Source organism: Marmota monax, unplaced genomic scaffold, assembly GCF_021218885.2.
Source record: "Marmota monax isolate L192 unplaced genomic scaffold, Marmota_monax_Labrador192_F-V1.1 WCK01_AAM20220418_F8-fsc00090, whole genome shotgun sequence".
Lineage (NCBI taxonomy): Eukaryota > Metazoa > Chordata > Mammalia > Rodentia > Sciuridae > Marmota > Marmota monax.
Genome location: NW_026695219.1, coordinates 1304240 through 1376328, shown reverse-complemented (window position 1 = coordinate 1376328; position 72089 = coordinate 1304240). Strand labels below are relative to the sequence as shown.

Below are 72089 nucleotides of genomic sequence, written 5' to 3'. Positions count from 1 at the left end.
TGCTTAAGTAATGCAATCCAGCCCTGTTGTGGCCTAGACTGAACTTCAGTGAAGGGATGTGACAGCTGCTCCCAGCAGAGTCCCTAAAATGATGCTCAGTGCTGCCATCTAGTGTGCATCATGGACCTTTTAAACTTCTAAATTATAATTGTATCCATTTATTAATTTATTGTTGTTTATGCTGTTATTATTATTGGCTCTATTGGTCTTAGACTTTCCCGCCATGACCTCAGTCTTCTGTTGTTAATTTAAGTCGTTAATAGTAAATACTATGTGTAAACCTGTCAGTTTTGCATGACAGGTTTCTGCACCCAGAGTAGAAAGTCCCCCTTTCCAGTCCCAGTGCTGCTTCTCACTGTGGGGCAGTGGGGAAGTCACTGAGTCTCCTGATGTCCAGTTTCCCTCATCTGTAAAATAGCCTACTATCTTCTTCCTGTCCACATCCGGGTACTGTTGTGAGAATTCCAGGGCCTCCATCCATCCATCCATCCATCCATCCATCCATCCAGCAAATGAGCAGGCCCTGAGTTCCAGCAAGTGAGGAGGTCAAGGCTTCTGGCATTAGAGGCATTCTGTAGAGGAAATAAATCTCCCTCTCTCTCTCTCTCTCTCTCTCTCTCTCTCTCTCTCTCTCTCTCTCACACACACACACACACACACACACACTCACACAGTGCGCAGGGCAAAGCATTGACTAACGGAAGGCTCCTTTCCTGTCTTTCTCCTTTCATCAGATGACAGTTCTTTTCTGAATCACAGATCTGAGCATATCACCATCTTGCTCAGAAACCTCCCACATCCCTATAATAAAACCCAACTAACCTATCATGGAAGCTGTGGTCCCAAACTGGCCAGCTTCCTCCAGCTGCTGAGGGTCTTCTGCAGAAGCAGCTGGTAAGCTTTGCCATGCACCCAGTATTATACTAAGTGCTTACCTGTTAATTTTCACAACCACCTTACGAACTGTGTCCTGTTATTACTTTATGGGGAAACCAAGGCAGAGAGAAGTAAAGGAACATATCACCAAAGGCCACATGGCTAGTAAATGGTGGCCCTTGACCTCAGACTGAGGCCCACTGTCCATGACACCCATCCCTCCCCCACAGTGCCCAGCGCCATGCTGTTCCACCCCTGGGCTCCAGGGCTGTCCTCCTGATGGGATCTCGCCAGTTGCCCATGGCCAGCTCAAACATCCTCCACACTGCTGCTCCCAATATGCTGCTCTCCTGTTCCCCACCCTAGAAGACCCCCTCACGTGTGCCATCCGTGTCTCATACGTGTGCCCCCCGTTGACACACAGTGAGGGTCTCGTAAACATCCGCAGTAGTTGAACCTAAATAAGGGTCTGCTGAATGGGAGTAAATCAACAGCGTTGGAGGAAATGCTCTGAAACCTCGAGGCATCAGAGAATCAGAAGCCAGCAGAAGCTTTAAAAGGTTCTTTTAAAATGAAGATAGATTTAGAACATGAAGAACTCACTTGTGACCAAGCAATTTCTTCTTATTGATTTTAGGCCGCTTTCCACATGAACTCACTACGTGAGGAAATATACGTTTCTGCCTTTTAACCGGGGGTTATTACACGGGGAAAAGTTCCCATTATTTCCAGAGAGAAATTAGCAAGCTTAAGACTTTCCTGTGGCTGCTCTTTTGGTCACTAATTTAAAAAAAAAATTGCTTTATATGAAATCATTTGTAGTGAGACTGTAATAATAATATTATAAAAACCAAAATTTTTTAAAATAATGTTATTACCACAGATAAATAAAACAGTGGTCAGAACTCTTAAATGTCTAGAAATAGTTTCAATGGCAAATTCTACCAGATGGTCAAGAGAAAATAATTCCAATTTCACACAAATTGCACAAAGGCAAGTTTGTCACACCATAAGGGGTTTTGAAAAGCATGAAGTGACTCCAGTTGAGGGACAATCTTTCCAGGTAATGGAACCTGGCCTAGGAGTCTGGTCCTTGGTTTGGGCTGGGACTCTGGCCCTTGCCAACTGTGTGTCTTTGACCTTCTCAGGCCACAAAAGGATTTCTGAAGTCCCTTCCAATCCCAGGGTTCTTACATTCAGACTTGGCTCTACAGCCTCTTTATTAGGAGTTGCTTTTTGAGATTAATTTCCATGCCTATAAAATGGAACTAGTCTGATTTATGGGGAAATTTTTATGGACATGGCAGAGAAATATTAATGTCAATTGCTCATGGAATTTAAAATCTAATAAATGCAGAGAAGAACAAAGGAGGCTAATGTTGCCCAGTTAAACAGGATGGCTCCCTAGCATAGTGGTGGCCAGTGTTCTCTTTTTGGAAGATGAGTTAGGTAGGTGAGATCTGAAACCTTCTTTTTTGAGGGGTGGTAAACTGAGACTTGTGCAGTCTACAATCTTAGAAACTTCATTTCTTGTTCTCTAAGGAAGGCTGCCTCCATTTCTTTGGTACTCATCTGCTCTCTTTTCTGGGCAGATCTATCTCATCACCCCTCTGACCTTCTAGAACCAGCTCTAGACTCTGAAATTAGCAAGCTTAAGGCCTTCCTGTGGCTGCTTTTATTTATGACTAATAAAAAGTTGCTTTATATGAAATCATTTGTAGTGAGAGTGTAAGAATAATATTATAAAACCCAAAAATTTCTTAAATAATGTTATACACTGTTATATACTGTTATATACTGCAAATAAATGGAACAGTGATCAAAAATACTTAAATGTCCAGAAATAGTTTCAATGGCCAATTCTACCAAAGTAGTCGAGAGAAAATAATTCCAATTTCACACAGAGTATTCCTGAGAATAACACAAATGGGAATGTTTTCCAAACTCAGTTTGGAGCTTTTCAACATCTTGATTCCAGAACCTATCAAAGACAGTAGGAGATAGGAAAATTTTGGCCAATAGTTCTATATAGTTATAGACACAAAAATTCTGTACAATATATGGGCAGGCCAAATTCAGCAGCATAGCCAAGGGATAGTATATCAGAACCAAGTTTATTTCTTCTAGGAATGAAAAGCTGGCTTGAGCATTAATTAATGTAAATTTTAAACATTAACTAATATAATTTTCTCACTTATCAGATTAAGGGGAAATGTGTGATTATTTTAATGAATATAGAAAATAATGAAATTGAATATCATTTATGATTTTAAAAATTCTTCTGAAGCTATAATTTTTTAACATAATAAAGTAAACAAAACAAAAATCCTGCCACAGACATTCTCAATGGTGAAAAAGTGAAAATGTTTATTTTGCAATGAATAATAATGTAAGGGCTATCACAATTTTTATTCATCATTGAACTCTTAGTTCAGTAAGGCAGGAAAAATAAATAAAAATATAAGAATTTTAAAATTATTTATTATTAATTTAAATTATATATTATTAACCAATATATAGTGGTTAATTTTATTTTTATTGTGATATTATATTTGTACATCTTTATGGGGCACATTATGATAATTTTGTATGTGTATATAATGTGAGATAAACAAATTAGGGTAATAAGCACTTCCATCTCTTCAAACATTATCATATTTACACCCTGGGAATTTTTTTAAATACCTTTTGTTTTATTTGTTCACTTATATGTGGTGCTAAGGATCAACCCCAGTGCCTCAGCCATGCTAGGCAAGTGCTCAGCCACTGAGCTACAGAACCAAGTTTATTTCTCCCCAGCCCTCATGTTGGGAAAAGGGAGAAACAAGATTGCTATTATTTGCAGATGCCATGATTATATATAGGAGAAATCTGAAAGAGTCTGTAGAAAACTTATTAGATTGAATAAAAAGTTTATCATAATTATATATGTAATATCAACATATAAAACCTTTTTGTCTTCTTTATATACTGTTAAGAAGATTTAGATAATTAAACTGAGATACCTTTTTGTTGTGAACCTAAAACTGCTCTAAAAATAAAGTTCATAGTTTTTTTTTTTTTTTTTTTTTTTTTTTTATTGTTGGTTGTTCAAAACATTACATAGTTCTTGATATATCATCTTTCACACTTTGCTTCAAGTGAGTTATGAACTCCCATTTTTAGCCCATATACAGATTGCAGAATCATATCAATTACACATCCATTGATTTACATATTGCCATACTAGTGTCTGTTGTGTTCTGCTGCCTTTCCTATCCTCTACTATCCCCCCTCCCCTCCCCTCCCCACCCTTCTTCTCTCTCTACCCCCCCTATTGACCTTCATTTCTCCCCCTTGTATTATTTTTCCCTTTCCCCTCATTTCCTCTTCTATGTTCTTTTGTATAACCCTGAGGGTCTCCTTCCATTTCCATGCAATTTCCCTTTTCTCTCCCTTTCCCTCCCACCTCTCATCTCTGTTTAATGTTAATCTTCTTCTCATGCTCTTCGTCCCTACTCTGTTCTTAGTTACTCTCCTTATATCAAAGGAGACATTTGGCATTTGCTTTTTAGGGATTGGCTAGCTTCACTTAGCATAATCTGCTCTAGTGCCATCCATTTCCCTGCAAATTCTATGATTTTGTCATTTTTTAATGCAGAGTAATACTCCATTGTGTATAAATGCCACATTTTTTTAATCCATTCGTCTATTGAAGGGCATCTGGGTTGGTTCCAAAGTCTTGCTATTGTGAATTGAGCTGCTATGAACATCGATGTAGCAGTGTCCCTGTAGCATGCTCTTTTTAGGTCTTTAGGGAATAGACCAAGAAGGGGAATAGCTGGGTCAAATGGTGGCTCCATTCCCAGCTTTCCAAGAAATCTCCATACTGCTTTCCAAATTGGCTGCACCAATTTGCAGTCCCACCAGCAATGTACAAGTGTACCCTTTTCCCCACATCCTCGCCAGCACTTGTTGTTGTTTGACTTCATGATGGCTGCCAATCTTACTGGAGTGAGATGGTATCTTAGGGTGGTTTTGATTTGCATTTCTCTGACTGCTAGAGATGGTGAGCATTTTTTCATGTACTTGTTGATTGATTGTATGTCCTCCTCTGAGAAGTGTCTGTTCAGGTCCTTGGCCCATTTGTTGATGGGGTTGTTAGTTACCTTATTGTCTAATTTTTGGAGTTCTTTGTATACTCTGGATATTAGGGCTCTGTCTGAAGTGTGAGGAGTAAAGATTTGTTCCCAGGATGTAGGCTCTCTATTTACCTCTCTTATTGTTTCTTTAGCTGAGAAAAAACTTTTTAGTTTGAGTAAGTCCCATTTGTTGATTCTAGTTATTAACTTTTGTGCTATGGGTGTCCTATTGAGGAATTTGGAGCCCGACCCCACAGTATGTAGATCGTAGCCAACTTTTTCTTCTATCAGACGGCGTGTCTCTGATTTGATATCAAGCTCCTTGATCCATTTTGAATTAACTTTTGTGCATGGCGAGAGAAAGGGATTCAGTTTCATTTTGTTGCATATGGATTTCCAGTTTTCCCAGCACCATTTGTTGAAGATGCTATCCTTCCTCCATTGCATGCTTTTAGCCCCTTTATCAAATATAAGGTAGTTGTAGTTTTGTGGATTGGTTTCTGTGTCCTCTATTCTGTACCATTGGTCCACCCGCCTGTTTTGGTACCAGTACCATGCTGTTTTTGTTACTATTGCTCTGTAGTATAGTTTGAAGTCTGGTATCGCTATACCGCCTGATTCACACTTCCTGCTTAGCATTGTTTTTGCTATTCTAGGTCTTTTATTTTTCCATATGAATTTCATGATTGCTTTCTCTATTTCTACAAGAAATGCCTGTGGGATTTTGATTGGCATTGCATTAAACCTATAGAGAACTTTTGGTAATATCGCCATTTTGATGATGTTAGTTCTGCCTATCCATGAACAGGGTATATTTTTCCATCTTCTAAGATCTTCTTCTATTTCTCTCTTTAGGGTTCTGTAGTTTTCATTGTATAAGTCTTTCACCTCTTTTGTTAGGTTGATTCCCAAGTATTTTATTTTTTTTTGAAGATATTGTGAATGGAGTGGTTGTCCTCATTTCCATTTCAGAGGATTTGTCGCTGATATACAGGAATGCCTTTGATTTATGCGTGTTGATTTTATATCCTGCCACTTTGCTGAATTCATTTATTAGCTCTAATAGTTTCTTTGTAGAGCCTTTTGGGTCTGCTAGGTATAGAATCATATCATCTGCAAATAGTGATAATTTAAGTTCTTCTTTTCCTATTTTTATGCCTTTAATTTCTTTCGTCTGTCTAATTGCTGTGGCCAGTGTTTCGAGAACTATGTTGAACAGAAGTGGTGAGAGAGGGCATCCCTGTCTTGTTCCAGATTTTAGAGGGAATGCCTTCAATTTTTCTCCATTCAGAATGATGCTAGCCTGAGGCTTAGCATAGATTGCTTTTACAATATTGAGGTATGTTCCTGTTATCCCTAGTTTTTCTAGAGTTTTGAACATAAAGGGATGCTGTACTTTGTCGAATGCTTTTTCCGCATCTATCGAGATGATCATATGGTTCTTATTTTTAAGTCTATTGATGTGGTGAATAACATTTATTGATTTCCGTATATTGAACCAGCCTTGCATCCCAGGGATGAATCCTACTTGATCATGGTGCACAATTTTTTTGATATGTTTTTGTATCCGATTCGCCAGAATTTTATTGAGGATTTTTGCATCTAGGTTCATTAGAGATATTGGTCTGAAGTTTTCTTTCTTTGAAGTGTCTTTGTCTGGTTTAGGTATCAGGGTGATGTTGGCCTCGTAGAATGAATTTGGAAGTTCTCCCTCTTTTTCTATTTCCTGAAGTAGCTTGAAAAGTATTGGTATTAGTTCCTCTTTAAAGGTTTTGTAAAATTCTGCTGTATACCCATCCGGTCCTGGGCTTTTCTTAGTTGGTAGTCTTTTGATGGTTTCTTCTATTTCCTCAATTGATATTGGTCTGTTTAGGTTGTCTATATCCTCCTGACTCAATCTGGGCAGATCATATGACTTCAGAAATTTATCGATGCCTTCACTATCTTCTAATTTATTGGAGTATAAGGATTCAAAATAATTTTTGATTATCTTCTGTATTTCTGAAGTGTCTGTTGTGATATTGCCTTTTTCATCCCGTATGCTAGTAATTTGAGTTCTCTCTCTTCTTCTCTTCGCTAGCATGGCTAAGGGTCTGTCGATTTTGTTTATTTTTTCAAAGAACCAACTTTTAGTTTTGTCAATTTTTTCAATTGTTTCTTTTGTTTCGATTTCATTAATTTCAGCTCTGATTTTAATTATTTCTTGCCTTCTACTTCTTTTGCTGTTGTTTTGCTCTTCTTTTTCTAGGATTTTGAGATGAAGCATGAGATCATTTATTTGTTGGTTTTTTCTTTTTTTAAGGAATGAACTCCAAGCAATGAATTTTCCTCTTAGAACTGCTTTCAATGTGTCCCACAGATTCCGATATGTTGTGTCTGTGTTTTCATTAATCTCTAAGAATTTTGTAATTTCCTCCTTGATGTCTTCTATAACCCATTGATCATTCAGTAACCTATTGTTCATTCTCCAAGTGATGTATGCTTTTTCCTTCCTTCTTTTATCGTTGATTTTCAGTTTCATTCCATTATGGTCAGATAGGATGCATGGTATTATCTCTACTCCTTTATATTGTCTAAGCATTGCCCTGTGACATAATATATGATCTATTTTTGAGAAGGATCCATGTGCTGCTGAGAAAAAAGTGTAACTGCTTGATGTTGGGTGGTATATTCTATATATGTCAATTAAGTCTAGGTTATTAATTGTGTTATTGAGTTCTATAGTTTCCTTATTCAACTTTTGTTTGGAAGATCTGTCCAGTGGCGAGAGAGGTGTGTTGAAGTCTCCCATGATTATTGTATGGTGGTCTATTAGACTCTTGAACTTGAGAAGAGTTTGTTTGATGAACATAGCTGCGCCATTGTTTGGGGCATATATATTTATGATTGTTATGTCTTGTTGGTGTATGGTTCCCTTAAGCAGTATGTAGTGTCCCTCTTTATCCCTTTTGATTAACTTTGGCTTGAAATCTATTTTATTTGATATGAGTATGGACACTCCTGCTTGTTTCCGAAGTCCATATGAGTGATATGATTTTTCCCAACCTTTCACCTTCAGCCTATGTATGTCTTTTCCTATCAAATGCGTCTCCTGTAGGCAGCATATTGTTGGGTCTTGTTTTGAGATCCATTCTACTAGCCTGTGTCTCTTAATTGGTGAGTTTAAGCCATTAACATTTAGGGTTATTATTGAGATATGGGTTGTTGTTCCAGCCATATTTGTTTATTTATGTTACTAAACATGGTTTGTTTTCCTCTTTGATTATTCCCCCCCCCTTTACTGTCCTACCTCCCACTGTTGGTTTTCATTGTTATTTTCCATTTCCTCTTCCTGTAATGTTTTGCTGAGGATGTTTTGAAGAGATGGTTTTCTAGCTGCATATTCTTTTAACTTTTGTTTGTCGTGGAAGGTTTTAATTTCATCTTCCATCCTGAAGCTTAATTTCGCTGGATACACAATTCTTGGTTGGAACCCATTTTCTTTCAGTGTTTGAAATATGTTATTCCAGGATCTTCTAGCTTTCAGAGTCTGTGTTGAAAGATCAGCTGTTATCCTGATTGGCTTGCCCCTAAATGTAATCTGCTTCCTTTCTCTTGTAGCTTTTAAAATTCTCTCCTTATTCTGTATGTTGGGCATCTTCATTATAATGTGTCTAGGTGTGGATCTCTTATAATTTTGCACATTCGGCGTCCTGTAGGCTTCTAGAATTTGGGATTCTGTCTCATTCTTCAAGTCTGGGAAGTTTTCTCGTATTATTTCATTGAATAAATTGCTCATTCCTTTGGTATGGAGTTCTATACCTTCCTGTATCCCAATGACTCTTAAGTTTGGTCTCTTAATGTTATCCCATATTTCTTGGATGTTCTGCTCATGGTTTCTTAACAGTCTTGCTGAGCTGTCTATGTTCTTTTCAAGTTGAAATACTTTGTCTTCATTGTCTGATGTTCTATCTTCTAAGTGTTCTACTCTGCTGGTAGTACTCTCAATTGAGTTTTTAAGTTGGTTTATTGCTTCCTGCATTTCTAGGATTTCTGTTTGTTTGTTTTTTATAACCTCTATCTCCCTGTATAGTTGATCCTTTGCTTCCTGGATTTGTTTGTGTAATTCCTTGTCGAAGTGATCTTTCATTGTCTGATTTTGCTGTCTAATTTCTTCCTTGATACTCCAGATCATCTGAAGCATATATATCCTGAATTCTTTATCTGACATTCCATCTGCTGCAGCTGTTACCTCTTCTAAAGTTGAGCTGACCTGCATTGCTTGTAGTCCTTTCTTTCCTTGTCTTTTCATACTGCTTGCGTTTCTTTCTTCTTGGTGAAACTGTTGTGTTTTTGAAATTTTTCCCCCCCCTATATATTTATGTTGCTCTTGTATAGTTGAAAATTCTCCCTTGCAGGTGCGGGCAGGGGCTCTGCTCTGCCCCTCCTCCAATTGGTGTGAGGTGTCTACCACGCCCGCGGACCCCTGGGCCTGATCCGCTGTTCTGTCGCAGGTCTGCCTACCTTGCAGGTGGGGGCGAAGGCTCTGCCCTGCCCCTCCTACCACGCCCGGGGACCGCTAGGCCTGATCTGCAGGTTGGTCGCAGGTCTGCCCACCTTGTGGGCAAGGGTGTCAGTTCCGCTCCGCCCCCACTCCAATTGGGGTCACTTGACCACCACACAGGCGAGCCGCTGGGCCTGATCTGGGCGCGGGCTAAGGCTCTGCTCTGCCCCTACTCCAGTTGGGGTGAAGTGTGTACCACGCTGGCAGGCCGCTGGGCCTGATCCACAGGTCTGTCGCAGGTCTGCTTACCTTGCCAGCGCGGGCGGTGGCTCTGCCCTGCCTCTCTTACCACGCCTGCAGACCGCTGGGCCTGATCTGCAGGTTGGTCGCAGGTCTTCCTACCTTGCGGGCGTGGGCAGCGGCCCCTCTCCTCGCCTCTGGCTCGACGACAAAGCGAGAGAGACTCGGGTATCTGTGACTCACCCTCCCTACCAGGGGACCAACTGTTTCCGTCGCCGCTGGCACCGATGAAGTTTTCTCCTCGGCCGCTCTCCGATGACATCAGATCTCTGCCATGCTGGCATCCCCTGTTCTATGGCTGAATCCCATTTTCTTCTCTTCCAATAGGCGGAGCTGTGCCCTCTGAGCTGAGCTTCTGCCCTCTATGTGCTGACAGAAATCCCTGTACGGTGGCTCCTGGGAGTCTCTCAATCCTGTTAGTCCAGAGCCCTTTCACTTATCCGGCCCCTCCCCCTGTTCCTCCTCCCAGCCAGCCAGCCAGGTCCTGTTCACCAGAGGCGGTTCCCCAAGGATCTGATTACACTTGCAGCCCCACCGCGTGTCCTATATCCCGAACGATGAACACCCTCTCTGTCATTCAATTAAGCCCCAGTGCTGTGGTGGGGTGATCTGGGAACCAACAGTTAAATTTTTCAGGACCCCTTTGGTGGGCACGCCCCCAGAAACTGGCGGCTAAGATCTTGGGTGTCGCCGCTGGTGTTAAGGGGAGGTGGGGATCTGGAATCCCCTCTGCTTCCCTACAGACACGCCCCCGGTGGTTTCCTGGCTGCTTGTATCTGGAGGGGGTGGGAGTCACACACCTGCTAATGTGGATTCCGCTGGGAAGGAATTCTGTCGGTGGAACTCTGGTGATGTCACCACTCTGCTATGGCAGGCCCCAGGCTCCTTGCCAGAGTGTCCGAAGGGAGGGGTGGGACTGGTCTGTCTCTGGTTGGTTTCAGCTCCCGGTTTGCTATTTCATGAAGGCTTGGCGAGAGACCTCTTCCTAGAGTCCCTGCACCGCTCCTGCTGCGCTGCGCTGTGCCTCGGAGGCTATCCGCCCTGATGCGGGCCGCGTGCAGGCAGCCGACAGTCGCCGAGTCGCGCGGGCAGCGGCTGGCGGGTCTGGACCTCTGCGCTGCGTGGCGGAGATTCACTCGTCTAGCGCAGACTGTCACCTCCAAAAATCCTTCCAATTCCCGGCCGGTCTCTCTTTAGTGGAATTTTGCTAGGAGTTTCTCAGCAGGTCATATCTAAGCGTATCCATGCGTCTCTCTGACCCCTTTGTTGAGGAGGTACTGAAAGCGCTGCCTCCCCTCTCGCCGCCATGTTGGATCCCAAGTTCATAGTTTTTTAAAAATGCCATTTAAAATAGAATAAAAATTGTTTAAAAACATTAATAGTGTTAAATAAATGGTTGAGTAATGGTTTCCAGAAGTGGTGAGGAGGAGGAAATGGGAGAAGTAGGTCAAGGTATACAGACTTACAGGTAGGCAGAATAAAATATAGATACCTAATATACAGAATGAAGACTGGAATTAATAATACTGTATTATGTACTGAATATTTGCTAAGAGAGTAGAATTTACGTGTCCTTATTTTAACCACAGTGCAACCAGAGAAGGTATGTTAATTTGTTTGTAGTAATTATTTTTCTATGCGTGTGTATATCAAAATGTCATTTTGTACACCTTGAATATATACAACTCAAATAAATAAAACATTGAATGGGTAACGATGCTAAATGAAGTTGCCTTTTTTTTAATTTTTTTATTTTTGGTTGTTCAAAACATTACATAGTTCTTGATAAGAAGTTGCCTTTTAAAGACATAAGGAAAAGTTTGTATAAATTCTAAGATTCTGCATTCTACTACTCACTGCATTTAAAAATATTTTAATTAATTTCATTTGGAAAAATTTCCAGGCAATAAAGTATAATGAAAAGTTAAAGAGAGCATAAAACAAGCATTCTAAAATTTCTGGGTTTTTTTCCTACCTTTATTGAAAAATATGAAACAATTCCTAAGTAAATGGAGACATATACTATGCTCATGGGATAGGAAACATTCTAATTGACTTACTTATTCAAAGGAATCCCAATAGGGCACATGTGTGTGCCCTATTAGAAACTGAGTCTAAGTCTATATGCAAGGATAAATGGCCAAATACAGCCAAGGAGATGCCTAGGAAGGCTAGTCCCACCAGATATCAAGATATGGTACAAAGTTATATATCAACATGATCTCTACTGCCATGTATATCTAAAAAGGAAAAAATGTTCCAGGGAAAAAACAAAATTATAATTAAGATTGTGTGGCATGGACCCAGGAAATTAAAAATTAAAACAATGGTAGAGAACAGGGTCCAAATACACAAACAGTGCCATCTAATGCAGAAGATAGGCACTATTGCTGATTAATGGGGGGGAGAACTAACATTTTAACAAATGATGCTAAAATAATCCTTATCCAGATAGGAAAAATAAAACAAGAGTCCTACCTTGTATTATACACAGAAATCAATTCCAGGTGGATTAAAGGACCTAAATATGAAAGCAAAAATATAAAGCATCTAAAAATGCATATTTCCATGATTTTGGAATAGGGAAGCCTGCTAAAGACATTTCCCATGACCCTTACAATGGGGAGAGATTAGTTCCTACTGGGCTCAGGATGCAGTCACTGCTCTGGGGTTAGGAAGGAAGGTACATCAGGGAGAGGGACACAATAGACTTCCAAGCCACTCTAATGTTCTCTCAACCTGGGTCATGGTTGCCTAAGTGTTTGTTTTATTTTCTTTTACGATGTTGATAGATATTGTACACACTCTTCAGTAGTTTGAATTATCTCACATTACAATTTTTTTTAAATGGAGAATGTCCAATGAAACCCTATGGATTGTGTTCTGAGTAGCAAGAAAAACCTTGGTCGTCTAGAAAAAGGACAGTGACATGCACAGAGGACAAGGAAGCCATGCTGGGTCAAAGAAGCCAAGCAGGGGTGTTCTTGAAGGAAGGATGTCCACTATCACTGAGGACAGTGCACCATCCCACAGCTCTGCTGTAGGGCCCTGCCTGTAGGCCTGTGCTCTCAAGAGGGCCTAACAACTGCATATACACAGGGAGACAATGCAGGTTTACTGTGCCAGGGGACAAGGGTGAGACAATTAGTGTGCATTCATATCACAGCCAATGGATTCAGATTAGATTTGCCTTACCTTAAAATCATTAGCATTGGCAATGACTATAATTAACCAGCTGGATGGAGATTGTCTTTTACCATGTTTAGCATCATAAACCAAAGCCTCCTCATCTTCATCTTTTTTCACTGGTTTCCTAGCATGAGGCCAAGAGAGTATGACCAACTCCTTATGGGAAACTTCATTTGGAATTCCCTGGAGAAACCAGATTCTCATAAAAGCTACACAAGTGGGGATGAGAGAGAGGGGAGCCCAGGACTAACCAATCAGTTTCTTTTGGTTGTAAGCTCTCTTCTTCTTTGGGAGGAGGGTTATTTTCTGTTTGGGGCTGCTATGAATAAATCTATAAATATTTGAAAAAGAAAAGGAAGTGACCAATAGTGTTAGTACAATTCCAAAACCAAATTAGCGTAAGTTTGGACCAATAGTGTTAATACATTTCCAAACCCTAATTAGCATAAGTTTGGACTGATAGCAGTGAACCAAGTGCTATATAAAAACTTCAGCTGAGCACCCTGATAAAGAAAACCTGCTATGGCCACCCGTATTGCAGCAGGAGAGTTCCGTTCCTGTTCCTCCCTAAATCCTGTTACAGCAGAGTCCTTTCTTAGACTTCAGAGCTGCAACACTTCTCCCCTGCAGAGAACTACAGCTTATGCAGACCCCCACCTGCCAGAAGAAGCAGTGAATGGAGTTTCATGTTAGAGAGTTAGCAAATAACTCTTTAAATTTCTCAGTTTTAATTCTTGTTAGTAAAAATTCTGAGATTCTCTGCTGAGGTGAAAATGTTTGATAAATTGGTCTTATGCCCTAAGGGTTAAATGGAGTGTGTTTGTGGAGTGCTCTCCCTTTTCTGAGAATTGACAGATCTGCAAATGACAGCTGTGGTGATGGAAGCAGAAGCAATGGGATGGTGACTGGGAGGGGACTGCTGTCATACCACAATGCTGGTGACCTGACCTAGCATGGGTGGGACCCAGAGGAAGACCAGGAGAGAACCCAGCCATCACTGAAGAAGGGTAGTCTGTGGGCTTTTATTAGAAGTTGTCTAGGTTCTTATTTCACTTGTGTCTTGGTGGATCATGGGAGGAGAATGACAAGATTCTCCATGACCAGTTGGAATTTCATTAGGTCTTAGATTAGAAAGAGGGACCTCTTTCATGTACTCACACAATAGGTGTGTTTACATTTCCTTCAACCATGTACCTTGACATCCAAGAGGCAAGATGTGGGTGGGAGGTGGGGAAATTAAATCTGAAATATTTTGGCAGAACTGGGGAGTCATGATGTGTTGTACCAAATGGGAGTGGGACAGAAAGTGGGCTTCTTCAGGAAAATGGAACTGGTCACATTGAAATCTGGCAGAGTTCAGGCTCCACTGGCACTGATGAGACCCTGTGAGATCTAGGTGGTTTTGGACCCACCCTACAGGAGAAGTCGCCCATTGCTCTCCTCAGACAGGGCTGACTGTCCCTTCAGAATAAGCACGCTGGCTGAAAAGCAAATGACAACATAAGTCCAAGAGGGAAGCCAATAGCATGATTGGGTGAAAACCCCGTCCATTTTAAAAGAACACTTGTGGAAATTGCATACTTCATATTTAAAATCCAGTCCCATCTCTCACTGCCCTGGTCCACAGAAATTGCATTGTAGAAAGGAATCTTTCTTTGATTCATTGCACATAATTTCAGGAAGCTGGCTTTTAAAACACTTGCTCTAAGCTGGAGGCTGAAGCAACAAGTTGGGAAATGTTGATTTATTCAGTTTCTAATAACCTATTGATATCAAGTGCAGTAGAGACAAATCCAGTTAGTCTGGCCTGGAAGGTGGCTCCCCTTGGTGGATGCAGACAAGCTGAGTGAGCACACAGAGCATTTCTTTCTCTTGCAGTTGGAGTAGGGAAGGTGAAGGACGCTCCACCAACACACCAGCCCAGGGATCCAAATGGAGTGGTCAGCCCTCGGGAGGTCTCTGGTATTCTCAGGCAAGTCAGTTCCCACCTTGCTTGCAACTCTAGTTTTCAGATGTCCTGGAAGGAAGATGGGCAATGGGAACTGTGGATCTCAAACCAGGTCTCTAAACTGGGCCACTCTCTGTAGGGTCCTCTCCATTTGTTGCTGATGGGATTCTGACCATGTGAGATTCTGTTGCATACAAAGAATATGTCACTGTAAGGATTTTTCAAAGACAGGTTAGGTCAGTGAACAGATGTTATTGAAAAATGAGAGAGGCAAAGTATCCACTCCAATGGGTTAAAAAGAGATTGTGTTCCACCAGAAAATGTATGCAAGATTAATTGAGCCAAATTGTCCCAACTCAGAGGCTGTTGGGTCCTCTACTTTAGACCAGGGTTTGTGAAAGAGAGACTAAGTCATTGTCATTTATGTATGCCCAAGGATTGGCACACAGTAAATTTTATATGAGCATCTGTTTACTGAACTCTAGCAGAGTTTAAAAAAAACTTTATTTTGGAAATAATTTTAAGTTTACAGAATAGATGGAAGGATATGTACAAAGGACACTTATACATACTTTATCCAGGTTCGCTATTGTTTGTTAACATCAGTTCCTACATTTGTTGTTTTTGTCCCTCTTTCTTTATTCATGGTAGTATTATTTCTTCCTGAATCACTTGTAGGTTGCTGTTTATCCTTAAGTACCTCTGTGTGTTTGCTAAGACTAAAGATATTCACTAAAAACCTGTGTTGTTAACCCCCATTATTTTATTTTAACACTGACACAATACTTCATCTACCCTACTACCTATATTCCCACTGTCTCAATTATCCCAAAATATTCTTTGTTTTTTTTACTTATACATAGATACAATATATTTATTTTGTTTATTTATTTTTATGTGGTGCTGAGGATCAAACCTAATGCCACACACGTGCAAGGCAAGTTCTCTGCCACTGAGCCACAACTCCAGGCCTGATCTCCAAATAATATTTATAGCTTATTCTCTCCCTCCAGTACAGAACCCATCCAGGATCAGATATTGCATTTACTGTCACATATTTTTAGTCTCTTTCCACCTAGATCCTTTGTCTTTTATGACAATGACTCTTTGTTTAATATTTATTTTTTAGTTGTAGTTGAACACAATACCTTTATTTTATTTATTTATTTATTTTTGTGTGGTGCTGAGGATTGAACCCAGGGCCTTGCATGTGCTAGGCAAGCATTCTATTGCTGAGCCAAAACCCCAGCCCCTATGATATTGACTTTTTATGAATATAGTCACTACTCTTCTGTATCACCATAGATATATATTCTAGATATGGGTCTGACCTTTTTTCCCCCACATGGCTCAGACAGTACTTAGTCAGTGTCTGGCTTATTGTCATGGGATCTGGATCATCACCTCAAATCAATAGACCAAATTTTTCACTAAGGAGATAAACCAGGACCCATGGTTCCCACTATGCTGAATCTGCTAGAAATTGCCAACTTGAATGTTGGAATGGTCCCTTAAAGGGGCAGCAAGGTATTGGCTTTGAGATGACAGCTGGATGTTAGGGCTACTCTCCTTCAAGATGAAGTATGTATTTTGAATCAATGGCTATTTATGATGCTGTGTCCATGAAAAAAAAGTAAATGGGCCTGGCAACCAGGGATAAATGTAGAATTGGTATTTTTTCCTTGCTGTTTTGACAACTTTCACAATTTTTGGGGGGTGAAGTTCTTCTATCAACCATGGGGCATCTGAAAAGGATACACTTCAATTTAAAGCTATGGCTGCCTCCTGGTAAATTGTGGGCTCCTCCAGCAGGCAAAGGTTTTACTCTGCTGGTGTTGATAATTGACCCTGATCATCAAGGAAAGTTAAGGTTATTGTGACATTATGTTCTAGTCCCTTCTTGGTACCATAACTAAATACCTAAGATTGGGTGATTAATAAAGAATGGAAAATTGTTTCCCACAGTTCTGGAGGTCAGAGTGGGAAATATTTTTGTCCAGAAGCTGTGTCCTCATTTGGAAAAGTGGAAGAGAGCAAACCCACAAATGCTTTCATTTTCATTAATTAAATTTTATTTCAGTGCTATAAAACCCAGGAGTGAGGTTTGGGGGGGGGGGTTGTTTTGTTTTTTCTTTTCTTTTTTTTTTACTTGTTATTTTTAGTTATACATGATAGAAGAATCCATTTTGCTATAATTATACAACATGGAATACTTTTTATTCTAGTTAGAATCCCATTCTTATGGATGTATATGATGATGGGAGTCACTGTGTTGTTTTCATATAAGTAGATGGGAAACTGTCAGATTCATTCCACTCTCTTTCCTTTTTCTTTCCCCCTCTCCCTCCATTCCCCATTGTCTAATCTACTGTGCTTCTAATCTTCCCCTCATCTCTCCTTATTATGTGTTTGCCGCAGTCTGGCTGGTCACAAAATCATGAGCCACTCAAGCAGGAACAAACTTTATTTTTGAAACTGCCGCCAATGCCCCGTATGCTCCCATGGGGATTGCCAACTGACCCACGGGGAGTTCTCCCGGACCCCAACAGGAAGTCCTCCTCTGGAATTCCCTCCTATGGCACTTCCCCAACCAATGGGAACTCTCCAGGAGTCCCATAGCAGGCCCAGGTGGACAGCAGGAGTCCAATATCCATATGAATGCAGATCTTAACATAATCATATCATCTCAATGGCTTGCTGGCGTCACCTTTCAACCAAAAATGCCATGCATTATATTACTTGGCTGTGGCTCTTAACATGTGTTAGCTTCCATATATCAGAGAAAACATTTGACCATTGGTTTTGGGGGACTATCTTACTTAGCATGATAGTATCAAGATCCATCCATTTTCTAGCAAATATCATAGTCATTCTTTATTGCCAACTAATACTCCATTGTGTATATATACCACATTTTCTTTATCCATTCATGAATTGAAGGATACCTAGGTTGGTTCCATAGCTTAGCTATTGTAAAATGAGTTGCTATAAACATTGAAGTACTATGTCACTGTAGGAGGCTGAGGAGTGGGTATATACTGAGGAGTGGGATAACTAAGTTAAATGGTTGTTCCATTCCAAGTGTTCTTAGGAATCTCCATTCTGCTTTTCCAGTTGCACAAATTTGCATTCTTCACCATAATTTATTGTTACTTGTATTCTTCATAATCACCATTCTGACTTCAGTGAAACGGAATCTCAGTGTAGTTTTAATTTTCATTTCTCTAATGGCTTAAGATGTTGAACATATTTTCATAGATTTGATGACTATTCATGTTTCTTCTGTGAAGTGTCTTTTCAGTTCCTTTGCCTATTTATTGACTGGGTGTTATATGGTTTTTGCTTTGTTTTGTATTTTGGTGTTAAGTTTTTTGAAAATTAATGCTCTATCTGAGGTGCAGGTGGCAAAGATTTTATCCCATTTGGTAGACTTTCTCTTCACGATTTTCTTTCCTTTGCTATGAGGAAACTTTTTAGTTTAATGCCGTCCCATTTGTTGATTCTTGATTTTTACTACTTGTGCTTTAAGGGTCTTATTAAGGAAGTCAATGCCTGAGTCAATATATTGGAGTGTTGGATGTACCTTTTCTTCTAGCATGTGCAGAGTTTCAGGTCTAAAACCTAGGACTTTGATCCACTTAGAGCTGAGTTTTTACAAGCCCCTTCTATAAAAGCCCCAATCCATTAATCAGCACTCATGACCTTAATAAAAAGACCTCACCTCTTAATGCTGCCATGAGGAAGATTAAGTTTCAACATGAACTCACGGGAGACACCATTGTGCAAACCACAGCAGAGGGATATGTCTGGAGCCTAGAAGATATTCATCTGAAACCTCTTGATGATTCCATACCACTGATTACAGAAAATGAAATGATAAAAACCACAGCCTGACAAAGGCATTATTCCCAAGGCTCAGATCCCTTAAAGAATATCCAAATTCCCCATCAGGAGCAACTGAAATGCTAACCATGGATGAAACAAATCTAGAATGAGTAGTAAAGGAGGAAATTGAATATCAGTTGGCTTTGAAACCAACTACAGCACTGAAATTGTAACAATACTCTACTATTTGGAAGTGAGAATCTTCTAGTTACTAGAGGGTCTTCTAGTTAATGTTCCCACTAACACTTCCCTTTTAAGCATGTTTTCAACATAAGTGGTCATTACTTTGAAGAACACATTAAACTCAGCAAGTAAGAGAGTGGAATTGAGTTGGTGCCATGCCTGACTCTTTTGGCATTCCTCTACATACCAGAGACTTTTTAGTGTTAACCTGGACTTTTCTCTGGTTTGAGGAACACAATCTGCTTTCTGGGCAAGCTAGAATTGTTGTGAGGTTTTATGACCCTGGAAAGTAGATCTGAACTCATGAGAGATGGGGAGTTGTGAGAAAACTAACTTTTTAGACCTTAATTGACTCCCCAGTGACCTGTCAGCATCAGCTGCCCTTAATTGTAACTGCATGGTTCATGAATCCTTTTTTGGCTTCTTTTACCACCTCACATTTCTAGTTTCATGTCCATATTTTCTTGCTGCACTTCCTAAATCTCCCTGTTTGAAGTCCTGTTTCTTGAGACACCCACTAACACTATAGGCTTCAAAGTTCTCATAACCATCCATTCCAGTAGGTCCTTCTCCAAGGTAAAGTATTTTTGCTTAACAGTATCCAAAGGGACTGTCATAAAAAAATAAATCAAATGCTTTGGAAGTAATATTCATATGGAATAGTACTCACTGAAAAGAACACAGCTCAAGAATTGTCAGGAAGTGAATACCTAAATCAAGGTACAAAACATTACTAACATCCCAGAAGCGTTTGCATTTGTCCAGCTGTAGTAGATGCTATGGAAATGTTTTCCAGAATTCTTGTACCAATTCTCATTCTCTTAAGAAGCATGTAATGGTTTAGCTTGCTCCAAATTCTCACCAACATTTGATAATTGCCTGCCCATTTTGCTTTAGGCATTCTAGTGAGTATGTAGTCATGTCACATTGTAGTTTTTAAATTAATTTATTTTTTTAGTTGTAGGTGGACACAATATCTCTACTTCACTTTTATGTGGTGCTGAGGATCGAACCCAGGGCCTCATGTGTGCTAGGCAAGCACTCCACCACTGAGCCACAACTCCAGCCCCACATTGTTGTTTTTAATGTTTCATTTCCCTGGCAATCAGTGATAATCACTTTCAATATGATTGCTGCCATTGGAAATCCTCTTTGGAAGAATTGTTTTCACATTTCCCAGTATTTTTATTGGGTTATTTGTCCTTTTATTGCTGATTAGAAGGAATTCTTGGTATACTTGTGGTGTGTCACTCATCAGATATATTTATAAAAATTACATACCCCATTCTGTGAATTGTCTTTTTCACTTTCTTTTTTTTTTAATTTTTATTGTTGGTTGTTCAAAACATTACATAGTTCTTGATATATCATATTTCACACTTTGATTCAAGTGGGTTATGAACTCCCATTTTTACCCCGTATACAGATTGCAGAATCACATCAGTTACACATCCATTAATTTACATATTGCCATACTAGTGTCTGTTGTATTCTGCTGCCTTTCCTATCCTCTACTATCCCCCCTCCCCTCCCCTCCCCTCCCCTCTTCTCTCTCTGCCCCCTCTACTGTCATTCATTTCTCCCCCTTGTATTATTTTTCCCTTTCCCCTCACGTCCTCTTGTATGTAATTTTGTATAACCCTGAGGGTCTCCTTCCATTTCCATGCAATTTCCCTTCTCTCTCCCTTTCCCTCCCACCTCTCATCCCTGTTTAATGTTAATCTTCTTCTCATGCTCTTCATCATTACTCTGTTCTTAGTTACTCTCCTTATATCAAAGAAGACATTTGGCATTTGTTTTTTAGGGATTGGCTAGCTTCACTTAGCATAATCTGCTCTAATGCCATCCATTTCCCTGTAAATTCTATGATTTTGTCATTTTTTAATGCAGAGTAATACTCCATTGTGTATAAATGCCACATTTTTTTATCCATTCGTCTATTGAAGGGCATCTAGGTTGGTTCCACAGTCTTGCTATTGTGAATTGTGCTGCTATGAACATCGATGTAGCAGTGTCCCTGTAGCATGCTCTTTTTAGGTCTTTAGGGAATAGACCGAGAAGGGGAATAGCTGGGTCAAATGGTGGCTCCATTCCCAGCTTTCCAAGAAATCTCCATACTACTTTCCAAATTGGCTGCACCAATTTGCAGTCCCACCAGCAATGTACAAGTGTACCCTTTTCCCCACATCCTAGCCAGCACTTGTTGTTGTTTGACTTCATAATGGCTGCCAATCTTACTGGAGTGAGATGGTATCTTAGGGTGGTTTTGATTTGCATCTCTCTGATTGCTAGAGATGGTGAGCATTTTTTCATGTACTTGTTGATTGATTGTATGTCCTCCTCTGAGAAGTGTCTGCTCAGGTCCTTGGCCCATTTGTTGATTGGGTTATTTGTTATCTTATTGTCTAATTTTTTGAGTTCTTTGTATACTCTGGATATTAGGGCTCTATCTGAAGTGTGAGGAGTAAAGATTTGTTCCCAGGGTGTAGGCTCCCTATTTACCTCTCTTATTGTTTCTTTTGCTGAGAAAAAAACTTTTTAGTTTGAGTAAGTCCCATTTGTTGATTCTAGTTATTAACTTTTGTGCTATGGGTGTCATATTGAGGAATTTGGAGCCCAACCCCACAGTGTGTAGATCGTAGCCAACTTTTTCTTCTATCAGACACAGATTCTCTGATTTGATATCAAGCTCCTTGATCCATTTTGAGTTAACTTTTGTGCATGGTGAGAGAAAGGGATTCATTTTCATTTTGTTGCATATGGATTTCTAGTTTTCCCAGCACCATTTGTTGAAGATACTATCCTTCCTCCATTGCATGCTTTTAGCCCCTTTATCGAATATAAGATAGTTGTAGTTTTGTGGATTGGTTTCTGTGCCTCTATTCTGTACCATTGGTCCACCCGCCTGTTTTGGTACCAGTACCATGCTGTTTTTGTTACTATTGCTCTGTAGTATAGTTTGAAGTCTGGTATCGCTATACCGCCTGATTCACACTTCCTGCTTAGCATTGTTTTTGCTATTCTGGGTCTTTTATTTTTCCATATGAATTTCATGATTGCTTTCTCTATTTCTACAAGAAATGCCGTTGGGATTTTGATTGGCATTGCATTAAACCTATAGAGAACTTTTGGTAATATCGCCATTTTGATGATGTTAGTTCTGCCTATCCATGAACAGGGTATATTTTTCCATCTTCTAAGATCTTCTTCTATTTCTCTCTTTAGGGTTCTGTAGTTTTCATTGTATAAATCTTTCACCTCTTTTGTTAGATTGATTCCCAAGTATTTTATTTTTTTTGAGGATATTGTGAATGGAGTGGTTGTCCTCATTTCCATTTCAGAGGAATTGTCGCTGATATACAGGAATGCCTTTGATTTATGCGTGTTGATTTTATATCCTGCCACTTTGCTGAATTCATTTATTAGCTCTAATAGTTTCTTTGTAGAGCCTTTTGGGTCTGCTACGTATAGAATCATGTCATCTGCAAATAGTGATAATTTAAGTTCTTTTTTTCCTATTTTGATGCCTTTAATTTCTTTCGTCTGTCTAATTGCTCTGGCCAGTGTTTCGAGAACTATGTTGAACAGAAGTGGTGAGAGAGGGCATCCCTGTCTTGTTCCAGATTTTAGAGGGAATGCCTTCAATTTTTCTCCATTCAGAATGATGCTAGCCTGAGGCTTAGCATAGATTGCTTTTACAATATTGAGGTATATTCCTGTTATCCCTAGTTTTTCTAGAGTTTTGAACATAAAGGTATGCTGTACTTTGTCGAATGCTTTTTCCGCATCTATCGAGATGATCATATGGTTCTTATTTTTAAGTCTATTGATGTGGTGAATAACATTTATTGATTTCTGTATATTGAACCAGCCTTGCATCCAGGGATGAATCCTACTTGATCATGGTGCACAATTTTTTTGATATGTTTTTGTATCCGATTCGCCAGAATTTTATTGAGGATTTTTGCATCTAGGTTCATTAGAGATATTGGCCTGTAGTTTTCTTTCTTTGAAGTGTCTTTGTCTGGTTTAGGAATCAGGGTGATGTTGGCCTTGTAGAATGAATTTGGAAGAGCTCCCTCTTTTTCTATTTCCTGAAATAGCTTGAAAAGTATTGGTATTAGTTCCTCTTTAAAGGTTTTGTAAAACTCTGCTGTATACCCATCCAGTCCTGGGCTTTTCTTAGTTGGTAGTCTTTTGATGGTTTCTTCTATTTCCTCAATTGATATTGGTCTGTTTAGGTTGTATACCCTCCTGACTCAATCTGGGCAGATCATATGACTTAAGAAATTTATCGATGCCTTCACTATCTTCTATTTTATTGGAGTATAAGGATTCAAAATAATTTCTGATTATCTTCTGTATTTCTGAAGTGTCTGTTGTGATATTGCCTTTTTCATCCCGTATGCTAGTAATTTGAGTTCTCTCTCTTCTCTTCGTTAGCATGGCGAGGGTCTGTCGATTTTATTTATTTTTTCAAAGAACCAACTTTTATTTTTGTCAATTTTTTCAATTGTTTCTTTTGTTTCGATTTCATTAATTTCAGCTCTGATTTTAATTATTTCTTGCCTTCTACTTCTTTTGCTGTTGTTTTGCTCTTCTTTTTCTAGGATTTTGAGATGAAGTATGAGATCATTTATTTGTTGGTTTTTTCTTTCTTTAAGGAATGAACTCCAAGCAATGAATTTTCCTCTTAGAACTGCTTTCAATGTGTCCCATAGATTCCGATATGTTGTGTCTGTGTTTTCATTTATCTCTAATAATTTTTTAAATTTCCTCCTTGATGTCTTCTATAACCCATTGATCATTCAGTAACCTATTGTTCATTCTCCAAGTAATGCATGATTTTTCCTTCCTTCTTTTATCGTTGATTTTCAGTTTCATTCCATTATGATCAGATAAGATGCATGGTATTATCTCTACTCCTTTATATTGTCTAAGAGTTGCCCTGTGACATAATATATGATCTATTTTTGAGAAGGATCCATGTGCTGCTGAGAAAAAAGTGTAACTGCTTGATGTTGGGTGGTGTATTCTATATATGTCAATTAAGTCTAGGTTATTAATTGTGTTATTGAGTTCTATAGTTTCCTTATTCAACTTTTGTTTGGAAGATCTGTCCAGTGGCGAGAGAGGTGTGTTGAAGTCTCCCATGATTATGGTATGGTGGTCTATTAGACTCTTGAACTTGAGAAGAGTTTGTTTGATGAACATAGCTGCACCATTGTTTGGGGCATATATATTTATGATTGTTATGTCTTGTTGGTGTATGGTTCCCTTGAGCAGTATGTAGTGTCCCTCTTTATCCCTTTTGATTAACTTTGGCTTGAAATCTATTTTATTTGATATGAGTATGGACACTCCTGCTTGTTTCCGAAGCCCATATGAGTGATATGATTTTTCCCAACCTTTCACCTTCAGTCTATGTATGTCTTTTCCTATCAAATGCGTCTCCTATAGGCAGCATATTGTTGGGTCTTGTTTTGTGATCCATTCTACTAGCCTGTGTCTCTTAATTGGTGAGTTTAAGCCATTAACATTTAGGGTTATTATTGAGATATGGGTTGTTCTTCCAGCCATATTTGTTTATTTATGTTACTAACCATGGTTTGTTTTCCTCTTTGATTATTTTCCCCCCTTTACTGTCCTACCTCCCACTGTTGGTTTTCATTGTTATTTTCCATTTCCTCTTCCTGTAATGTTTTGCTGAGGATGTTTTGAAGAGATAGTTTTCTAGCTGCAAATTCTTTTAACTTTTGTTTATCATGGAAGGTTTTAATTTCATCTTCCATCCTGAAGCTTAATTTCGCTGGATACACAATTCTTGGTTGGAACCCATTTTCTTTCAGTGTTTGAAATATGTTATTCCAGGGTCTTCTAGCTTTCAGAGTCTGTGTTGAAAGATCAGCTGTTATCCTGATTGGTTTACCCCTAAATGTAATCTGCTTCCTTTCTCTTGTAGCTTTTAAAATTCTCTCCTTATTCTGTATGTTGGGCATCTTCATTATAATGTGTCTAGGTGTGGATCTCTTATGATTTTGCACATTCGGCGTCCTGTAGGCTTCTAGGATTTGGGATTCTGTCTCATTCTTCAAGTCTGGGAAGTTTTCTAGTATTATTTCATTGAATAGATTGCTCATTCCTTTGGTTTGGACCTCTATACCTTCCTGTATCCCAATGACTCTTAAGTTTGGTCTCTTTATGTTATCCCATATTTCTTGGATGTTCTGCTCATGGTTTCTTAACAGTCTTGCTGAGCTGTCTATGTTCTTTTCAAGTTGAAATACTTTGTCTTCATTGTCTGATGTTCTATCTTCTAAGTGTTCTACTCTGCTGGTAGTATTCTCAATTGAGTTTTTAAGTTGGTTTATTGCTTCCTGCACTTCTAGGTTTTCTGTTTGTTTTTTATAACCTCTATCTCCCTGTATAGTTGATCTTTTGCTTCCTGGATTTGTTTATGTAATTCATTGTCGAAGTGATCTTTCATTGTCTGATTTTGCTGTCTAATGTCTTCCTTGAGACTCCAGATCATCTGAAGCATGTATATCCTGAATTCTTTATCTTACATTCCATCTGCTGCAGCTGTTACCTCTTCTAAAGTTGAGTTGACCTGCATTGCTTGTGGTCCTTTCTTTCCTTGTCTTTTCATACTGCTCGCATTTCTTTCTGCTTGGTGAAACTGTTGTGTTTTTGAAATTTTCCCCCTATATATTTATATTGCTCTTGTATAGTTGAAAAGTCTCCCTTGCAGGGGCGGGTGACGGCTGTCCTCCTCCTCCAATTGGGGTGATCTGTCTACCACGCTGACGGGCCGCTGGGCCTGTCCTGCCGGTCGGTCGCAGGTCTGCCTACTTTGTAGACGCAGGCGGCAGCTCTGCTCTGCCCTTACTCCAATTGGGGTGACGTGTCTACCACGCCGGTGGGTCGCTGGGCCTGTTCCGGGCATGGGAGGTGGCTCTGCTCTGCCCCTACTCCAATTGGGGTGACATGTCTACCATGCCGGCAGGCCGCTGGGCCTGTTCCGCCAGTCGGTCACAGGTCTGCCTACCTTGCGGGCTTGAGTGGCGGCTCTGCTCTGCCCCTACTCCAATTGGGGTGTCGTGACTACCATGCCCGCAGGTCGCTGGGCCTGTTCCTGGTGCAGGAGGTGGCTCTGCTCTGCCCCTACTCCAATTGGGGTGACGTGTGTACCACGCCGGCAGGCTGCTGGGCCTGATCCGCCTGTCAGTCGCAGGTCTGCCTACCTTGCAGGCGCAGGCAGCAGCTCTGCTCTGCCCCTCCTACCACGCCCGCGGACCTCTGGGCCTGTTCTGCCAGTTGGTCACAGGTCTGCCTACCTTGCGGGCACGGGCAGCGGCTCTGCTCTGCCCCTCTGGCTTGATGACAAAGTGAGAGAGACTCGGGTGTTTGTGACTCACTTTCTTTACCAGGAGACCAACTGTTTCTATTGCCGCTGGTATCGATGAAGTTCTCTCCTCCGCCGCTTTCTGATGACATCAGATCTCTGCCATGTTGGTATCCCATGCGAATGGCAGCATTTTGTTCCCTTTGCCAGGTGACCAAAGCAACAGGTGAGTCCTGACCGGCCCTCACAAGCCCCGTCTCAATCCTGTTGCCACTGCCTATGAAGGCTCAGTTGTTATTTACCTCCACAGTATTCAGCAGGGCCTGGACCGAGAAGCAGTTTCCGTGGGTTCTTTAGCCCTGGGCCAGAGCAGTTCCGGGAGCCGGAATTCGGCCGCTCCGGGCTTGGTGTATGTTCTGATAGGAGCAGGCTCCAAGAAGCAGTTTCCGCAGGTTCTTTAGTACTGAGCCTGAGTAATTTGTCTGCGAGATGCAGGCGAATGGCAGCCTGAAATTACCTGTTCTATGGCTGAATGAGCTGCAATCAGTCGAAAACAGGGATGGTGACGTCAGCTTTCCAAGATGGTGGCCGCTGGCTTCCTCTGTGGTCTGACCGGTGTGGAGAACCGAATTGGACCGCTTCCTTCCCCCGTCTCAAACCCAGAATTCAGCCCTGAGCACGGTGATTGCACAGCTGGCATAAGCCTGCAGAATCCACAGCGCTGTATCTTTGCGTTGCTGTCTCGTCTTTTTCACTTTCTAACTTGAGGAATTTTGATGAACAGAACTTTTTAATTTTAACATAGTCTAATTAATTAATTTTTTATTTAAATTTCATAATTTGTGTACTGTTTAAGAAATGTTTGACTACTCCAGAGTCATGACAATGATCCCATCTGGCTGGATGCTTGAGGCTTTGTCTGGGTTTTCTACTCCATTGTTCAGTTTATCCATTATTGACTTTATTCCATTCTTACATTGGCGTTACTTTCATAATAGGTCTTGACATCTAGTCTTTAAGAATATCTTACTCTTCTTAGCCTTTGGACTGCCATAAGCATTTTAGGAATATCGTGTAAATTTTTAAAGGAAAAATATTGGGATTTTTAGTGGAAATACATTAAATCCAGAAATTACTAATGGTAGAAATGGTAAATTTATAATATTATGCTTTATATTCCATGGATATGGTATACACCTTGATTTGTTTAGTTTTCCCTTATTTTCTCTTGATGATATATTTTTAGTTTTTGGCATGGAGTCCTTGCATACCATGAGGCTATTGGAGCTCTGAGTTCTTTCAAAGGCAACAAAATTGAGAGGTGGACATATTCTATCGAGGAAAGTTGAAATGTTTTTCATTAACTCAGTAACCAACAAACTACATGACTATAACTACAGTAATACTCTGGAGTAAATTTTAATTCTTTCTCCCAAAGAAAAATGACTTGTGGTTTCAACTGTGTTCTCCAAAAAAATAAGGTGAAGTCCAAATCTCATTTTAAGTCTGCATGTGATCTTTGTAGAAGAAATAAATATAACTCTAATCCAATATGATTGGTGACCTTACAAGAAAAGGATAAACACACACATACACACACAGAGAGGGATGAAGTCAAGTGACAATGGAGACCAAGATCAGAGTCACACTGCTGCAGGACAAGGAAAGCCAAGGCTTGCTGGCAGCCATTGGGAGCTTGGAGAGAAGCATGAGTCAGTTTCTCTTTCAGAGCTTCCAGAAGGAGCCCACCCCTCCAGCCTCTCAATTTCCAACTTCCAGCCTTCTGACATGTGAGTCAATAAATTCCTATTGCTTTAAGTTGTCCAGCTTATAGTACAAAGTCACAGCAGCCACAGGAAACAGATGTAAGGATGATCTATGTGCCAAGAAGTTCTTGGATTCTTACGTTTCTTTTTTTCTTCTCTTCCTGTGCTAATTCTCACACCATCCTGTCAATGCTTGATCTCATCACTCAGGAAAATGTCCCAAATGAAGAAAAGTCCCCATTTCTTTACACTTCCTTAGGGAGTTTTAAAGTATATAATTTTATCTTAATAAAGTTTTAACATTTCTCAAGCATATAAACACATTTTTATTGAGAAAATCTTGTAATAAAAATGAAGGAAACAAAACACAACTGCACACAAATGTCTATAGCAGTTTACTTCATAAGCACAGCAAAACAGGAAACATACCAATGAGTGGCCACCAAGCCTGAAATCACTGGACCCTGAAACCATCCCACTCGGACATGGACAGCTCTGGCCTTCTGCGCTCCAGTCACCCCTTTAGAGGCCAGCACTGCATAAGGATGTGGCTTTGAATTTATGGCTATTGAGCAGCGACAACTCATGAGCTGGTGGGCCAGAAGCCCTGCCTCTCCTCTTGGCATCTCTCACCAAGTGTTCCAGAAAGTTCTAGAGAGATGTTTTCAACCTTCCCCACACCCTTTGTACCCCTAACCAGCAATTTCCTTATTCAATAATATGCCCAAATATGCTTCCTCCTCTCTGGTCCCAGGACTACAGGCTTTTAGATCAGTCTCTAGCCATAAATGACAGCTGATATAAAGGAATTCCTGACTGCATCCATCACAACCCCACTGTCGAGGTGATCTAGAAGAAAATCTGCAGAAGACTCTCATCACTCAGCCTCTCAAAACAAGTGTCCCACATTGCAGAATGCACAGTGGCTCCACCCATTCCCACAGCACAGACCTTCAAAGCCTCCTGGATCACCTGTGCCTTGGGCAATGGGCTGTGAGAGACAAAGTTCATTCTGGTACCAGTGGGCAGAGGAAGTGAGAAAAGCAACTGGCTGCCAACTAGATGGCCTTCAGCCTCAATCAAAGACTAAATATCTCAGGGAGAGAGATCCAAGGGAGAAACAACTCTCTGGCAACAAAGGCTAAGACTCAACCCCATAAGAAACACAAAGGTGGTCCACTAAGTAGCCCAAGAGGCACTGCCCTCTTTGAGGGTTAAGGTCAAGACAGCCCACCAGGAAGGCTGCAACTCCTGCCTGAAGAACCTTGCTCCCAGTTAGGTACTGCAACTGAAGCCCTGGGTGCACTGGAGGGCATAGAGATGAGATGGAATTGAAACCCTCCAAAATCGGGGCCTTGAGGTGCCCCAGGAAACAACCAAGGAATGTGGAGTGAGTTGAGGGCTGGGATCAGGTCTCAAAGATCTAGATTTGGAGGCCATTCAAACTCTCTACATCTCAGATACTGGAGGTGCTGCCAGGAAGTTGTTTAGAATAGCCTAAGAGGAAGGTTATCCCCCAAGAAGTCAAGCTCTGCCCACCTTCAGACCTTTCTCCCCACCAGGAAATAGTGGTGAGCTGCCAAGCAGGAACTTAGAAATGCCTGTGATTGCAGGCAGAAAGCTGCTCAGCTAACAGCCCTTGAAGTTGTTTCATTGTTTCAGAAACAGCTCTTTAGAAAAGGCCTGGAAGAACCAGCTTAAACCAGCCAAAGATACACAGCTCTTCTTCTAAGTGATCTAAGGTACATTTTGCTCACTATAACTCATTATAATGCTAAATTCTCTGCCCTAAATTAAGTGCATCTGCCATTTATTTAGTTTGGTATGGGAATAAAAGTCAGGGGTGCTTTACCACTGACCTACATTTTGTGGTAGAGATTTCTCAGAACAAAGGAAAGAGAATATGATGCCATATCTATCATTGTGAGCCCTTGGGAAATCAGTTTTGAACCTTCTTGCTACTTTGTAGTATAGAAATAGAAAGGCCAAACAGGAATGTGTATTACCTCATATGAAGACAAAGGCTAGAATGTGAAAGGAAACTAACCAGAATACATAAGGAATCACTCCCTATACTAAAGGCTCAGCCTTTGGATAAGAATCCACTAAGGCTGGAAGCACACAAATAAGCACTGCTTCCTATTAAATACCCTGGTGTCCCCTGTCTCTGTGTGAGAATCCCATGCAACCATTTTATTTTGTTTTGTTTGAGGCAGGATCTCACTGATCTTATCCTTCTGTTTGCTATATATTTACAATGACCAGCTTGCTTAGAAGTGTTTACATCCTATGAGAAGTGAAAAGAACATCTGAAAACAGATTTTAAAGACTCTTAAGTAAATAGTACTCTACAAAAACTGACATGAAAACCAACTCAAGTTTTAAGCCCCTTCTTTTTAGGAACATTAGCTATGCTGTACTATTTAAAAATAACTTATCAAACTGATTTGTGCCCATGTTTGCAACTCCTCTAAAATTACTTTTAAATAATCTAACAGAGTTTATCTATGGAAAAAATTCAGATTACTTCTGCAGAAAGGGTCAACAGGGCTAGAAGGTAGCTCAGTGGTAGAGAGCTTGCCGAGCATGTACAAGACCTTGGAGTTTAACCCCCAACACTGCAAGAAAAGGAAAGGGAGAAGGAAGGAAGGAAGGAAGGAAGGAAGGAAGGAAGGAAGGAAGGAGGGAGAGGGGACAAGAGGGAAGGAAAAGGAATGAGTCATTAAAACACAAGGGCAAGTGGTATAAATATAAATATATGATGTACTAGCTCTTTAAAAATTATAGAGCTTTAGAATTTTAGTGACATCAAACTGGGTGATATTATGACTGTATAGAAGTTCTGCCTTGGCCTGGCCTAAACCAAACCAACAGGTGGGTGACCTGGAGAGGACTCCTCTCTGACTTGATTGGCACAGGCTTGAACCTGTGCTGCTTCAAGATGCACAACATAGTGAAGGGGCCACAACTTCTCTGACAGGCAGCATGAGTGTGCTAGGTTCCTGGGAGCCCATGATCAGGGCTCCCCATGCCCATACCCACAGCTCCACCCCCCAACACCTGCTGGTTCATAATGGTCTGCTCCGTTGCCTGGGGCAGGTTTGTTCCTGACCAAAGGCCTGAGTGTCCACAGCCTGTTTTGGCTTGGCTGGGCATGGTGTGGTTGTGGAGGGAATAGCCAAAGTAGCTTTAGCATGATGGAGGGAAACAGCTGCCCTACTTGGGGGTGGTCCTGGAAGAAGTAAGCAGGGTTGTGGTGTGCGTTGTCTGAAGACATGGAAACATACCCTAATCCTTATGGTTATACATAGGAGTTGGTGATATGTACAGCTATTGGATTTTTTGTTGTTCTCTTGTTTTTGAGGAGAAGTTATCAGTCTGTGAGAAGCAGGCATTACATGAGAAGAGAAAAAGAGCTTTCCCTAAAAGTTTCTGGACTAATTGAAGAAAAATGTGAAATACTTGAAAAAGTTAGCCTTGTTCAAAAAGAGTATGAAGTCTTAGAGTCATCTTTAAAGGATGCCATTTTGGAGAAGGAGTCGATAGAAGCAGAAAATTTGGAGACAATATATGAAAACCTGGATAGGTTTGTATCTAAACTTAAGGATGAAATACTCTTTCTAGTGTAGAGAATCAGATGTGACTGTAAGCTTGAAAACGTAATTATTATTGCCCTTGATGGAGTCTAGCTGCAAACGGGATATTCTGTCAAGGTCTAGATAAGGTGACAGCAAATCATGCTTGCATATGAGATGTTTTGTTGTCTTTGTTGGGGCTTACTTGCAAAGGAGAGATTCCTTCAAGGTTTAGATAAGGTTACAGTGGACAGCTTGAAAACGAGGTGTCTGCTGTCCTTGGGAGGACTTGCTCACAAACGGGATGTTCTGCCAAGTGGGCCAGGAGGGCGCTAAGAAAATTTTTATCTATTCTTAACAAAGAGCAGAGCTCAGTATGCTTCAGGCCAAGAGTAGATTAAGCCATGAGAAGCAGGTCACTTATGATTAGAAAGTAAGACTTCTGTATGCCATGTTTAACTAGCTAAAGACCTGATTTATTGCTGTTGGACGGCTGCCTTCTTTGTTCACAATACTATAAAAAGATCGTTGTATACAATAAAGGACTTTTTTTCTTCTGCTGCTTGGCTTCTTCTGTTTCTTCGTTCTTTCTCATGCTGACCTGCAAATGAATTACTAGCAACATTCTAGAAAAAGAGCTAAAAGAATAGAAAACTAACATTCTCAACAGGATGAATTGATGGCAGATATATCAAAACAGATTAAGTCCCTAGAAGATGAATCAAAATCCCTCAGATCACAAATAACTGAAGCTAAAACAGCCTTGAGAATATTTCAAATGAATGAAGAAGAGATTACAGTAGCAATGAAAGAGGTTTTTAATGAAAATTCCCAACTTCAGGAAAGTCAGAAACAGCTTTTAGAAGACATTGAAGTATGGAAAGAAAAAGTGAATGGCCTCAATAAACAGAAAATGACATTGAAACACTCTAAAGTACATGCAGAACAAGTTCTAAGAGATAAAGAAAATCACATTAAGTCTCTGACTGAACACTTGCTGCAGATAAAAAAAATTGGGCTCCTGTGCTTGGAGAAGTCCTAACAGATGGTGGTAACTTGGAGTTGGAAATGGAGAGTGAATCAGAAATTGGTGCTCACTTAGAAGATCAGCCAAAAGGGGCTTTGAAGAAACTGGCTTATGTTGCTAAGTTAAAGGCCTCTTTTAAAACCATAGAAAGAGAAAGAAATCATTTTTTTTTTACTTTATTATCTGAAGTAGGTAAACCAAAGGAAGACGTTACAGAACATATTAAAAATCTTAAGACACAACAAGCATCTTTGCAAGCAGAAAATACTCAATTTGAAAGTGAGAATCAGAATCTTCAGCAGAAACTTAAAGTCATGATGGAACTATATCAAGAAAATGTAATGAAACTCCAAAGGAAATTAATAGGAGAGGAAAATTACTGGGTAGAGCAAGAGGAGAAACTTTCCAAAGTAGAAGATCAGCCATACAACTAAACCGCTGGAGACCTATAGAAAGTGAGCCAAAGATCTTGAAGAAGAATTGGAGAGAACCATTCGTTTTTATCAGGGGCATATTATGTACTATGAGAAAAAAGCACATGGTAATGAGTTGGCAGCTCAGAGTGCTGAAAAATACCTCAATGATTTAAGGAAACAAAATGCTCACCCCAGACAAAAATTAACCGAAATGGAGTTCAAATTTAAACTTGCAGAAAAAGATCATTCTGCACTTGATGTTTCAAATACAGCCTTTGGCAGAGCAAATTCCCCAAATGGTTCCTCACCATTGGGTCCACCTTCATGTGAAACAAGTCCTTCTCATTTGGAAAATAAGGGTCCACTCATACTCTCACTTTTCGTGCCAGTGGGAGGAGGAAGAGGCTCAAGGAGCCCAGAGAATCCTCTGGACTGTCCAACTAGCAATGAAAGAAGAGAATCAAACTGTGATAAGTTAACTGATCCTCAGAGAGCACCTTCTGACACGGGGCCTCTGGCACCTCCATGGGAATAGGCCCATAGGACAATTATCCCTCCACCAGGCCAACCATATTCTGATCCACAGCTTCCTCTACCAAGGCAAGATGGATGTTACTCTAATTCTGGTAGACCATCTGAACCAGCAGAACTCAGAAGTTCCACTATGCCGCCTTTGGATAAAATGGATGGGCCTACATCTTCAGAAATGGGATCCAGTAGAAATGATACCAGAGTCAATCTTGGTAATTCCAATGGGCCTGATTCATCTCTCCCTGCTGAAAAGAAGCACCTGGCTCTGGCTTTGCTTTCTCACCTTTCCCACTAATCAGAGGTCCATTGTTTCCAGTGGATCCAAGGAGTCAGTTCATGAGAAGAGGACCTTTATTTCCTCCAACTCCTCCAGGAAACATGTATGGAGCATCTCGAGAATATTTTCCACCAGGCCCACCACCCCCTCCATTCCCAATGGGACCAAGGTGATTTCCTCATTATCTCCCCACAAGAGCTGGATTTCTTCCCCCGCCTCCCACCCCCGCATTCTGAAAATAGAAGTGAGTTCCCTTCAGGGTTGATTCCACCTTCAGTGAGCCTGCTACTGAACATCCAGAAGCACAACAAGAAACCTGACAATATTTTGTATCTGCTTTCAAAAGTAATGTATCTCTAATTTTTAGTTTAAGTAACTGCTTTTACTTAAGTGATTACACTTTTGCTCCAATTGAAGCTTAATGGAATTATAAATTCTTAAGATAACATTTTGTAAATAAAGATGGTTTATATATGAATCTTATGAGTAAATTATTTCCATTTTATCTTATTCTAGAGAGTATAACATTTAATTTGATTAATCCACTATTAGATGAGCAACAAACAGAGTTTTATATATGTAATCTTGTAGTGGAGGATATTTTAAACTCCAATCAAAGGGTGTCCGTTTATACAAAGAATTATATTTACTGTGATTGTAACAAATGTGAAAGTAACTTTATGCTTAATGAAAGATCTTAATTGATTTAAAGTCTTTACTTGCATTGATAGTAATAATAAAAATCAGCTAGTTTTTCCATAAAAAAAGAATAACTAGAGCATATTAACAGTAAACCAGAAAACACCACTAAACATGTCATGGAAATAGGAGATAGTCATAAAATGACTGCTAAACTACTATAAAATGTTTGAAGTTCTTACTCTCAATTTCTATATCATTGCAAATAAGTAGCAATTTGCAAAACTACACCAATCCAGAGAGGACACTTCAAACAATGTTTCCCTGATAGAGACCAAGAAAGAACATTTATTAAAAATACCCTAATTAAGAATTAGTGGTTAAAGTTTTTTCAAGTGTTAAATATGCTCTTCAGTTTTTTTGTGAAGAGTATATAAGACTAAAAAAATGCAGTAATATAACTTTCTTCTTAAATATAAGAAGCAGCTTTATCACAATTAATGGCCAGTGAAGACTTTCAATGATACTTGAGCCCACAATTAATTTAAATGAGAAAAAAAGTTGGGCCTTAAGAAAGAAACTCTACAAGTTCAATAAATCTAATAAGTTTTCCCTCAGGAGTAATACTGGTTGTTAAATCAATCCTATAAATAATTTTCACTTTCCAGCATAAAACATTACTCACTCTAAATGAGTAGATGGCAGTCTATATCCATGGTCTGTATAAAATGGACTGATGAGGCCCCACTGATGTTGATCCAGAACTACTTCTGCCCTAACTACTACGGAAGAATAGTTGCTAGTATTGTTGATATTTAACAGCAAGAAACTGGAAATAAGATAATTTCAGGTTGAAAACAGAACTGAAATGCCTAAATACCATGATACAGTCCTAGAAAAAAGTTATAGATTCAGAAGAAAAACCTGAAAGGCCCTTATAAATATAACACAATTTATTGAATCAGGATCCAACTTTGTTTACAGCTCTGAAAATGATAGTTAAATAAAATAAAACAATATTTAAAATTGGTAATGTATAGGGGCTGGGGTTATAGCTCAGTGGTAGAACGCTTGGCTCGCACATGTAAGGCACTGGGTTCGATCCTCTGCACCACATAAAAATATATAAAATAAAGATATTGTGTCCATAAAAAATTGGCAATTTATAGAAAAATAAGGAAGTATTAAGTCCAAAAATGAAGTCATATATACAGTGCATATTTATATGTACTTTACCTAAATAATTAGGCTGTTATTGTAAAAATCAAAATTCCCACAACTAAAGAAGAATCCTCCTAATATTTGAGCTGTCATAATTAAAGGAATAGTCTTTTTTACGTTACTTATGTGGAGAAATATATCATGAGTGAATGAAACTAATACATATATGATTAAGCGTTTTATTTATAAACATTTTTAGTTGTTGATTGACATTATTTATTTATATGTAGTACAGAGAATCAAACCCAGTGCCTCAAACATGCTCTGCCACTGAGCCACAACCCCAGCCCATGATTATGTTTTAATAACTACTAACACTAATCTAAAAAGGAAATGAGTATATCTCCATTATCAAAGAAATACAAGCCAAAAATAGATAACCAATAACAATTAGACCTGAATTATTTTCTAATGTTCTATTCATTACAGGGATTCTTTGATTCTATAGTGGTTTTACCAAAGGCCTTAAATATTTCCTAGCATTGATCAGCATCTACTCTTCTACAATAGAGGAAATGAGTATGGTGATGAGTTAAATGAAATGAATTAAATTCCTATATTCAGGGATATCAATATTCCTCAAATATGCTATGGACCTGAGAGCATTGATATTGAGTAAACAGATTGTGTTTAAAAAAAATTTTGAGGGCTGGGGTTATGACTCAGCAATAGAGCACTCACCTAGAACATATGAGGTCCTGGGTTCAATCCAGCTCAAAGCCTCTGGGTTTGGAGGCCATTCAAGATCTCTGCCAGACTTCAAACTATACTACAGAGCAATAGTAACAAAAACAGCATGGTACTGGTACCAAAACAGGCGGGTGGACCAATGGTACAGAATAGAGGACACAGAAACCAATCCACAAAACTACAACTATCTCATATTTGATAAAGGGGCTAAAAGCATGCAATGGAGGAAGGATAGCATCTTCAACAAATGGTGCTGGGAAAATTGGAAATCCATATGCAACAAAATGAAACTGAATCCCTTTCTCTCGCCATGCACAAAAGTGAATTCAAAATGGATCAAGGAGCTTGATATCAAATCAGAGACACGCCGTCTGATAGAAGAAAAAGTTGGCTACGATCTACATACTGTGGGGTCGGGCTCCAAATTCCTCAATAGGACACCCATAGCACAAAAGTTAATAACTAGAATCAACAAATGGGACTTACTCAAACTAAAAAGTTTTTTTCTCAGCAAAAGAAACAATAAGAGAGGTAAATAGGGAGCCTACACCCTGGGAACAAATCTTTACTCCTCACACTTCAGATAGAGCCCTAATATCCAGAGTATACAAAGAACTCAAAAAATTAGACAATAAGAGAACAAACAACCCAATCAACAAATGGGCCAAGGACCTGAGCAGACACTTCTCAGAGGAGGACATACAATCAATCAACAAGTACATGAAAAAATGCTCACCATCTCTAGCAGTCAGAGAAATGCAAATCAAAACCACCCTAAGATACCATCTCACTCCAGTAAGATTGGCAGCCATTATGAAGTCAAACAACAACATGTGCTGGCGAGGATGTGGGGAAAAGGGTACACTTGTACATTGCTGGTGGGACTGCAAATTGGTGCAGCCAATTTGGAAAGCAGTATGGAGATTTCTTGGAAAGCTGGGAATGGAGCCACCATTTGACCCAGCTATTCCCCTTCTTGGTCTATTCCCTAAAGACCTAAAAAGAGCATGCTACAGGGACACTGCTACATGGATGTTCATAGCAGCACAATTCACAATAGCAAGACTGTGGAACCAACCTAGATGCCCTTCAATAGACGAATGGATAAAAAAAATGTGGCATTTATACACAATGGAGTATTACTCTGCATTAAAAAATGACAAAATCATAGAATTTGCAGGGAAATGGATGGCATTAGAGCAGATTATGCTAAGTGAAGCTAGCCAATCCCTAAAAAACAAATGCCAAATGTCTTCTTTGATATAAGGAGAGTAACTAAGAACAGAGTAGGGTCGAAGAGCATGAGAAGAAGATTAACATTAAACAGGGATGAGAGGTGGGAGGGAAAGAGAGAGAGAAGGGAAATTGCATGGAAATGGAAGGAGACCCTCAGGGTTATACAAAAGTACATACAAGAGGAAGTGAGGGAAAAGGGAAAAATAATACAAGGGGGAGAAATGAACGACAGTAGAGGGGGTAGAGAGAGAAGAGGGGAGGGGAGGGGAGGGGAAGGGGGATAGTAGAGGATAGGAAAGGCAGCAGAACACAACAGACACTAGTATGGCAATATGTAAATCAATGGATGTGTAACTGATGTGATTCTGCAATCTGTATATGGGGTAAAAATGGGAGTTCATAACCCACTTGAATCAAAGTGTGAAATATGATATATCAAGAACTATGTAATGTTTTGAACAACCAACAATAAAAAATTTAAAAAAAAAAATCTCTGCAGCTCAGATACTAGAGATGCTGCCCCGGAGTGGGTTAGGATAGCGGAAGAGGAGAGGGATCCCCCAAGGGATCCAGAAGTCAAGCTCTGCTCCACTTCAGGCCTTTGGCCACCAGGAAACATTCTGCACAGTGGTGAGCTGCCAGCTGTGCTTGCAGTCAGAGAGCTGCTCACTGCTAACATCACTTGAAGTTGTTTCTTTGTTTCAGAAACAGCTCTTTTGAAAAGACCTGGAAGAACCAGCTTAAACCAGCCAAAGATAGCCACTCCTCTTCTAGGTGATCTAAGTGACCTAGGGTAAAGTTTGCTCACTCTAATTCATTATAATGCTAAATTCTTTGCCCTAAATGAAATGCATCTGCCATTTGTTTGGTTTGCTTTGGTTTGGTACTGATAATAGAAGCCAGGGGTGCTTTATCAGACCTTTTGTTTTTGTAGTAGAGATTTCTCAGAACAAAGGAAAGGCTATCAGTATCACTGTGAGCCTTCCACAACTCAAATTGTAACATTTTTGCTACTTTATAGCATAGAAATAGAATGCCCAAACAGGAATGTGTAATATCTCATATGGGAGACCAAGAACTAGTATGTAAAAGGAAACTAATAAGAATGTCTGTGGCTATGACTCCCTACACGGAATGCTCAGACTTTGGATAAGAATCCACTGAGGCTCTATCTGCACAAATCAACACTGCTTCCTGCTGATAATCCTGGTGTCCCCTGTCTCTCTGTGATAATCCCATGAAACATTTTATTTTGAGGCAGGATATCACTAAGTTGCTGAGCTCCTTGCTCACTTGCTGAAGCTGGCCTCCAACTTATGATCTTCCTGCCTTAGCCTCCAGAAGAACTAGGATTACAAGTGTGCACCATCATGTGACCATCTGCCATTTGGAAACATGCCATGTATGAAAAAGCATGACCTTGGACTGCACATGGGAAGGAATGTGCCCACCTCTAGCATAACAGGTTCACCAGCACAAACATGCATAGGTCCCCCAGTAATACCCCCATGCTCCTTTGTTCCAGGACAAAGGCACTTCTCCAGTGCTCTACTTACTTGTTCAAGTAATGACCCTTCCTCACTCTCCTCTCCTAGCTGTGTTTATGGCTTTGACTCCCTAAGGCGTGAAACCCCCTGATTGGTTAACAAGTTTCCTAAGTTAGAAAAATAACAGGGATCTAGTCAAGGTGGATTGATGGGGCTTTTCAGTATTTTTTAGCCCCATCCAGGAGACAAACCTACCATTATGGATCCTCCTGGGCAGATGAGGAAAGGAGTGTTGGAGGAAGACCTCTGCAGCCTGCAGGCTAAGGCCTACTGCATGCCCGAAGTGACTCAGCTCACTCTCTTGTCAATCACTCAAGCTGGCTGCACTGCCTGCCCTCCAGTAAATCAGCATCCTTTGAAGGCCACAGGACTGGGATTAGGTACACCTGCCATTCTTGCCTTTGTCCTGGAGGTGGCCACGGAACCCTGGCAGCTGGTGGTAGAAGTGGTTCATGACACCCTCCCCTGGGCTGACCCCATGGGCCTTCTTCCCAGATGCTTTAAGCCCCTCCAAGTCCTTGATCACCAAGCCTGGGTCTGCCAAACAGTGCCCCTCAGATACCCATCCCCTCATCAACCATGCAATCAGCCTGTCATTGGGGGCACACCCCTGGGAGCACACACCGTAACTTACTGATCAGGCTAGCAGGATTGGTGGAATGGTACCTCTGGAAAGTGTCACCTTATCAAAAGGACCACTGGAGGGGTAGGGGCTGGGCCTCAGCTGACAAGTCATGTCCACCTTCCAAAACGTAGCCTCTTACTCTGCACAAACCTGACCATGTACTGGAGCCTGAGAGTCAGGAATGATTAAGAACTATCAGTCTGTGCAGAACCAGAAGAACAAGGACAACCCTAGAAACCTCCCACCTGTGCTTTCCTGTGGGTGACTTGACATGAATCTGGAGGAAAGGGCCACAAATGTCCAGCCCTGTGATGGCCTTGCCCTGGAGCGGTGACCCTATGGCTCCAGGCACTCCTCACATCTGCACAGGCTCTGGCTGTAAGGGTGGGGGACCACAGAACCCCTCACTGGCCATATGGCGCCCCCTCCCAGCACCCATAGCGGTTCTCACACATGGCCTCTAGGGCCTACCCATCCCTGTCCACCTTAGAGCCTTCCCTATCTGCTGTTCCACGGGGTCAATCTTTCATCGTGGCCACAGGGGAGGGTCCCATGTACCCAGGTAGCCCTCAAGTGTGTGGAGAGGAGGGCTGCAGAGGTCCAGGGAAGAAGCTGCAGTGTCCCAGCTCCTGAGCTGTGTACCCTGGACCTGGGCTGCATGGAGTCTCTGCTGCAGAGAGCTTAAAGCTCACTCTGTAGCCTGTTCAGCATCACCATATGCTAGGCCATTGGTCCTAGCACCAGACATCCAGGCCAGGGAAAGGGGAAGGCAGGGCTGGACAGGGGATGTGGCATCAAGTGCTCCCAGTGCTTATGGCAGGACTCCAAACCCAAGGTCCACCCAGAGAGCACCTGCCCAGGGAGGCAAGTGCAGGCATCTGTGCAGGGCTCAGGTCCTCCAGGGCTGCCAGGTGTGCCTCCCAGGAGAACCTGGCTGGCAGAGCGACCTCACCAAGTACTTGTTGTGCTGAATTGTACAGTTGGGTGGGAATTCATCAGGTGGAGAATGGGCCCTGGTTCCAGGCACAGGTAGGTGTGTGTGTGTGTGTGTGCGCGCGCGAGCACGCACAGCACATGCTAGGCCCACATGTAGCCTTTTTGGCCTAATGTGTGAAATTCATAGGGGTGAACCCCAGAATGTGAGGCACATTGCTGCACTTCTAGAACACTCTCTATTGGCATGCATGCAGCTCCGCTGTCTTGGTGCCCCGCTGCAGAGGGTCCTGAACACACTCCCCCAGGAGGAACATTTTGGAAGCAGAGTTTCAGTTCCTTGAGGGCAGGAATACCATCAATCCTCATGATCCCTGCATCCAGCAACTAGAGATGTCCTCACACAAAAGCAGATGCTCAGTGAATGTTTGTTGACTGAATAACTGGTGTAACAAAAGAAGCAGGCCTAGAAACCTAGAACAAATCTCAAATTCCACCTTCACACAGGAAATCTTGAATTTGTGGTAGTGAAATGGGTGTGAGAAGGGAAGAAGTACTGCTGTGAATTCCTCTGTGAAGAGAAACTCTGGGGTATGTCAAGAACAGTATGAATGGGCACAGCAGAGAAAAAAACAGCATCTCCATCCTGAACCTTGCCAACAGGCATGATAGGCTATGCCACCTGAAAACAAGGTGAACTGCTCTCAAGGCAACTAGGAGGTAGGGGTACGTAGCTGCAATCTGGCTAAGTAGCAGAAAGGTTCCTCCCTGTCCACAATGATTACCAGCTGCAGTCAATCACACTGCATAGGCCCGGCCCAGAGCTGGAAGCATGGGGGAGGTTGCAGAATGTGTTAGTGGCCATTCTGTCAGCTTGAAGGCAGGGCCCTCTGAGGAGTGACACCCATTCAGAGTTCAGCAAGCAGGTCAGAAGAGGTGACTCTTGCTGACATCACCCAGCTCCCAGATACAGCCTTGCCTCAGGTCATCTGCCATTGGACTTCTTAGTTTCTCAGATCATTCTCCCTGCTTTCTTTGCTGGCTGGTCTGTGACAATTTAAAATCATTTCTGTCACTTTCCAGCCAAAGAGTGCTGTAGTTTCTACCAGCTCGCTAAACAGAGAATCCTGGAACTACAAGAGCTTGTACTTGGGCTATCTTCCAAAAGGAACTTCCTAATAGCACTTTAAAGCTCCTAAGTGGATGTCCACTGGATTCTAATTGGAGAATCCAACACATTCAAGCAATATCTGTGATGGGATGACTACTGGCTGGCCTGTTCGTGTTGTCAATGTGACTCCCCAGGGGGTTAACCCTGTTCAGCTACCAGCTCACATAGCCACTTTAAAGAACGTAAAACTGAGGTTCACGCCTGTAATCCCAGGGGCTGGGAAAGGGGTGCTGAGGCAGGAAGATCACAAGTTCAAAGCCAGCTTAGTGAGACGCCATCTCTAAATAAAATACAAAATAGGGCTGGGGATGTGGCTCAGTAGGCGAGTGCCCCTGAGTTCAATCCCTGGTATCAAACAAACAAACAAACAAACAAAAATGCCCTGAGGTTCAGAGAAGGAACAAAAGAGGCCAGAGCCAGCAGGTGTATGTCAGGACTATAAACCCAGCTTGCGTTCTGCAAATCCAAGTGCTGTGGGAGTGTCTGTTGGATGGGGACTCAGGCGTCTGGCCCACTCCCCACACTGTGGATGTCTAAGCCTGTAGGCACCATGGAGCTTGGTTGAGATGCTCAAATGCATCCACACTGAAGGGAGGCGGGAAGAGATGTGAGTCTCCGCATGACATCCCTTCACACCCAGCCTCCCTTTGCCTCCCTTTTCTTGACAATGACAATCATGCTCATGACACCACTGGGCAGGCAGAGCCTTCATCCTTTGGCGGACGTTTGGACATCCCCTCCCTCTGGGTCCTGTGGACTCAGTACCCCACTGGCATGCCAGGGCCTTGGGAAGGGGAGAGCCCTCCCCGTCCTCCCGCATCTCCCTTGACATTCAGCTCCTGCATCCCCTTCCCTGCAAGGTAGCTTCCTCAGTTGCTTCAGGAGACACCAAGGGGCCCCTGCAGGGATGAAGGGGTGAGATCTGACAGCAGAGAAGCTCCCGTGACCAAAGAGGACCAAAGAGGCAGTTTTCAGGCTGACAAGGCTGGAGAAGCCTCTGGAGTCTAGATCCAGTCATTGGGCCACAGGGGGACCCAGAGGCTGTGGAGAGTTGGAGGCTTCTGGCCATAGGAGAGTGCAGCAAGGCTCTGAGATGAACTGCAGAGACAGTGTGTGCAGATTCCAGAGCACTCAGGAAAACAGGCAGAGCCCTAACCCCCAGGTCCACACAAACCCCATGGCACAGGCCAATAGTCAGTGCTAGTCAGGCAGATGAACTAATGAGCTGCTTCAATATGTGAGGGCAGGGAAAGGGACAGTGCCTGAGTCTGCTAGGGAACTATTTATTGCTAAACCATTTGTAATTAAGTTTGTTGTTTGTTTTTTGGTACCAGGGATTGAACCCATGATGCTTAATCACCAAGCCACATGCCCAGCCTTTTAAAAATATTTTATTAGAGACAAGGTCTCGCTGAGTTGCTCAGGGCCTCACTAAGTTGCTGAGGCTGGGTTTGAACTTGTGATCCTCCTGCCTCAGCCTCCCACGTCACTTGGATTACAAGCATGCACCACTGCAGTCAGCTGTAATTGAGTTTTGAAGGCTGCATCTGGTAGGAATGTGTTGGCTTAAAACCTTCTAACAGTGGCTTAGTCTGCAAAACCATCTGAAGTATGGTATAAATGAGGAGGTGAGTGAAGGGAGGTCCAAGATGGGCAGTTCTGTGGATGGTCAGGTGGCCCAACAATATTCTCAGTGGCCCAGATGCCACGCACTTCTGCCTCATTAACAGGACATTAGTGTCACTGTCTCATGATTGCCCTGTGGCTGACTCCACTTCGACCATCACATCAAGAGGCTCCTCCATACTTACCACTTCTTTCTTTTCAGAAGGGCCTATCACACAAGCCCCTGTAGATTCCTCTAATTGTCCAGAACTGAATCACAAACATCTTGCCAAACCAATCTCCAGCCAGAAGGAAAGAGATGGCCATGACCCACTTGGGCTAAGCCTGATTCCTCCACATTGACCTTCCACAGCAAGAAGTGAGCAGGAGGCCAAGGCTACTGTGTGAGCTCCAAACCTCCCTGTCCTGAGGAGTCCTGGACAAATTGCTGGTGTCGGAGACCAGCTCCAACAGGGGGTCTCAGGAGACGAATGGATGGTGAGGAGTCGGCGAAAGAGGGGTGGAGAAACAACACAGACACCAAAGTGAAGGTGTTGATCCCAATCTTTACTTGTGAAGTTGATCATATATACTTTTCATTTTGGCAGGCTCACAGTACTTTGTGGTTACAAAACAGGAATCATTATTCAAAGAAACAAAATATTACGTAGCTACAATTAGAATAGAAGAATGTATCTTGGCTTATGCATAAGCAAGCATTTGTACTTTCAGTTCGCGTTTTGCTTTGAGCTGTTTCTGCTTAGTTAACTTTTAATAATAGTTAGAAATGTCCCAAACTATTGGCCTATACCTTGACTATTCTTTCTTGACTTACTGACTGGAACCGGTGCCATGGTTTCGGCAAGTGGTTGACTTGTTATTAATTTTAATCAAACAAGAGTAAGAGCACAAACCATTGTGCACAGGAACAAGAACAAGTTGCCCAGTACTAAGCACTAATCTGTCTTCTTAACATTAATTTTTCTTCTCTAGATTTTAATTTAATTTCTCAAAAACTTCCTTGACAGGAATACAGGGAGTTTTTCATTAGACATTAACAATTTACACTCCACAGCTGAATCATTGCATTTAGAGCAAACAGATCTATTCTTTAGAAGTAGTTGCATTAATTGGGAAAGTCATGTTTTTTCCTTCATACTTAATGGTCATATGAGAAATCGCAACTATACTTATTAAAGGAATACAAAAACAACTTAGCCCATTCCCAGAAACATACTGCGCTCCTCCAGAGAATGGACGCCTTGTGCCATCCACCTCAGTAGGGCCTTGCCATTGCCTGAGTCAGGGGAGGGGCGCACTATGCTGGTGTTCAAAAGATTCAGATGGAGACTGATGGAGGGATGCTGTGTATGAACTTGTAGAGATGCAGGGAGCCCCTGGTGCCCAGGGATTACAGGTCACTCCTAATTGGGGCTAGAGCATAGGTGGGGAGTGGAGAGCAGGGTTCCCATGGCATTCTGTCCTGGAGTGGAGCTAATGCGGATGTTGAGCAATAATGTAAGGACATGAAGTCAAGGGACATTGCCAGACGGTGGTGGGGGGCGGGGGCTCATATCCTTTAAAGGCTGAGCAAACCTGATCTGTGGCAAGCAAATGTCTCTAGTACACTCCAGAAGACTTGGCACGAACACTTGAGCCCACTGAGAAGAGGGTGAACTGGATCTTCCTGGTGATTTGCTGTGGTTTCCTCCTGTCTCTGAATATAAGAACGAACACACGGGGCTGGGAATGTGGCTCAAGTGGTAGCGCGCTCGCATGCCATGCGTTCGGCCTGGGTTCGATCCTCAGCACCACATACAAACAAAGATGTTGTGTCTGCCGAGAACTGAAAAATATTTATTAAAAAAAATTCTCTCTCTCTCTCTCTCTCTCTCTCTCTCTCTCTCTCTCTCTCTCCTCTTTCTTTAAAAAAAAGAACGAACACACACACACACTCTATCTATCTATCTATCTATCTCTATCTCTACCTCTATTTCTCCCTCTCTCATCCAGTGCATCAGATGGCTCCAGTGTCATCTCTATGATGCTGGGACCTCACGGGTCCCCCTGGCCTTAGCCCTGTCTTCAGACCTCACAGCCTGGGTGTCTGATACAGCCATCACTTTGTGCTTCCCACACGGTGCCTCACTGGAGGGAGGAACTCTGAAGGTACCTGTGCTCCAGCTTGTGGAAGAGAAACTGAGGCCGGAGGGGAGAGAGAGAACTGGGGGTATGGCACAGGGTTTGAACCCAGGGCCACTCTCTCCCTAATCTACCTGCCCCTAGTCCAGGAATAAGGAGGATAAGGAGGTGCTGGGGGACCCTCTAGGTGAGCTTATTCTGCCCAGGAAGCTGTGTGGACTCCATCAGCTCAGGAGGAACCAAGCTGCTGGTGAGGGAAGCACCAGGCGTGAGGTAGGACACATAGCCAGTAGGGCAGGGCAGGTCTGTGGACGTCCACCAAACTCCAAGCCCTGGTTCCCATTCTGCAGGGCTTGCAATGTAGCACAGCACACTTCAAGCCCATGAAGGTTGCTGTGAAAGAATCAGTGCCCTTTGTGACTTTTGAGGGCCACCCCTGCACTCCATGGGCAGGTTGTGTGCTAACAGAGGGGGATTCTGTCACCTGAGGTGGGATGAGAGAGGGGCTCCTCCCAGGGTGATGCTTACCCAGACAGCTGGGAAAGAGTGTGAACCCACACACACATATCCCTAGTCATGACCTTGGAACCTCCTCCTCCCCCTAGTAGATCAAGTATAACACCCTATGTCTGCCAGGACCACACGCCATAGTGTGAACACATGAGCAGGGCTTCTGTGGGCAAGGGCCTTATAGTCCAGGTCTGGCCAGTAGCTGGGTCAGTGACCACCAGACCCAGACAATGGCCTCCTGGAATTCAGGGATGCCCAGGCTCATGTTTGGCTAACTCTGGCCTTAAAGGTGCCTTCCTTTATTAAATGACACATCTAATAGTTGAGTCCCTCCCCAGCCCTCATCTTCTGAGCTTTCTTTTCTCTCTGGGACCCAGTTGTTAGAATCACAAGAAGATGCCTTCAAGGGCATAAATACTGTTCCTCCAGGTGTCAACCTCACTAGATGATCCCACCCCTTCCTGTTGCTGGATACTTCCCAGCAGGTGATCAGGACTCTTTACTACAATTCTGAGGGTAAAACACACAGAAGAGGCAGGTTCTGAGAGACACCCAATGGGCAAGGTGACAGGAATGCCTCAGCCACAAAATCTCAGTCTGCTGAAATTTCAGGCAGCAAGGACAACTGGAGCCAAAGGTGGGGACCTCAGGAGACACATCAGGGCACCTGAATATGTTAGTCCACCCACCTCTGATTTGGTGTTGCCTGGAGCCTTGGCTACATAAAGGAACCCAAGTGTGGAAGTGGAGGGACACCAGGCCTAGAGATGCAGCAATCAGAGTGACCACTGAAATCTGAGCATTGGGGATCAAACCTGGCTCAACCACATGGCAAACGAACAAAAGCAAAATGAGCCTCTGTAAATTGGAGTACTAAATCCTCCCTCAGAAGTTTGGCGGCAAAGAATTAGAATAAAAGAGATGACACCAGGAAAGCCCTGGAGATGCCTGACTAGAGATGTGAGCCCCACACTGGACAACTTATTGCTCCTGTTACCAACACTAATTCTAGATAAGCGGTCCCACACTTTTGCTGTAAAGAGTTAGAATATGTCAGGCTTTGAAGGACACATAGTCTCTGTCCCCACCACTGGACTTGGTTTTCCTAGGGTAACGCCACTAGAGAACACAGGTGCATGAGCTCACAGGTTGTGTTCCTACCAACCTGCTCTTGATATTGGAATGCAAAATGTCTACACCTGTTCCAGATGGTGCATGGGTGGAGGAGGGGTGATTTTCTGAATTTAGAAGGCAGGTGGCCCCTGCTCTGCCATACATACTTTCCAGCCTAAGTGGGATAGTAAAATTGGCACATGCTGTCCCTAGAGGGCTTTGAAGTAAACAGAAGTGAGAATGTGTTCTGTTCCTTGCTGGAAAGATCTAGAGAGAATTCTCCTTAGTTGAGAAACCTCAGGATTTATTTCCTCATGCCTGTAGTCTGGGATGGCTGCCTACCAGATACAAGTCAGTTGGTGGGTGTTTGCTGCAATTTGAGTCTGAAATGAACCACAAGTTCCTGGTGTTCAAGGCATCCTCAGTCTGTGGTGCTATTGGGAGGTGTAACATTTAGGCCTAATGGAAGGAAGGAATATCACTGGGGGCATGGCCCTGAAGGGGATATGGGACTTTGGTCCTTTTCAGTCTCTACTTTTCCTATACATTCACCATGAAGTGAGCAGTTTACTCCAAAAAGTGCTTCTGCCACAATGGCAGTGCCATCACAGGTCCAAAACCACACGGCTAAGCCACTATGAGACCATAGGCCCAAATCAGCCTGTAGCCCTTGTAAATTGGTTCCCTAAGGTCATGGGCACAGTGAGGGAAAGCTGAAGAACACAGTGCTCCCAGGGAGGAAAGGATGATGCTACTGGGAGACAAAAAGATACCTGCACCTCACCCCTTTAACATCCCCTTCCACTCCCAGCCCCACTCACCACGGGCCACATTACATGAGAGTCTGTCCATAGGATAAATTCCACTGAGAAGTTTATCATGGTGAGACCAGCTGAAAATCACACCCCAGAGAGTGCTGTTCATGAGATGCACTGGCAAAACTCCAGTAGAAATTCAGCCCCAGCACTGAGTCTCTTAGGCAGGAGGAGCTGACATGTCAGGGACTTGGAGGAACAAAGCAAGGTTTCCAGTTGACATAGGAGGCGTCCCAGGAAGCTATATCCATTTTAATTTCTTCATATCTATTGTGAAATGATGCTCCAGAGAAAAGGTACCATATATATTGAACTTAGAGCAGCATGCAAGGGCCACACAAGTACAGGCTCAGTGACTTCCAGCATATGTTCATCCCAAGGTAACGCTGTGTGTGTGTGTGGGGGGGGGGGGGCGGGTAATGCATCTATGGTTCAGCAAAACCACATTGAAACTCAAAGAAAGAAGTCTCCATTTTGGTTTCCCACTAGTCGCGATGCCAGAGACATTGCACCTGATTTGAGCAGAAAAGAATACCTCTTACATATCCACCTAGCAAGGATTCACACCAAGTATGAAAGTCCATATGGTGCAGTTGCTGTGAGCCCAGCAATCCTCTACACTGCTCTTGGATAAATATTTCCATATGGCACCACTACTCTGGAGCATCATTTTACAGTAGATATGAAGAAACTGAAAAATTACATAGCATTTACCCAGTAAGTCTGCCTCTGGCATATTGCCCAGATAATAGCCAGAGATGTTGACAAAAACTTATGTGTTCACTCCAGCATGACTTACACTGGCCTGAGTAGAAAACAGCTTAAGTGTCCAATCAACAGGGAACAGTAAAGAAAGCAGAGGTGCTATCCAAGACATCTCCTATGACATTAAACTTCATCTACTGAAAGGCGTTTGGCTGCCTGGGAAAAGGTGAAGCTTTCTGCTGAGGCCTAGCAGGGTTTGTAGACCCCAAGTACTCTCCTGGTTTTCACACTCCCAGTGACATGTTTCCTCAGCTGCCCATCTGTACAGCCAGCCTATTGGTCCCTGCCAAGAAGAGACAGCAGAGGGATGGAATGGTGGAGTGGAAGGTGGGTTGGAGTGTGGGTGGCAAGCATGGCCCATGGCCACATTGAGCCTGCCATAAAGGTGTGGCAAGCCTGAGGTATAGTGTGCCAGTGCCAAGCCAGGACAATCCAACCCATCACCATACAGAAACACGGATTGCACACAGTGGCATGTCCACTGCGGAATCACACTCTGCACCACACCTCACCCCACAACCTCAAACCTCCTACTTTCTGACCTTCCATGAAAAAATGAAAGTGAAGCAGACTTGAATGAAATTTGGGAATCAACAATGGACCAATAGCATTAGTATGTTTCCAAGCCCTGAGTCATATAAATTTGGCCCAGCAATTTAGTACATTTCCAAATCATAAGTAGCATAAATTTGGACCAATAGTAGTGATCCAAGTTCTATCTAAACCGCTAGATGAGCACACTCAGAAGGAAAAAAAATCTGCTATCATGTCCCCTCTTGCACTGCAACGGTTCTGTTCCTGTTTTTCGATAGATCCTCCTCTTAAACTCACTCATCCTGGTCTGTGGATTTCATTCTTCAAATTCACAGGACAAGATCCCAGAAAGGATCCAGAAAAAAGAAATTGATGGTGAGCTGTTGGGGTCTGTTGCAACACTGGAGAACATGGCCTACATTAAGAGCTGCAGCCCTTCTTGGCTGCAGAGGCCTTGAAGCTTGTGCAAAACCCACCTGCCAGCAGAAACAGTGAATTCAGTTTCAATTCAAAACTCCACAACTTTTATCTTTTGGTGCCCAGCATTGAGCATTTTTGAAAGGGTGAGAAAACTTCCTTTTTTCCCCAGAGTTCTATATGTTTTTTAGAAGCATCTCTATGAAAAATATCAGGCACCTGTTGACCCATGAAAAACAGACAGAATAGCCATCGGTTTGAAGGCACAGGTGACAGGCTTACTGGAGGAGGTTTGCTCAATCCCCTTCATCCCTGGTCAAGCTCTTCTTCAGCTTCTCACTCTAGAACACAAACCAGGTCAACAAATTAGTTCAAGCTTCTTCCTTTCATTTTCAGATTGATGTGGCCCAATGATGGAGGGTGTCCTCACCCAATGTATCTTGGATCTTAAGACAAGGTGTTAGTCTGATCCAAGGACTTTGGGAAAGAGGTGACTCACTAATCTCCTGAGTGTGAGCCAAGCATTCTCTGTATCTTTCTACACTCTCTTCTCATACATACTGCAAAACCATGCAGACACAGCTTTCTTTTACCCCCTCTGAATCCCAATTGTTTCTATAAGACCCATAATAAGGTTACGGAAAATTTTTAAGTCCTTGAGCACCTTTTGGGACCCAAATATCATGTTGTGTCTGGTGACCCACAATGAAAGCCCCATTCCCTAGGATCCCAAATCCTGCCAGTTTTCCTTTGGATATTTGTAAACCCATCAAAGAAAAAACAAATACAGTTGAAACAAAGACCCTTGAGCAATTTAATTTTAAATATTTACAACAAATAAAACAACATTTCAGTGGCAACTAACAATGAGTATCATGGCAAATATTTCAGAAAAGACTAAGAACATTTATGGAGCACATGACCCTGGGGTAATGTCCCTCCTCTTAGCATAATAATTGAGTTTCTCCATTACATACAACCCTGTCTATAGTGCCTCCATAATTAAGGGTAAACAGTAAAGAAAAAAATAGGGTTTCTCCTTTTGAGAGAGAAATCACACAAAGCAAGCAAATTTGGGATCATGCATTGGTAAGAGCGACTAATCCAACCAACCCAAAGGATCACGGGAGTTAAAGGAAACTTTGAATAGTAGGAAGACCTTGACTATCGTTCCCCTGTCAATGCTACTTTACAGCCTTAAGTAGCCAGATTAGTCATTGCCCTTTTCCCTTAATGCCAGTTAGAGCTACTTCTTCTGAGAGGGGAGTGACATGGTTCCCAAGCTGTGAAACCATGCAGCCAGCCCACTGGATGAGAGGCCTGCAGCTTGTGCAGACCCAACTTGCAAGCAGAAGTAGTGAATTCAGTTTCATCTCAAACCTCCAGATTGACCAGCAACCTCTTTCTAGCCTCTCCACCTTAGGGAGACAACAGAAGGGCTGTCACTCCAGTTCTTCAAGTCAATAATTCATAAGGATTAGGAGTCCCCCAAGCCTTCCCATCGATCTCCTGTGACAGCCGCTCCCTCTGTGAGTCCAGCAGGGGCTGTCTTCCAGCCATTACCTCTGGGCCACCCCACCCCATCCTTGCCTCTCTCCTCCCATGTATATAACCCTTTATTTCTATGAAACCTCTTCTCCCTCTACTACTCCCTTTCTTTGCCCTCCTCCTCCTCTTCCTGATCATCTCCCTCCTTTACTCCCACCCACCCATTGGCTCCCTTTATACTCTGCTCTTTCCCTCTCCTGAAGGGCTTCACTTCCACTTTCCCTCATGTTTCTGCTTTCTCCCTCTTCATTTCCCACTTCTCACTCTACTGCCCCTCTCTCTTCACCTCCCCTCACTTTTTCCTTCTCTCCCTCTTTCCTCTCCTGACACTCCCATGGCCTCCCCAGAATCTAGTCTGTAAGATTTCTCCTCTCTTGGGGATGACTCTGAGTATCCTCCTACTGGGAGTATTTACGCTCTCAATCCAGACCTGTAGAAAGTTTTGTTCCAAGTCCGTAAGTCTGTATTCATGATTGCCTTTTAAAGACTGCATCCTATCTATACTCAGAATATTCAATTCCTTTTTCTTCCAAATCAAAATGATCAGTGTCCAGAGGACAGTAGCATTTATCTTATATCCTGATACTGTCACATAATGCTCTGTTCTCTAAGGCACCATAGGCCAAGTAATTCACATCTAGGGGGGTGAGAGGAATGTCACCTTCATCATTTTTTCACCATAGGGTCTTCATCACATTTCTCCTCAAAAACCCGACAAACCAGAAGGTAGTGTGTTGAAATATTCAAAGTGATAGGCAACTTTCAGCCTAGAATTCTATTGTCAAGCAAAGTGTCCTTCCCATAGTAGAGGGAAACAGAAGTGTTGCCAAGTGCTTTAGCCCTGTCATGATGCTGTGTGAAATATATAAGTCTGGGTGATTTAAAATATATATAATATATATATATATATATATATATATATATATACACACACACACACACACACACACACAAGTGTGTGTGTGTGTGTGTGTTATTTTACTTGTCAGTGGAACTTTATTTTATTTATTTATATGTGGTGCTGAGAATTGAAACCAGTGCCTCACACATGCTAGCAAGAATTCTACCACTGAGCCACAACCCCAGCCCCAGTCAGGGTGATTTTTAACAATGGAAATTGATTTCTCAAAGTGGTGGGTTCTGAGGAGTCTGACAAGTCCAAAGTCAAGGTGTCAGGAGATGAATATGTGGAGAGGGCTCGCTTTCTCTGTCTGACATGGGGCCTTGTTGCTGTCCTTAATGTAGCAAAGGAGACAGAAGGACTGAACCCACTCCCTCAAGCCTACCCCTTTCTTTGTTCCTTCCCCTTTTCCTTTAAATTATTAATGATACTGGGGCTTAAGACATCCTGGCAAGTTTGTAGAGAATTGTATTAGGTTGCTCTAGAGAAATGGAACCAACAGAAGGTATGATTATAAAAAGAGTATTATTAAATAGATTTGTGGATAGTCCACAAGGCTGTCTGCAGGTTGGAAAGCTGGAGGAACCAGTAGCTGCTGAAGCCTCAGAACAAGAGAGATCTTGAACTATCCTAGTTCAAGACTGAAGGTTTCTGGAAACTCCCTAAAAAGTCATTAGTCTGCTTTGTAAGAGTGAAGGAGAGAGAGTCTTGAGAGAACGACCGGACAAGGCTCATCATCGGAGAAAATACCCGTTTATTGAGGAACAGCTTTGCACATTTATAGAGATGGGGATGGTTCAACAAAGTAGGGTATTGGCATGGGGCGCTTTCTGATTGGTGAGTAAGGATCATGAGGGTCAGCAGGGCTCACCATTGGGCAGCTCTTCCTGCTGTCTCGGGGCATGGGAAAGTTAGTACTGGAAGAGAAGTGCGGTCAGCACCATCTTTGGAGCCGGGGCGACTACCAACAAGTCTGAGGTCCTCAGGCAATTGCAGAAACAATCAAGAACCCATTCCAGAAGAATTGAGTTTGCATCTGCTGTTGCTTTCTTGTTCTTCCAGCCTTTATTCCATCCTAGCTTACAATTTATTGGATGGTGCTGTGCACACTAAGGGAGTATATCCACTTTAGTTCACTACCCCACATGCCAATCATCCTAGAAACACCCAGAAGCCTCTTAATCTTTGACAACTCTTAATCCAATCAAATTAACAATTCAAATTAACCATTACAACCACTGAGCTCCATCCCAGCTCTTTTTATTACATTTTGAGACTGGGTCTCACTGAGTTACCCAGACTGGCCTTGAGATCATATTCTATTGCCTCAGTCTCCAGAGTAGCTGGGATTGAGGCTGGGGAGCAAAGGGTAGTCCATGTAGGTAATAAATAATTGAGTCAGTTTGGGACTATGAGGGCTGGTTCAAAACAAAAGGGAATAAAATGCTAATACCTCTGAATCCCTTCCCCCTCCTCCTCGATCTGTTGCCAAGGTTACCTGCTTTCAGAGAATTATTCCTTTCTATAACCAGGTGTTAACTAATGTTTCCCCGACCACTCCCTTCATGCCTGTACCCCTGGGTGGCTTTTTTTCCACCCTTGGATCTCTCCACATTTTGGTTCACATGGGCAGGATGCAGGGAGGAAAGAGCATGAAAACAGAAAATCTAAAGTGTACAAAAGGGGCAGGACACCCCCATTTCCTCAGACACCCAGCTCTGGGTCCCCTTCTCTTTGTAGAAGTCTATCTCTGTTCTATCCTTTAAATAAAACTTGCTTTCTTCACTGTCTCAGCATTTCTCAGGTGTTCAATATTTATACCAGGGAACAGGATTTGGCCCTGATTCTCATCACTAGTATCAGTATTATAGATGTGCATCACCATTCCTGGCTTAATAAACGTGCTCATATCTGTGTGAGCATGTGTGTGTGTGTGTGTGTGTGTGTGTGTGTGTGTGTTTTCCTGGGAACCAATTCACAGCCTCATGCATGCTACATAAGGACTCTTTTCTAAAGGCACACATCTGCTCATAATGTCTGAGCCTCATGGCCTGACCACCTTGTCAGGCCCATGTCTCCCAATACTGTTACATTTGGCTTGATCTTTCAACAGGAGCTTTGGAGGGACACACACAATGGAATTACAACATTGGATAAACAAGGGCTAAGGGACTTGGTCACCAGTGGACACGTGGGGATTTCTTTGAGTTGAACTGAAAGACATTCAATAGAATTTTACAGCTGGATAAAGACAGAAAGTTCTTTGGTAAAGGCGAATTCATGACCGCTATAAAAACTAGTGCTACTTTGGTTTTCTACATGACTAAAGAAACTAATGAAGCAAAAAAAAACTCCAATTATTAGTCTATGTTACTGAGCACATGATGCATGCACATGAAACATTGTGACATTCATAACTGAGTGGGGATAGGGTGGAGCTGCTTACTACAGTATTTAGAATCTTATGGAACTCACACTTCTCTTGATCCACATAAATAAGATCACTTTTGCATGTCAAATGGAACTCCATGGGAACCACAAAGAAATACATAATGTACATGATGAGAATGAGACAGATGGGAATTCAAATGTTTTACCACAAAAATCAGCTATGCAGGAAAGAAGATAAGCATGTAGGAATTTAGGGACAAAAGAACTATAGGAAGCAAACAACGAAAAGACACAAGGACTCCTCCCTTATTAGGATGTGTTTTAAGTGAAAATACATGAAACTCCCCCATCCAAAGACAGGGAGCAGCATAAGTAAAAGAAAACAGGATCAAATTTCTCTCTAAATGAACTAGCAGAGGAGGTACCTCCAGCCCCCGCTGGATCTATGAGCATGTCTAGACAGAGTGCTTAGCAGAGACAAAGGTTGTGGACATAAATGAGCCTAGAGGGAGGAGGTACAAGAAGGCCTAAGTGTATGAACCCACAAAAAGGTCAGGAACACATGGGAAGCCAAGTACAGGTCAGATCAAGGTCAAATTGAAACCTGGGTAGTTCTATTTCCCTTTTGTTGGGGAGGAAACTGAGGCCCAGGATAGGTGAGCCATCTTGTTCAGTCCTTCTTTCACACCCTGAGTTCAGAGACCTCACTCCCCAATACACAGTACTAGGCCAAACTGACACATACATGGAGCTACCTGCCTCCTAGTTATTTATTGAAGATGATGATTGCAATACGCATAGATATTCAGACAGGCTGGTTCAATATAACTAGTAATTCAGTGCAGTCCACCTTCAAGTACATCAGTAGGCTGCCTACTCCACCAAATACCCCAGCCTATTGTCTAAAGAATCACCAGAGGGCATCTCTAAAGCACCTAGTCAGATGGTTGTTTGGGTCATCTTGAATTTGACTTGAGTCTGATTCCTGTTTCTACCTCCTGTGTTAGGAAAGAAACAAGGCCCTCCATAATGCCCCAGACAGAGTCTGAACCTGAGTGAGTAGAAAGCACGCATGGGAGCACTCTCCAAGCTGGACTAGCACATCATGTTCTAGACACCATGGTTTACCTCAGACCCTCTGTCGACATTTGTAGAGCTGAGTCTCCTGAGACTAAGGTGATGGAGAACAAAGAAGAGCAGGAGGAAATGAATGCTAATTGAATATTACCACATGTCACATGCTGTCTCATGATCTGCCTCATTTACATAGTCCATTGGCTGTGAGGCTAAAATCTTGGCTCCCATTTTGTCATGAAGCAGAAATTCGCTTTATCTCATGGGTTGGTGTGCCCTTGGGGGTTAGAACATAGAAACAAACACAGCAGGTGCTCAATAAAGACTCTTGAAAGATAATGAACTGTGAGGCTTGTGGAGTTTAGTGTCATATCCAGTTTGCACAACAACATTGAGGGTAAGTGGAAGAAATGGATCTGAATTGAGAACCATTTGACCCCAATGCCTGCAATGAATCTACATTCTTAGCAAAGTATGCATGCTTCCTGCTATGGTTTGGATATTAAAGGTCCCCTGATAGCTTATACTTTGCACTGGGACAATAGGAAAGCTCCTTTGAGGACCTCTCAATAACTAGCCACACACTCTATCCCACTCAAACATAAAAGTATAAGCTCATTTGAAAGACAGTTTCAGGAAAGCGCCCCAGGGCACCCTGTTTGCACAGGGCTCTGTAGAGAATTGTTGCCCCAGAATTTTCTTCCCATTTTCCAGGTATCTAGACACTTGAGGCAGCTGTAGGCACATTCAAGTTGTGGGTGGGTATTGCTCCCATGGTGGCAGGCCATAATGTCCTCTCCATGGTGCTTTTTTAATAGGTATATACAAAGCAAAAGTTATAGAATCCCACAAATTTCCACCAAAGATGTCAAAGGAAAGCCAAAGAGGAGACTCAGTGCATGACATAGTGAGAACCCATGCATACAACCTACAAGTGGGCGATGTGAGAAACTGTGAAATGAAGGGTGAGCAGCAGTGGAGATCTCAGGAAGTTAAAGATGTCAGGAATGTGGAAAGTGTGCCAAGGAAAGCTGAAAGCAGTGAACAGTGGTGTTGCAAGGTAATTAGGATGGCACACTGTAAAAGCATGCCATTGTGTGACAGGGATGCTGAACATGGACTTACATAAATTGATGTTTGACCCACTTGGTTCTGGTCATGCTTTGGACTCTTCCTCCTTACCGTTTTCCTAATCCTTCCAAAGGAAAGGGGATCTTTGCCCTGTGCCTTGTGTCTGAGGAGTATGTTACTTGTGCTTTAACTTTCTTTTTTTCTTGTAGTTATAGATGGTTATGTGGTGCTGAGGATCAAACTAGTTAGGCAAACACTTTTCCAGTGAGCTACAGCCCCAGACCTTGTGCTTTAAATTTTACAGTGGCTCACATCAAAGAGTTGGCCTTGAGTCTCAGAGGAGACTTTGAACTTGGATGTTTTAGCCATGTTGAAACTATTTACTACAGAAATCTTGGAGATTAACCAAATACAGTTTGTATTATCAGGTGGACACCAAGACTTCAGGAGCTATGGGCAGAATGTTATGTTTTGTTCTTTTTAGTTACACGTGACAGTAGAATGTATTTTGGCAAATTATACATACATAGAGTATAACTTATTCCATCTAGGATGCCATTCCTGTGGTTGTACATGATGCAGAGGTACATCTCCAGTAATTATAGAAATGCAAATTAAAACCACAATGAGATTCCATCTCACTCCAGTTAGAATAACAATTATCAAGAATATAAGTAACAATAAATGTTGGCAAGGATGTGGGGAGGAAAGTACTCTCATACATTGTTGGTGGGACTGCAAATTGGTGCAAACACTATGGAAAGCAGTATGGAGAAACCTTAGAAAACTTGGAATGGAACCACCATATGACCCAGTTATCCTACTCCTCATCTATACCCAAAGGACTTGAAAACAGCATACTACAGTGACACAGCCACATCAAAATCTAAAGTAGCTCAACTTACAATAGCCAAGCTATGTTTTGAATCTTCAATGCCCCCCAAAAGCCCATGTATTGAAGACTTGGTCCCCAGTGCAGCAATGCTCACATTTGTGGCCTTGGGCAGGTGACAGAATCATAAGAACTCTGACCTCATAGATGGCTTATGAGATTAACAATGGATTCATAACTCAATGGGCTATTTGGAAGGGTGAAAACCTCAGAAGCTGGGGGTATAGGTGGAGGACATAGATCACTGGAGAAATACCCTAGAGGGTACATTTTGCCATTTTATCCCAGGCTCCCTGTCTCACCCCTCCTAGTTTCTGCTTCCTGGCTACCATGAGGTAAACAGCTTTGCTCCAGCAAATGCCCCCTGCCATAATGTCCTAATGTGCCAGAGGCCCAAACCAATACGGTCAAAGTATCTATGGACAATAAACAGAAACAGTACAAAGGTACCATTATTCAGCACAGTGACAAGAAACACTATCCAGATACTGTGACCATGAAAAGTAACTGAAGACATTACAGAGACACTGGGATCAGGTAAAGAAAACACAACACCCAGATACTGTGGCATTGTCCAGATACTGTGCCTGGGTACAATCAACAGAGAAATACTAGATACTATGATCAACTATAGGACATAGAGACAATATGCAGATACAATGAGCAGGAACCAAAGACACTAGCCAGACCAGGTACAGTAATCAGACATGTTAGCTAGATTTCCATGCCCAGGACTAGTAATCTGAAACAACAAATAGATAACGAGATCAGGCACAGTAGTAGTGTGGGTAGTGCTAGCTGATTTTAGCCAGGTTTACAGAGCAGAAAGAGTTTTAAACCTTGCAGCTTGGCAAGAGAAAGTAGAAGATTTCAGATTGAGCCCAAAGATGGTGTGGTTGCTTAAGAGATTAGTGCCATTAAAGAGAAACCAAATATTTTTAATTGCAACTATAGAAAAGATCTTCTGAGGACCTCTCAGGAACTGGCCATACTCCTCCATCCCAGCCGAGTGTATAAAAGTATAAACCCATTTCAAAGACTTTGTTTTAAAAGAAATCCCCAGGGCACCCTTTTGACTCAGGGCTGTGTAGAGAACTGTTTCCTGGGGATTCATTCCTCATGGTCCAGCTGTCCAGGCAACTCAGTAGCTGCTGCAGCCACTTTCCAACTGGTCCTGGCTATTACTCCTGCCAGTGGCATGCCCTGGCATCTTCTACAGGGTACTCATTTGATAGGCATGAAGAAAGCACAAGTTACAAGGTCCTGGAGGCTTCCACCAAAATAACAAAGGAAAGCCCTAGAGGCCAGGCAGTGCATGACATGGTCAGAACCCTTGAGAACAGCCAATAAAAGAGTGATGAGAGAAGCTGAAAGAGTGAAGAGTGAGCTGCAATAGAGACCTGAGGATGTTAGAAATGCCAGGAACCTAAAACCAATAAAAGCAGTAGGTAGACTGCAGAACCAGCCCAGGAGAGTTGTCTTGCAAGGTGATAGGGATAGGGGCTGCTGAAGTCCTTTAGAGCTCACATTATGCAACCATGTGACACAGATGCCAAACACAGAGCTACAGGAATTGATGTTTGCCCTGCTGGGGTTCTGGTCTTACTTTGGACTAGTTCCCCTTATCACATTCCTAGTCCTTCCTTTGGATATGGGGATATTTAGCCTGTGCATTGTATCTTGGGAGTATGTAACTTGCTTTGTGATTCACATCAGAGAGTTTGCCTTGAGTTTTAAAGAAGACTTTGAACTTGGATGTTTGAACCATGTTGGAACTATTGATTCATGGGCACTCTTGGAAATGGACTGAATACAATTTGCATTGTCACAAAATAAGGTGGACATCAGATTTTGGAGATTGGAGGCAGAATGCTCTGGTATCAGTCTTAAATGTCTTCCCAAAGCCCATGTGTTGAAGACTTGTTCCCCAGTGCAACAATGATCAGATCTGGGGCCTTGGACAGGTGACTCAATCATAAGGGTTATGATGTCATAAATGAATTATGAGGATTCATGATGGATTTGTAACTTAGTGGGCTATTGGGAGGTGGTGGAAACTTCAGGAGGTGGGCCCTATTTGGAGGATATATGTCATTGGGGGAATGCCCTTGAAGGGTACATTTTGTCTTTTGTCCCAGATCCCCTTTCTCAACCCTCCCACTCTGATTTCTGGCCACCATGAAGTAAGCAGTTTTGATCCATCACATGTTCCCTGCCATGTTGCTCTAACTTGTCAGAGGCCGAAAGCAATAGGGCCAAGTAACCACAGACTTTAACCTCTTAAAATTATGAATCAAAATAAAATTTTTCTCCCTTTAAGTAACTTTTCTCAGGTACTTTGTCCCAGTGATGGAACGCTAACTCACATACCACCCAAGGCCACCTCTGAATCCTGAGTCTACCTCTTTTGTCTAGCTGTTTACCCAGATCAGCAAATATTCCCATCTTTGACTGCTATGTTCAGCAGTTTTCATATCTCCTTGCAAACAAAATGAAATGTACATTCTCAGTTGGGTTTAGGCCAAAAAAGCAGAGTTAATTAGAAAGGCTATCTTGTCTCAGTGTGTGGAGTCAGGGAAATGTCCACAGAAAAATGGTTCCATTCTGTCCAATTTTTTTTTCTTATACATCTGAGGTGCCAAATAGAGCAATATTGGTAACCAGGTATCCTTTTCCCTGGGAGCAACCCCATTTACCCCTGAACCAGGATTTCTTATGCCCTAAACCCTGCTCCCATTCCCACACTACTTCCTGGTTCCTTTGGAAAATGTCAGCCACTAATCACAGTCTCAGGGGGATGAGCTGCAGGACTGCTTCCTTCAATTTCTCTAAGCTTCTCAAGCAAAACTCCTACATGTCTATCTGCTCACATTTATAAAGTGGGCCTGTCCAACCCTGAACAATAGCTTGCTTGAAGAGTTTCTGTTGCCTTGAGAGGTGCTATGTTCAGGCTGCCCATTAAAATCACACAAAAACTTGTTAAAAATAAGCATTCCTGGGCCCCATCTGGGAACTACTGAGTCAGACATGAGAGGCATGGGACCTGCGTTTTCAACAAGCACCACAGGCCATTCTGCCTTGCAAAGGCTTTCTAGTGTGACATCCCAGCTCAGAGCTGGGAAGCTGTTATCTTTGGCCAGCTCATTTTCTATTTCTCGGCCTCAACTTCCCAGAGCTGAAGGAATGAAGCAATAATTACTCTCTTGAAGAGTAGGGTTGGGGACGTCCGCTCTGCCGGCCAGGCAGTAGACAGAAGATCAGAGCCTAGCGGGAGGGGGGGCGCAGCCAGCGGCATCAGCTCTGCCCACGCGGTAAGGAGACGTCCAGAGCCCAGCCTAGCCGGAGGCGGGAGGGGGCACAGTCAGACATCCGCTCTGCTGCCAGCCTAGTAGGCAGACGACCAGAGCCGAGCTGGAGGTGGGAGGGGGCCCAGCCAGCCACTGGCCCAGCCACCCGCCCTGCTGACCTGGAGGAGGGTTTGTCATGGGGCGCTGGGGTCAGACAAAGGAGGCACAGATCGCAGAAACTCAGCTTGCAGGTCACCAGACCGAGCTCTGGACAAACATAAGGTCTCCCCAACACCCCCCACCTCATCAAACACGTTAGGAGAAAAACAGATGGAACCCATCTTGGAAAATCCCACCAACCCTTAAAACCCATCAACTTGGCTACCAGTGTGTTCTGGGATGGATCAGGCACCTGGTTTCCATCTCAGAGACTAAAAGTAGAGAGGTTACACGTGGAAGCTCAAGTCCTCTCACACTAGCTACATCCATCACCCTGAACACAGGGACTCAAACTAGGATTAGGCAAAGCCACTTACTGGAAGGGGAAAAAAAATAATAATAATAATAATAATAATAAAACAAAATAGGGTTTGGAGAGACTTTTTTTTCCCTTTTCTTTCCTCACTTACTTTCTTTTTCCCTCCCTCTTTTTTCTCTTTCTTTCCTTGTTATTTTTTTTCTTTTCTTCTTCTTCTTCTCTCCTTCTTACTCCCTCTATCCCACTTTCAACCCCCTAAATTTTACTATCTATAAGTAGGGTAATCTTCTAAATACAGATAGGAGTTTGAATCTATACATTCTTCCATTAATTACCCATCTATTGGTTAGAGCTCTCCAAAGTTGCTAAGTTAGATCAACCCCATACCCTCACTCTTCCCCCTAAACATAGCATCCTACACCTGAAATTCAGTTTTCTTCATGCTACCAGAAATGGTAGGCCTTTATGAAACTAAGGAGTATATTTTTAAATGATAATTGAAGCTAACATCGGTAGACATAGAGCCTAGCTATAATTGTATTAATAATGAAAACTTGTGCTTAGATGATGTACTATTGATATTGGGAACTGTTAACAATTCTTTCTCCACAAAAGAGGGACTTTGGAACTAAAAAAGAGCAATATAAATATATGGGGGGGAAATCAATAACACAACAGTTTCACAAAGCTGGAAAGAAACATGAGCAGTATGAAAAAACAAGGAAAAAAAGGACCACAAGCAATGCAGGTCAACTCAACTTTAGAAGAGGTAATATCTGAAGCAGATGGAATGTCAGATAAAGAGTTCAGGATATACATGCTTCAGATGCTCTGGAGTTTCAAGGAAGACATTAGACAGCAAATTCAGACAATGAAAGATCACTTGGACAAGGAATTACATAAACAAATCCAAGAAGCAAAAGATCAACTTTACAGGGAGATAGAGGATATTAAAAAAAAAAAAAACAGAAATCCTTGAATTGAAGGAAACAATAAACCAAATTAAAAACTCAAATGAGAGTATTACCAGTAGAGTAGAACACTTAGAAGACCGAACATCAGACAACGAAGATAAAGTATTTCAGCTTGAAAAGAACATAGACAGCTCAATGAGACTGTTAAGAAACCATGAGCAGAACATCCAAGAAATATGGGATAACAAAAAGAGACCAAACTTAAAGAGTTATTGGGATACAGGAAGGTATAGAGGTCCAAACCAAAGGAATGAGCAACTGTTCAATGAAATAATACTAGAAAATTTCACAGACTTGAAGAATGAAACAGAATGCCAATTCCTAGAAGCCTACAGGATGCCGAATGTGCAAAATCACAAGAGATACACACCAAGACACATTATAATGAAGATGCCCAACATAGAGAATAAGGAGAGAATTTTAAAAGCTACAATAGAAAGGAAGCAGATTACATTTAGGGGTAAACCAATTAGGTTAACGGCTGATCTCTCAACACAGACTCTGAAAGCTAGAAGATCCTGGAACAACATATTTCAAACGCTGAAAGAAAATGGGTTCCAACCAAGAATCATGTATCCAGTGAAATTAAGCTTCAGGATTGAAGATGAAATTAAAACCTTCCATGACAAACAAAAGTTAAAAGAATTTGCAGCTAGAAAACCAGCAAAAGAATTTGCAGCTACAAAACATCCTTGGCAAAACATTACAGGAAGAGGAAATGAAAAATAACAACGAAAACCAACAGTGGGAGGTAGTATAGTAAAGGAAAAACTAATCAAAGAGGAAAAAACAAATCATGTTAAGTAATAAAAATAAACAAATATGGCTGGAAGTACAAACCATATCTCAATAGTAACCCTAAATGTTAATGACTTAAACTCACCAATCAAGAGACATAGGCTAGTAGATTGGATCAAAAAAAAAAAAAAAAAAAGATCCAACAATATGCTGCCTACAGGAGACTCATCTGATAGGAAAAGACATACATAGACTAAAGGTGAAGGGTTGGGAAAAATCATACCACTCACATGGACCTTGGAAGCAAGCAGGAGTGTCCATACTCATATCAAATAAGAGTAGGGTTGGTATTGGAGATGAAATGATCCCCACCCAGAGATAATATTCAGTAAATATTAATTATATTATTTATTATTTATTCCTAATACTCAACATAGCTGTGTTCATTTCAAGGATTTGATGGGGGAAGTTGCCCGTTTTTACTTCAGAATCTGCTTGCATTTTAAGTATAGTCTAAGTACTCTTTCTAGCCTCCCCACTTCTCTCCATTCTCCTCAGAATCCAAACTACAAAAGTCTTCTCCACCTATGATCCTCTCAGAAATACATCATTAGAGGATGCCAATTTGGGAACTCCAGAGCCTCCTTCTAAACAGAATCAAAAGCAGATGCACCACCTTAGTATCAATGAACAGAGCCTTCTGTTTGCAAAACGGCCCAAAACAAATCATTTCATTTGAGGCAAACAAATATGTGTGATTTTGTAAATGTTATACCTCAGCATGCATGAATTAAAAAACTGGTTTTATTCAGGGAAACAACTATCCGAGGGAAGGAAATGCCCAACTCCAGCCCACCTGATCCTTCCTATCCCACTTGAGAGGAAGACAAACCTGGGAAGTTCTTACAAAACACAAACCCAGTGACAGAGGTTCACTAAAAGCCTGAGACTTCATCCCAGCAGTGTATAGTACCTCCCCTCACCCACCCCTCACAACCACATCACTGTCTGCATCTCTGCCTTAGTTTCTTACCCTGTAAGTCACAACCAGCTTTATGATGAATACTAAAAGCAGAGATTGAAGAGACAGAACAAGTGTCAGAGCCAGGCCAAGATAGGCAGGGAAGTTAGAAATATCAAACTAGAAATTTAAGATAACTGTGATATATGTGCTAAAGACACTAAAGAAAAAAAGTAGACAACATGCAAGAACAGCCTAATAATATAAACAGTGATATGAATAGTCAGAGAAAAAACAAAAAGATATACTAGATGTCAAAACAGTCTAATAGAATTAGGAACTGCCTTTCATTGGATTGACAGTAGACCAGACTTGATGAAGGGAAAGACCAGAAAGCTTGAGGATATATCAGCAGAAATTTACAAAACTGAAAAAGGGAAAAAAAGCCTGACAATAAAAATTGCTCGGGGTGGTGGTACACACCAGTAATCCCTGCTGCTCTGGAGACTGAGCAGAAGCATCATAGGACAACCTGGACAACCGAGGGAGATACTACCTTAAAATGAAAAATAAACTAATAAAAGGACTGTGGATGTAACTCAGTGGTAGAGTGCCCCTGGGTTCAATCACTAGTACCACCAGAAACAAGAATAATAATAATGATAAGTTAAAGCAAAATGACTAAAAATTTCCCTAAATTAATGTCAGACACCCGACTACAGGTCCAGGAAACTCAGAACACTAAGCAGAATAAATGCCCAAATAACTAAAACTAGAAAATATATATTTGCTATATTCAAATTATGTGCCCTCAAATGTTATAGGTTAAAGTTCTGGCCCCCCAGTACTTCATACTGTGACTGTATTTGAACACTTTTAAAGAGGTGGATAAGTTAGAATGAGCATGTTAGGGAGGGTCCTAACTCAATCTGACTGATGTCCTTACAAAAAGAGAAAATTTTGACAAAGACACACCAGAGAGACCCACAGAGAGAAAAAGCTATGTGAATGTAGAGTAAGAAAGGTGGCTGTCCATGAACCTATGAGAGAGACCTTAGAAATGAAAGCTGCCAATGCCTGATCTTGTGCTTTCAGCTTCCAGAATGGTGAGAAAATCATTTTCTGCTGTTTAAGCCACCCAGTTTGTGATACTTTTTAAATAGAATCTCTAACAAACCAAAAATATTGAACCTACAGATCATTTTCAGGTGGGTGCTCTCAAAGCCTCACAGCAGATGTATGTGTGTGTGTGTGTGTGTGTGTGTGTGTGTGTGTGTGTGAGAGAGAGAGAGAGAGAGAGAGAGAGAGAGAGAGAGAGAGAGAGAGGTGTTGATTGAAATAATAAGTTTGTAAATATTCAATTAGGGTGTTTTTTAAACTATACACAAATTAAAAAATAAAATATATAGGAAATTTTATCTCCATCTCCATCAGAGAAATAAATGCAAAATATAATTTAACCATTTAACTTAGCCATTCATATATTCATAAAAGCTAAAAGTAGTTTTTCCACTGATAAGTAGTAGTTCAAGAAGAGTGATATGAAGCCAGGCACAGTGGCACAAGCCTATAATCCCAGCTACTCATGAGACTGTCACAGCAGGATTGCAAGTTTGAAGCCAACCTGGGCAACTTCAAGATACCCTATCTCAAAACAAAAAGTAAAATTTATGGCTGGGGTTGTGGCTCAGCGGTAGAGCACTTGCCTAGTGTGTGCGAGGCCCTGGGTTTGATCCTCAGCACCACATAAAAATAAATAAATAAAAACAAAGCTATTGTGTCCAACTACAACTAAAAATAAATAAATAAATATTTTTAAAAATGTAAAATTGGGTGAGACTGTAGCTCAGTTATAGAGCATCAGAGTTAAATCCCCAGTTCTGGAATAAAAGAAGAGTAATATAAGCAAGATGGTGGACCACAAGTGACCTATTCATGTCCCACCCATAGCAGCTAGAATTTGGCAGCCATCTACAAATGAAAGTGCCCTTATGGAACTGCATGTTGTAGGTTGTGGAGTCCAAGACAGAGGAACACTGTTTAGAAAGGACAGGTTCACATCCAAATGGCAGGCCTGCCAAATGTTGTTCTGGCTATGGACCCAGTAAAAGCCTGAATCCCTGCACATTGAACAACAGGCCCTCTTGGCCTCAGTTCTACTACCAGCACCATTGCCAAAGGTCCCAGGAGGAGTCATGCCCACTCTTGAATGACTAGCCTGCCAACCTCAGTTTCAACTGCATATCCTGAAGCAGTCCTGTAACTTAGGCCCCAACCCCTGTCTGCCTTAGCTGCAGTCTGAAAGCAACCCTGACCAAAAAGGGACTCACTGGAAGTCATGTCTGTGTCCACAAAGGCAGCCTGTAGACCTCTGTCCCTTAACAGGGCCTCAAACAGCTCCATCCCTACAAGTTGGCTCCAACCCCCCACCCCAGCCACAGTCCAGGAACACGTTGTCTTGCTCACCAGGGATTGACAGGAACACACACATTTCCATGCCCCTGGAGGCAGGCCAGCCAACTGTGGTCAGACTAGATCTTGAAGGAACCACCATGTCCCAGTTCCAGACTTGCTCACCTGTAGTCCAGAGGTAGCCCTTGCCTGCCCAGGAAACCAGCAGGTAGCATGCCCACCTGTGCTCTCAGAAACAGGCCTTCATCTCAGCTGAAGCAACACTGTAACTCAGTTATGTCTCCTCTCAGCTGAAGTCTGGAGCCAGTCTGCCAGAGCAGGGACCCATCCAGGGAACCAGCAGGAGCCCTCCCAGGGACCTAGAGAAGGCCATACTAATTTGCACACCTGGGAAAAAGTTTAACCAATGAGGTGAATGGTATGTATACTGAAAACTTCAAGACGTTGACTAAATAAGTTGAAGAAGACATAAATAAATGGAAAGATATCTCATGTTGACAACTTAGAAAAATTAATATCATCATAATGGCCATATTGGGATTGAATGCAATCCCAATCAAAATTCCAACACGATTTTTAACAGAAATAGAAAATCTTGAAATCTATATGGGACCACAAATAAATAAAGCAATCTTAAGAATAGAGAATAGAGGTAGAGGCATCAACTTCCTGATTTCAAACTACAATTATCCCTTGGTATCCATGGGGGACTGGTTCCTGGACCTCCCATGGATACCACAATCCCTGGATGCTCCTGCCCCTTACAGGCATAGTATTTGCATACAGCTTATGCACATCCTCCTATATATATGAATCATATCTAGATTACTAACAATACCCAATACAATGTAAATGCTATGTAAATAATTGTTATGCTTTTTAGAAAATAATGACAAGAAAAAAGTCTGTGTATATCTTGTAAAGATGTAATATTTTTAGCATGAATACAAACAATTTTTTAATTTTATTTTTAAAATTTTTTTCCTTGAAATATTTTGGATTGATTTTATTTGTCAAAAATGAATATCAAGTAGGAATCTTTTCTAAAGTATTGCATATACTAGCCTACTTTATGCTTATTAGGAATAAAATTGTTTACAACATTTTAGTGACAACATTGTTGGGGGGTTAGCTTTTTTACCATTTTTTATTATTTTTTACATGATGGTAGAGAATATTTTGAAATATTATACATACATAAAGTAACTATAACTTGTTCCAGTTAGGATCCCATTATTGTGGTTGTCTTGCTGTGGAGTTACATTGGTCATGGATTATTCATTTATGAGGATAGGAAAGTTGTGTCCCATTCATTCAACTATCTTTCCCATTACCAGCCCTCCTCCCTTCCCTTCAGGCTCCTTTGTCTAGTCTGATGAACTTCTAATCTTCTCCTCTCTTGTTGGAGGTAAGCATCCACATATCAAAGAGAATATTCTGCTTTGGGTTTTCAATGTTTATAGCAGCTCAATTCATAACAGCCAAGCTGTGGAACCAACCTAGGTACCCTACAACAAATGATTGAATAAAGATAATGTGATACACACACACACACACACACACACAATAGAATAATACTACTCACCATAAAGAAGAACAAAATTGTGGCATTTGCTGGTAAATGGATGGAACTGGAGAATGTCATGCTAAGTGAAATAAGCCAGTCCCAAAAAGGTTCAAAATTTTTAACACTTTCAATTTGTGAGTGGTTGAAAATGTAGATGCAGAACTCAAAGATACAGAGGGTCAACTGTACATTACAAAGTGAGCAATAATTATCACAAAAGTTTGGCACTGGCACAAATATATACAAATAGAACAATGTAATAGAGTAGAAAGCCCCAAAAGAAAGCAATGCAAATATGGTCAAGTCATCTTTGACAGGGTCCTGATAATACACATTATCGGAAAGGATAACCTCTTCAGTAAATCGTGGGGAAATCATGAATGGGATGGTTGTGATTGCTGCATAATATTATAGGTGCATTTAATAACACTTATCTATACACTTAAACTGTTAAGATGGTAAATTTTATGTTTTGTATTTTACTATGAAAAAATGGAAAAGAAATTCAAAATACTTTTTGGAATTCCAAATTTTTAAAAAATCTGGAGAAAAGTTTTGAGTCTTCCCAACCCAGCTATATAGTGACTCTGGGTGTGTGTTAGGATAGGAAGGAGGTGAGGAGAGGCTTCCATGGCTCAAAGATCCCAAGCCATATTTCATTTTGCTGGGCAAGAGAGTTTTCTTTCATGATTTCAATTACATTGATCTCAAGCAATCTATTTCTCTTTTCCATAAAGTAGATTAAACGATCAAAAAATAAATAATTGAGCTAGGCACAGTGGTGTACACCTGTAATACCAGCTACTGGAGAGGCTAAGGCAGAAGCATCACAAGTTCAAGGCCAGCCTGGACAATTTCGGAGACCTTGTCTTAAAATTTTAAAATGGGCTACCAATGTAGTTCAGTGGTAGAGCCTAGCATGCACAAGGCCCTGGGTTGAATCTCCAATATGGCAAAAAATAAATAACATTTTATGTATTTTCATAAATATATACTATATATATTTACACAATATATACATGAAAATATAGGGAATGTAATACATATATATTACATTCTTATATATAAGAATGTATAAGAATGTCTATATATATTACATTTTATATACATAAGTATTACATTATTAATATATTTTCATGTATTCTCTAAATTGAGAAGACATGATCATTGGTATTGGACAACATGACAGAGGTTTTTTTTTTTTTTTTTATCCCACTTAGAGTTTGTTTCATGTGATCCTTCTCAGCATGCAGTTTACTTTCCTAAGAATTTTTTTCTTTGCTGCTCTGGTTCACATTATAAATTTATAATTATAGAATTGTGCTAGAAACAATATTTATAAAAGTTCATATGCTTGCTCACATTCAAAAATATCCTTAGAAACAGTTTTCTGTACTTTTCAGTAGGAGGGTAGCTAATCTCTTTGGGTGTCTTTCTGCATAATGGTTAAAAAGTAATGATGACACAATCATAATGATTTTTTTTTAATTTTTTATTGTTGGCTGTTCAAAACATTACATAGTTCTTGATATATCATATTTCACAATTTGATTCAAGTGGGTTATGAGCTCCCATTTTTACCCCATATACAGATTGCAGAATCACATCAGTTACACATCCATTGATTTACATATTGCCATACTAGTGTCTGTTGTATTCTGCTGCCTTTCCTATCCTCTACTATCCCCCCTCCCCTCCCCTCACCTCCCCTCCCCTCCCCTCTTCTCTCTCTGCTCCCTCTACTGACATTCGTTTGTCCCCCATATATTATTTTTCCCCTTCCCCTCACTTCCTCTTGTATGTACTTTTGTATAACTCTGAGGGTCTCCTTCCATTTCCATGCATTTTCCCTTCTCTCTCCCTTTCCCTCCCACCTCTCATCCCTGTTTAATGTTAATCTTCTTCTCATGCTCTTCGACTCTACTCTGTTCTTAGTTACTCTCCTTATATCAAAGAAGACATTTGGCATTTGTTTTTTAGGGATTGGCTAGCTTCACTTAGCATAATCTGCTCTAATGCCATCCATTTCCCTGTAAATTCTATGATTTTGTCATTTTTTAATGCAGAGTAATACTCCATTGTGTATAAATGCCACATTTTTTTTATCCATTCATCCATTGAAGGGCATCTAGGTTGGTTCCACAGTCTAGCTATTGTGAATTGTGCTGCTATGAACATCCATGTAGCAGTGTCCCTATAGCATGCTCTTTTTAGGTCTTTAGGGAATAGACTGAGAAGGGGAATAGCTGGGTCAAATGGTGGTTCCATTCTCAGCTTTCCAAGAAATCTCCATACTGCTTTCCAAATTGGCTGCACCAATTTGCAGTCCCACCAGCAATGTACAAGTATACCCTTTTCCCCACATCCTCGCCAGCACTTGTTGTTGTTTGACTTCATAATGGCTGCCAATCTAACTGGAGTGAGATGGTATCTTAGGGTGGTTTGATTTGCATTTCTCTGACTGCTAGAGATGGTGAGCATTTTTTCATGTACTTGTTGATTGATTGTATGTCCTCCTCTGAGAAGTGTCTGTTCAGGTCCTTGGCCCATTTGTTGATTGGGTTGTTTGTTCTCTTATTGTCTAATTTTTTGAGTTCTTTGTATACTCTGGATATTAGGGCTCTATCTGAAGTGTGGGGAGTAAAGATTTGTTCCCAGGATGTAGGCTCTCTATTTACCTCTCTTATTGTATCTTTTGCTGAGAAAAAACTTTTTAGTTTGAGTAAGTCCCATTTGTTGATTCTAGTTATTAACTTTTGTGCTATGGGTGTCCTATTGAGGAATTTGGAGCCCGACCCCACAGTATGTAGATCGTAGCCAACTTTTTCTTCTATCAGACGGCGTGTCTCTGATTTGATATCAAGCTCCTTGATCCATTTTGAATTCACTTTTGTGCATGGCGAGAGAAAGGGATTCAGTTTCATTTTGTTGCATATGGATTTCCAGTTTTCCCAGCACCATTTGTTGAAGATGCTATCCTTCCTCCATTGCATGCTTTTAGCCCCTTTATCAAATATAAGGTAGTTGTAGTTTTGTGGATTGGTTTCTGTGTCCTCTATTCTGTACCATTGGTCCACCCGCCTGTTTTGGTACCAGTACCATGCTGTTTTTGTTACTATTGCTCTGTAGTATAGTTTGAAGTCTGGTATCGCTATACCGCCTGATTCACACTTCCTGCTTAGCATTGTTTTTGCTCTTCTGGGTCTTTTGTTTTTCCATATGAATTTCGTGATTGCTTTCTCTATTTCTACAAGAAATGCTGTTGGGATTTTGATTGGCATTGCATTAAACCTATAGAGAACTTTTGGTAATATCGCCATTTTGATGATGTTAGTTCTGCCTATCCATGAACAGGGTATATTTTTCCATCTTCTAAGATCTTCTTCTATTTCTCTCTTTAGGGTTCTGTAGTTTTCATTGTATAAGTCTTTCACCTCTTTTGTTAGGTTGATTCCCAAGTATTTTATTTTTTTTGAAGATATTGTGAATGGAGTGGTTGTCCTCATTTCCATTTCAGAGGATTTGTTGCTGATATACAGGAATGCCTTTGATTTATGCGTGTTGATTTTATATCCTGCCACTTTGCTGAATTCATTTATTAGCTCTAATAGTTTCTTTGTAGACCCTTTTGGGTCTGCTAGGTATAGAATCATGTCATCTGCAAATAGTGATAATTTAAGTTCTTCTTTTCCTATTTTGATGCCTTTAATTTCTTTCATCTGTCTAATTGCTCTGGCCAGTGTTTCGAGAACTATGTTGAACAGATTGGTGAGAGAGGGCATCCCTGTCTTGTTCCAGATTTTAGAGGGAATGCCTTCAATTTTTCTCCATTCAGAATGATGCTAGCCTGAGGCTTAGCATAGATTGCTTTTACAATATTGAGGTATGTTCCTGTTATCCCTAGTTTTTC

The 72089-nt window shown here is 41.6% G+C and overlaps 1 pseudogene; it reads left to right on the top strand.

Annotated features, from left to right (window-relative positions):
* Positions 1 to 31371: 31371 nt before the first annotated feature.
* On the top strand, positions 31372 to 49926 carry LOC124085014 (cTAGE family member 2-like; annotated as a pseudogene).
* Positions 49927 to 72089: the final 22163 nt, after the last annotated feature.